This window comes from Nomascus leucogenys, chromosome 23 (genome assembly GCF_006542625.1).
Source record: "Nomascus leucogenys isolate Asia chromosome 23, Asia_NLE_v1, whole genome shotgun sequence".
NCBI lineage: Eukaryota > Metazoa > Chordata > Mammalia > Primates > Hylobatidae > Nomascus > Nomascus leucogenys.
Genome location: NC_044403.1, coordinates 22,383,164 through 22,455,252, shown reverse-complemented (window position 1 = coordinate 22,455,252; position 72,089 = coordinate 22,383,164). Strand labels below are relative to the sequence as shown.

At 39.3% G+C, this 72,089-nt stretch overlaps 2 protein-coding genes across 3 annotated transcripts; one reads left to right on the top strand and one right to left on the bottom strand.

Annotated features, from left to right (window-relative positions):
* Window positions 1-20,109: 20,109 nt before the first annotated feature.
* On the bottom strand, window positions 20,110-22,512 carry PRB3 (proline rich protein BstNI subfamily 3). Of its 2 annotated transcripts, none has more exons than XM_004092163.3 (3): window positions 22,417-22,512; window positions 21,451-21,486; window positions 20,110-20,964 (listed from the first exon to the last, which is right to left on the bottom strand). In XM_004092163.3, exons 1-3 carry the CDS (start codon window positions 22,478-22,480, stop codon window positions 20,129-20,131), a joined length of 936 nt encoding a protein of 311 aa, XP_004092211.2. In that variant the 5' UTR covers window positions 22,481-22,512; the 3' UTR covers window positions 20,110-20,128. The 2 variants fall into 2 exon arrangements, with proteins under 2 accessions (XP_004092211.2, XP_030660801.1); XM_030804941.1 differs by having other exon boundaries at window positions 20,129-20,775; window positions 22,417-22,480.
* Window positions 22,513-35,804: 13,292 nt separating this feature from the next.
* LOC115832860 (histidine-rich glycoprotein-like) lies at window positions 35,805-39,387 on the top strand. The gene is made up of 3 exons (XM_030804333.1): window positions 35,805-35,844; window positions 37,109-38,126; window positions 39,274-39,387. Exons 1-3 carry the CDS (start codon window positions 35,805-35,807, stop codon window positions 39,278-39,280), a joined length of 1,065 nt encoding a protein of 354 aa, XP_030660193.1. The 3' UTR covers window positions 39,281-39,387.
* The last annotated feature ends 32,702 nt before the right edge of the window (window positions 39,388-72,089 follow it).

The following is a 72,089-nucleotide window of genomic DNA, read 5'->3' as shown; positions in this document are numbered from 1 at the left end:
ATACCCACTTTCACCACTCTATTCTATACAGTACTGGAAGTTTTAGCCAGAGCAATTAGACAAGAGAAAGAAATAAAGGGCATCCAGATTGGTAAAGAACAACACAAACTGACACTATTTGCTGATGACGTGATTGTATACCTAGAAAACCCTAAAGACTCTTCCAAAAAGCTCCTAGATCACATAAATGAATTCAGCAAAGTTCCAGGATACAAAATTAATGTTTGCAAACCAGTAGCCTTCCTATACCCCAACAGCGACCAAGCTGAGAATCAAATCAAGAATTCAACTCCTTTTACAATAGCTGCAGATGTATATAGGAATATACCTAATCAAGGAGATAAAAGACCTCTACGAGGAAAACTACAAAACACTGCTGAAAGAAATCATAGATGACACAAACAAACGGAAACATATCCCATGCTCATGGATGGGTAGAATCAATATTGTGAAAATGATCATACTACCAAAAAGCAATGTACAAATTCAATGCAATTCTCATCATAATACCACCATCATTCTTCACAGAACTAGAAAAAACAATCCTAAAATTCGTATGGAACCAAAAAAGAGCCTGCATAGCCAAAACAAGACTAAACAAAAAGAACAAATCTGGAGGCATCACACTATCTGATTTCAAATTATACTATAAGGCCATAGTCACCAAAACAGCATAGTACTGGTATAAAAATAGACACATAGACCAATGGAACAGAATGGAGAACTCAGAATTAAACCAAAATACTTGCAGCCAAATGATCTTCAACAAAGCAAGCAAAAACATAAAGTGGGAAAAGGACACCCTATTCAACAAATTGTGCTGGGATAATTGGCAAGCCACATGTGGAATAATGAAACTGGATCCTCATCTCTCACCTTATACAAAAATCAACACAAGATGGATAAGGACTTAAATCTAAGAACTGAAATTATAAAAATTCTAGAAGATAACCTTGGAAAACCCCTTCTAGACATTGGCTTAGGCAAGAATTTCATGGCCAAAAACCTAAAAGAAAATGCAATAAAAACAAAGATAAATAGCTGGGACTTAATTAAACTAAAGAGTTTTGCATGAAAAAGGAACAGTCAACAGAATAAACAGACAACCCATAGAGCATTAGAAAATCTTCACAATCTATACATCTGACAAAGGATTAATATCCAGAATCTAAAACGAACTCAAACTAGCAAGAAAAAAATAAACAATCCCATAAAAAGTGGGCTAAGGACATGAATAGACAATTCCTAATAGAAGATATACAAATGGCCAACAAACATATGAAAAAATGCTCAGTATCACTAATGATCAGGGAAATGCAAATCAAAACCAGAATGCAATACCATCTTACTCCCGCAGGAATGACCATAATCGAAAAATCAAAAACAATAGATGTTTGTGTGGATGCAGTGAAAACGGAACACTTCTATACTGCTGGTGGGAATGTAAACTAGTACAACCACTGTGGAAAACAATGTGGAGATTCCTTAAAGAACTAAAAGTAAACTACCATTTGATCCAGCAATCTGACTATTGTCTATCTACCCAGAGGAAAAGAAATCATAATACAAAAAAGATATTTGCACACATATGTTTATAACACCACAGTTTGCAATTACAAAAATGTGGAACCAACACAAATGCCCATAAATCAACAAGTGGATAAAGAAACTGTGATATATATATGTGTGTGTGTATATATATATCACATATATGTATATATATATGTGTGTGTATATATATATCACATATATATGTGTGTGTATATATATATCACACATATATATGTGTGTGTATATATATCACACATATATAGTGTGTGTATATATATCACATATATATGTTTATATATACGTGTGTGTGTGTGTGTGTGTGTGTGTGTGTGTGTGTGTATATATATGATGGAATACTACTCAGCCATAAAAAGGAATGAGTTAATGACATCCGCAGCAACCTGAGTAGGATTGGAAACTATTATTCCAAGTGAAGTAACTCAGGAATGGAAAACCAAACATTGGATGCTCTCACTCATAATTGGGACCTAAGCTATGAGGATGCAAAGGCATAAAAATGACACAATGGACTTTAGGGACTCAGGAGGAAAGGGTGGGAAGGGGGTGAGGGAGAAAAGACTACAAATTGGGTTCATTGTATACTGCTCAGGTGATGGATGTATCCAAAATCTCACAAATCAGCACTAAAGAACTTACTCATGTAACCAAACACCACCTGTCCCCCCAAAACATATAGAAATAAAAAATATAAAATATAAATAAAATAAAGTACATGGTCTAAATGGCAGAATGAACTAGAAAAAATTAGAGGTACAGATAATGTTAAAATATTTTCTCAGAATACAACACAAAAGAACAAAGAGAAAATAAGTGTAAAAGAAAATTTTAGAGACAGATAATAAATTCAAAAGTTTTGATATGTATCTAATATGTTAGATACTTATCTAACATATGGGATACAAAATAAGAAATTTATGGGACCTAATATGGGATACAAAAGAAGATATATGACTTAATATGGGATACAAAATAAGAAAATATAAAGATCGTAAGCAATAAATCATCAATAAAATAATAGAAGAAAAATTTTCAAATGTGAAATTGACCAAGAGAGAAAATAATGTTAAAAACACTGCTAAAAGATTGTGGAGAGATTTCTGAATAGAAATATAAAGAGAAAATTTTAAAAGTCTTTAAAATGTAAAATAGGAAGAAAAAAATAAAAATTGCCAACGAAAACATGAACATCATACTGACCTTGACTTTTTTTTTCAAATTCCTAAGGGATAACTTCTTAAAATAAGATTTCTACCATTTAATTATGAAGTCAAATAAAGACACTTTACACTGGCAATGATTCTTGAAAGAATTTCTCCACTACAACAAACACAAAATGACCAAGAAAATAGTAGTAAGGAAGGAAGGCAATATAGATAATAATTGTCAACAATTACTAATAAAATAGCTCTAAAACTTAAAGAAATCAGAAATAATTCCTAATACTGTGAAAATAATTTTTTTAACCTAGAAATAAACTTCTAGCTTAATCAAACATGAGTGGGAAGTGACATGGTGGAGAAAAAGAGAACAGACAGCAGCAGGCAAAGAGGATTTGTAGTATATGTAGATGGAAACTTGATAGATATTGACTAGTTATCAATATTAATAGAAAAATATAAAATCCTAGACAAGTGGTTCATAAAAATTAACGTTGTTTCTATCTCTTGCCATAAGAAAATAAATTCAGTAGTTAAACATAAATGAATTAAATATTCATTTCAACCAAAATTGAATAATAACAACAGAAGAAACCTAAGGGAAATGAAACAGGAAATCCATTACCCAGGAATAGAAAAGTTTATTCAGTTATATAATTAATAAGGATTTAAAATACATTTGGTTAAATTGTGTGCAAAGACATAATAATATGGTTACGTATGCTCAGATATATATCATGTGTTGTGTTAGGAAAAACAAAATGTCTTCAACAAGACTGCCCCCTGCTGAAGTTCTTTTTTTATTTTATTTTATTTTATTATTATTATACTTTAAGTTTTAGGGTATATGTGCACAATGTACTGTACATTGCCTCTCGGTAGGCACAAAAAAAGGTATTAGTTCAAAATTCTGCACCTATTCTTGATATAAATCCCTAAAAAATCAATTAATTAAGGGTAATTCTTTAACATGACAAAGGAGATAAATCAACAAATTTCTAGTGTTTCAAATGAAAAATCTAAAAGCCTGGATTGTCACAAATGAGTAAAGGTTTAAAGCTAGATTCCTTGGGAGTCTTAACAAGCTAATATTGTGCCCCGCTACAAATTGTTCTCTACTTTCCCTTGACCTTCATCCTTGGCAGGAAGCTCATGTAATTCCTTTTCTAGTGCTCTTTATAGTTCCTGTAGTGATAGAGTTTCTGATACTTACTCTGTTATGGTACATTGACAACTTCTATTCCTTCCCATTATTTTAACATGTTGGGAAAAGTGCCTGAGTTAAATGATACTTTTACAATGGCCGTAAAAACATCAATATTAAAAAAGAAACCTGCACACTGAGGTTGCTGACTTCAGGTAGAAAAATAAAATTTGGATTTCATCTAGCTCTTTGTCTAACTTGAAATGTTATAAAATGATGAGAATCTACCTAGGCAAATCTCTACAATGGCACAGAGCCTGTTCATGAGCATCTCTGGAAAAGATTGACAACCCTCATGTTCCTTAAGGGACTGAGGAACATTTCTTCAGAGTCTGCTTATGTTCAGTTCCAATGGTCTAGTCACTGTACTTTGGTTAATTAATGCTAAGGTTGATTTTATTTTCAACATTAATCAATAATGTTGATTTTATTTTCTAACTTACTGGCTCACACTTTTACTGTAACTCATATTGAACTAGAAATGAACTGAAACAGATTTTGCTTAAACTACTACTAGTGTAATTTTTAAATCTAATACAAAATTTCAAACATGGTTGATTATAGTTTTGAACTGAGAGCTTTCAAATCCTGATTTTGATATCTACCAAATTTAATAGAACTTTCAGCTTTATGTCCCCAAATTGGTAAATTCATTCTCTACTTTCAAAATCAGTTATGTGTCTAATTTAATTTTGGCAAGTCTTAATGAAATTATCATAAACCTTGGTGATTATATATTTTTTGCTAAGGTACCAAATCATTTATTTAATAAATAACTCTAAAATATTATATGAATCACAGTGACTTATTTATTTAAACATTTATGCTTTATGCTTTCACTTATCACCTAGTATATATCAAGAATTGTACATGCTGCTAACAGATAAAATTGATGTGTCTTCTGTGTTCAATTACTCAGTCTATTGGTGGAAAAAATGACCCACATTCACAGTGTGATGTGTTCTATAGTAGATACTTGTATCTAATGTCATTAAATAGTCATCAAAATTTTATCTATGTTAATTTTATGCTTTTTATAAATCTGAAGTGTCAACTGTGTGTATTTCTTCCTCTTACAAAACATTTCATATTACAGAAAATGTAATATATTTGTATTTGATCTCCTGAATTTGATAATTGTTAGATTTATATAACAGAATATTCTTGTTCTTAGGAAGTACTGAGATGTTAAAAGCTAAAGACATGATATATGCAGCTCACACTCAAATTGATTAGAAAGATAGATAGTGTATGTATGAGAGAGATAGGAAAAGAGAGAAAGAGATATTTAAAAAGCAAATGTGCCAAATTATTAAAAATTTGAGTGAGGTATAAAAATTGAGAGTTCTTTTGACTATTATTGCAACTTTTCTGCAAGTTTAAAATTATTTCAAGATTTAAGATTTAAAATTCCTAATGCCTGAGCAACACCCCATTCCAATTATATCAGAACCTCTGGGGATAAATCCAGGCATAAGAATTTTTTTATACTTCCAAGGTAATTCTAATGTGAGGTTCAGTTTAAAAAGCACAATACTAAAAATGCCCAGAAGCATCAAGAGTAGTTAACTCTCCCCTGTGATATCACAGCTCTACGTTACTATTCTACCTCCAAATACTATTGTCCTGTGACAGAAAAAGGGGCTACCAAACAGGCAGAATATCCATTTTATTACAACCAATCCTCCAGATTTAGAAAGTTCAAATTTACGGAATTTGACAAAATAGCCCCTACTTGTTTCATAAAATGTGTGCTGCTCTCTTATTAAGAGAAGTTCAACACTGTTTCTTGCAGAAGAAATATGTCAAAATTTGTGTTTTGCAGTAAGCACTTTTTCCCACCAGGATCATTCTGGTTCCAAATCAAAGAAGTCCAACTAAAATTAGTTTAAGTGAAAAAGAAAAATTGATAATGCAAATAACTTGGACTTCAAACATGACAAGATCCAATGGCTCCAACATGTTATCAAAAAGCTTTGATCAGTCTCTCAACTCTCTCCATCCAGCTGCCATGTGACTGCCAGCAACCCCATATTTCATTGCCTCATCTTAGCAATTTATTCATACAGCAAACACTTGATGACACTGACTAGACCTGCTTTAATCACATGGCATTCCTCAACCATCGCTATGGTAAAAAGCTGGCTGCTGTGATGGGCACACATTGAATCACATGCCAACCCCATGGCCTGAGGTTTGGGCAACTATGATCAGAAGCTCTAATGAGACCACAAGGACTGAAGTAGTTTCCCCAAGAAAGGGAGGCTGGGCAGGCTGGCCAATAAACCAACACCTCTCCTATGGCTTCAGCACTGATCATCATCCCCTACACTCTTTTCTTTTCCTCTTTTTATGTTACTTTGTTCAATTATGGTTAGGGCAGGGGTTCTAAAATCTTGTCCTTATTCTCTCATCTCTCCTGGAACTTCCTTGCCTCAAATATTTCTGACTGTCTGATCACATCTACAAGTTCCCCATAACGCAAGATGCGACTGATCTAAGAACATGAATGAATTTGAAGTTTTATGGGTTTTCCTACTTCTTTATTATACACCTTGGATTTTAAGGTTGTTTTTCTCTACACACCACAAATGATCTCCTCTTGGTGGAGAATATTAGTAGTGGAATGAACTGGGAAGATCCATATCCCTTCGTTTATTAAAAAAAAATTTAAAAATATCTTTCTGGGTTATCAGAAACCCCCAACAACAAATTACCTCCTGCATATCAGATACAATAATATCTGTCAGGCTGAAGAAATAGGTATGTTTTTCTTACCACAAGAGTTGTTTCTTTGAGTTTCTTGCAAGAATTGTTGTTTTGGAAGGGGCAAGGTATTAACAGGAGGTGATCTGGTTATTTGTTGCTGTGTAACAAACTACCCCAAATTTAGCAACTTAAAATAATAAACATCTGTTACTTCACCATTTGTGTGGGTTAAGCATTCAGAAGCAGCTTAGCTGGGAGGCCCTGACTTATGGTCTCTCATGAAGTTGCAGTGGAGCTGTCAGCTAATGCTGCAGTGACCTCAAGGCTCAGCAGGGGGAGATATATTTCCATGCTCATTTCGTAGTTGCTGGCACCAGGCCTCAGTTCCTCACCATATAGACATCTTCATAGGCTGTGTCCTCACACCATGGTAACTGGGTTCACTCTCCCCAAGCTTCCCTATGACATGGCAACTGGATCCCCCACAGCAAGCTGTGATTCAAGAGAGGGCAAAAGAGTGCACCCACAATGGAAATCAGAGTCCTTTTGTGACCTAATATCAGAGATGACATCTCATCACTTCGGCCATATTCTATGCAGTTGAAGCAAGTCCAGCCCATCATTCAAGGCCCCAGTAATAAAGCTCCTCTGCTTGAGGGGAGGAATACCAAATAATTTGTAGTCATATCTTTAAAATCATTACAGGAGCACTGGCTCTCCTCATCAGAAATTATGCTATGTGTCTGATAAAAATTAATACTTGCCTTGGCAGCATTATTTGCATACTATATATTTTTAAGTGAGGATTCAGCTACAGTGAACCTTGAAAGGGATACTGAATGTCATGTGGTACTCACATCCATGGGACTGGGCCTTATATCTCCACCTTTGGATTGGCAGCTGCTACCTGGAAGATCTTCCAGTGCTAGCAGCTTAAGCTAGAGGAGCTCCAGTGCACCAATCATAACAAGAGCCTGAGTGTAGAACTAATATCTAAGAGGAGAGATGGGTTTCCCCAAGGGGAAAGAGTGAAGAACACATGATGAAGGGAAATGTGGGTAAAGTCCATGACATTGAGGAGAAAAAATGCAAAGTGTTCTTTTAGGACACCTCCTTTCAAAGACCTAAGACTTCCCACTACATTAAAGTTATCATCTTTATACTTCCCATGTATATCACTGTCCTTTAGAAAGACTTTCTGATTTAAATAACTACATGTTCCCTCCCAATAATCTATTTATGTGATCTTTAACATAATGGAGATGCAGTAGATATTCAGGGAAGAAGCAGTAAATATACCACATTATCCTGGAAGGACTCTGGTGTGAACAGAGCCCAACATGGAAATATGATAGATTGTTGAAAGTGGAGAAAAGACATTAAAATGAGTGGAGAAGAAACCTGAAAGCGCCACAGAGAATAAGACTAAAATTTCCAAATGCCTCTCAGGGAACAGCAGATGACATCTATCAAGAAAGAAAAAAGAAAAAGAAGGCTTATGACAACCAGGTTACAAATATTTGATTGATAGACAAGGTGTGGGGGTCACCAATTCTACCTCCTACAATCAAAGATTGACTTGATCAAAAGAACCAAAAGAGTATGATCAGAGTCAGCCTATTTTTCAACGAAGTCACAACAGAAATCTAGCATGGCTCTGTTCAGATGTTCTCAGCCCTCAGGAAGAGCAAGAAATAACCCAGCAAGAGCAAGAAAGAACCCAGCAGTTCAAATATCCTCTCACCATTTGAGCACCTTAAGTCTTAATTCTTAGCACTATTGAGAAGAACCATGTTTCCAAATAACAGGGCCACACACCTGTTTATAGGAGAAAGGCTCCAATTTTAACACAGTTATCTCTAAGAAAAGGTAATAAGAGATGTAATTATCATCTCTGTACAATATCAGTTAGGAATCTTGTCACTGAATTTGGGAGAAAATCCTATTCCAAATGGCTTCAGGAGAGCTTAAGAAACACTGCAGGTTTATATGAGGCTATACACTGGGATCTGGCTCAAATTCTCTGTATCTGATTGGAGACACAGCAAGACAGATTAGCATGGTAAGGGAACATTCTCCCCTGAGAAAAACTCTTCTGCCTCAATGTTATTGCCTGGCTGTCTTTGTGCTGGGCTTTTCCTGAGAACTCCGATAACAATTTTGCTTCTCAGTCTTTTCCTCCTACAATCCCTAAAACTGTGAATCTTCCTCAGATTAGCTCTCTCCTCATGAAGCAACACAGGTATTCCAAGCTTCAGATATCCTTTCACCATTTGATTACCTTGTCTTAATTTTCTTATGTATTATTGCTAACTGTAGTCATCCTACAACACATAGAACACTAAGACTTAATCCTCCTATCTGGCTAGTACCCTTTAACAAATCTCTCACTATTCCTCCCTTCCCCCTTCCCTTCCCAGCCTCTAGGATTCTTGGTTCTACTTTTTACTTCTATGAGATCAACTTGTTTTAGCTTCCACGTGTGAGTGAGAACATGCAGCGTTTAATTTTTATGTTCCTGGCTTATGTCACTTAACATAATGTCCTCCAGTTCCATCTATGTTGCCACAAATGATAAGATTTCATTAAACAAGTTAAACAAAACTGTGGAATTGGAGTGACTCAATGAATATATAGTGTGTAATCTGCATAAAAATTTGGTCATTTTTCTTCAACTAAAACCTGTGCATTTCTTATTATATGATCCTAGAAATTTTAAAATTATTCTAAAGAAGGTTGTTTTCTCATTCTCTTTCCATTGTACTTCCTACCTATGCTGATACTTAGAAAGTGTTTAAGTGTATGGCTTTGTGAAAGTCACTCAATTATATTAAGCTTTTGTTCCTTTATCTGAAAAGTGAACATGATACAAGAAATCATCAAAAGGCTAAATTAGGGATTAAAAGAGCTAATGAACATAAAGCATATATCACCATACTAGGCACACTGTAATGGTCAATAAATCTTGAGCTATAGAGCCATACATGTGTGAAAATTTAATATATAATTAAGATAGCATCAATCACTGAAGAAAACTTGGTTATTCAATATTTGGGGACTATTACCTACCTAGTTATTTTTAAAAACTAATTTCAGAGCTCTGCCACATAGTAATCACAATAATTAATTTCAACTAGATGAAAGAGGAGAATGTGTTTTGTTTTGTTTTTTTGAGACAAGAGTCTCACTCTGTCACCCAGGTTGGAGTGCAGTGGCATGATCTCCCGAGTAGCTGGGATTACAGGCATGCACCACCACACCCAACTCATTTTTGTATTTTTAGTAGAGACAGGGTTTCCCCATGTTGGCCAGGCTGGTCTTGAACTCCTGTCCTCAAGTTGATCCACCTGCCTCAGCCTCCTAAAGTGCTGGGGTTACAGGCATGAGCCACCACACCTGGTGAATGTAATTTTTTTTAATGCCTGTATGCTTATAATGTTGAGGTGGAGATATGAAGTAGTGAAGCTTATGATAGAGAGGTGAGAAGGCAAGGTAGAAGGGTTTATGGTAGGAAGATAGAAAAAGCATCCTGAAACAAGATACAAAACACATAGATATGAAAGAAGAGATTAAGATACTTAATTACATCAAAACTTCAAAGTTCTTATATTAGAATACACCATTAACAAAGTTAAGAGACATACAGGGGACTAGGAGAAAATATTTACAAAATATCATATGCAGGATCGAATTCCACAATCAAATTTATTGTTTGGTTTAATTTCTTTAAAATAAAACAGCTACAAAATAACTTATATAAAGGCAAACAAATTTTATTGCAGAAGTGGCATTTAGGCTGATAAAAGAGACTGTTGGCAATATTCCCAAAGATATCTAGATTCTTCATCTTTGCTCAGGTGTATGTTTGGGAATGAGCAAGGCCAGGCCATCCTAGGCTGAAGAGCTCATGATGATAACTGTGCTCATGTCTGGATGTGTGGCACTTTACTCCTTGGTCATATTGAAACTTATATACATCTGAGATAGATGATGTTCCTGGTCATATGGGTTGTATGTGCATTAATCCACATCAGCCTACACACGTACACAGCCATCTCACCTGACTTAAGAACTGCTGAACCTGGAGGGGCAACTCAGCTTCCAGAAAGCCTGACCCTGCCTGACTTAGACTCATTGTCCACAAGTATGGACACTGGGCATTCACCTCCACTGTCCTGGCAATGTTGCTGACCCCTCCATGAGGTGTTCTGATTGGCCCCCTCTCTGTCTTTTGAACAAGTCAGTCTTATTTGATTTACCCAAACAATGTCTGTGAACAGTCTTTCTACCAGACAGAGACAGATTTGAACAGTCAGTTCACATTCGGAAAAGGACACGTATAGGGCCAATAACCATACAAAGGGAATTTTACTCTCACCAATAATGGGGAAAGTATATACTAAGATTGAATGCCTTTTTCATAAATCATGTGTCAAAACTATAAAAGTAACAGCTATCAAGGAATGGAAAGGGTATAAGCAAACCAGTATCCACATATACTGCTCTTATCACTGTAAGTTAATACAGCTACTTTTAGGGAAGTATATTTTAATATTTTATGACTGCAGACAATTTGGCCTAAAATTCCACTTCTTGGCATATACTTGTTATTTATGGACTTCTCTGTAAAATACATCAAAGTGGTACTGGTATCCTTAGATATTGTTGGCAGCACAGTATAAAGACTTTTTATCCTCTGTATTTTCACTGAATTCCAGATGCTATGGATTGTGAAATATATGGCCATTTTATGTGCCACTAACAAAGAAAAGCACAGCCAATTAAGCTACCACATATTATCCTTTGTAAGAGTCATCCTGCTTCAGTTACTATTGCTTGGAACAAACCACCCAAAAACTTAGTGACATAAAAGAACCATTTCATCATGCTCAACCAAGATTCTCAACCAAGGCACTGAAGATTTGGCTTTTCTCTGTTCTACATTGTTGGGGTCTCTGTTAGAAGGACTGGAATGCTGATGACAATGCAACAACCAGAGGCTAGAATCACCACAAGGCATCTTTACTCACATATCCAGTGAAACCGATGCTGGCAATCAACTAGAACCTCTCCTGAGCTTTCAGCTAGAGCAGGTACACAGGGCCTCTCTATGGGGCCTGCATGCAAAAGCTAGTTTGGGCTCCCTCATGGCATAAAGCAGGTTCATAAGACAGCAAGTTGGAATTGCATAGCATGTTTATCATCTAGACTCGAAAGTCAGAAAGCAGCACTCTGATATAATCCATTGGTCAAGGCAGTCACAAATTCCACTGAGGTTCAAGGAGGAGGAAATAGACCTCACCCCTTCAAGAGAGAATTTCAATTGTAAGAACAAAACGTTAGATGAGGGATACTCCTGTATCTTTGGAATGTACAATCTGCTAACATCTCAATTTCCAAGATGCAAAATATACACAAATGTGCATTCTGAAGTTAACAAAATACACTAGTAGTGGATGTTACTACCAATGTTCCTAAGCTAGGGGACCAAGTCTATTTTGAAAGAAAAGCTACAAGTTCACCTTGAAAAAATGTGAGTCACTCATTTATCACATGAACAAAATTCCTTTTTTAAAGATATCTGCTTGCTTCCTTTTTATAAACTTCCATAAAAGTATGAAGTAGGTATGTGTCACTATCTCATACCAGAAAGATTGTGATTGTATTTCTCTATGTGCTCAGAGAAAGAGTAATTGAAAGTTCCAGAACACCCTCTGACATTGCTACAACAATGGTGAGCTGAGGCTACAGACACTTGGCTGTAGGGCTGATGAGCACTGCCTCCTTCTACAACCCCAACTACTGAGGAAGTTAACGCCAGCTCTAAGGCCAGGACACAGGAGACACTCAGAAGACGGAAAGCCGTGCAAGCGGAATTCAAATTTCTTTTTTTTTTTTTTATATGGAGTCTTGCTCTGTTACCCAGGCTGGAGTGCAGTGGCATGATCTCAGCTCACTGCAAGATCCACCTCCCAGGTTCACGCCATTCTCCTGCCTCAGCCTCCCAAGTAGCTGGGAGTACAGGCGCCCTCCACCACGCCTGGCTAATTTTTTGTATTTTTAGTAGAGACAGGGTTTCACTGTGTTGGCCAGGATGGTCTTGATCTCCTGACCTTGTGATCCACCCACCTCGGCCTCCCAAAGTGCTGGGATTACAGGCGTGAGCCACTGCACCCGGCCAAATTTATCCTTTCATAGACAACTCTCTGACCAGTCTCCCACTTGGATTTCTAAAATTTTAGATTCATTGTTACTAGAATAATCCAAGTTTCGGCCATTTAAAAGGGCATCCAGAAATCTTGCCAAAGATAATACATCTCCCTAGAAAAATGCATGTAAGCACACATTAAGGAAGCACATACATGATCTACACTGAGAATTTGTAATTGCAACAACAAAAAATTAATCTATGTGAGATATCTTTATATGAAAAGGCTATTTCTTTTTCTTTTTAAAATTTTCTTGAAGAGATGGAGCCTCACTTTGTTGCTCAGACTGGTCTTGAACTTCTGGCCTCAAGGGATCCTCACACCTCACTCTTCCTAAGCCCTGCAATTATAGGCATCAGTTGCCACGTTCAGTCTTTCTTCTAGGAAAAATTTTTAATCACTCCCAATTAAAATGCGTGGCCACAATTATATGTTTAAATAAGATGGTCTGGTACCCACATAAAAGCCTCAAGCGTATTGTATTGATCTATTTCTTAGTCCCTGTGATATCTGTCTCCCAGATTGTTCTTTCACACAGAAAATTTTTTCATTTATGCAGTATTCTGAAACTAATTTCTTCCCACTCTCTTTCTAAAATGTATTTGTTGAAATTTTGTGTTCTAAATCAATTTTGCCTGTGTTTACTTTTCATCTTATATCTGACTTCCTTTTAAATAAAATCTGGGAAAATTTTTAAATCTAATCTTCTAAGTAACCATCTGTGTTTCTTCTTACTCCTTTATTTTTCTTTTTGTTTTTAAAATTTGTTTGAATATACTGTGTTTCCAAGGTCTTTTTACTGAGTTTCTGTTGGTAGCTCTCTTTTCATCTGCTGACTTTTCTGTTATATCAAGTAGTTCCTGCCCATCCTTTCATCCTTTTCATGGAAAGTGTAGGTGAGTCAGTATCAACAGCTGACTGGAGATATAGGAGATATACCTAATGTAAATGATGAGTTAATGGGTGCAGCACACCAACATGGCACATGTATACATATGTAACAAACCTGCATGTTGTGTACATGTACCCTAGAACTTAAAGTGTAATAATAATAAAAAAAAAGTTAACTCAAGATGGATTAAAGACTTAAACATAAGACCAAAACCATAAAAACCTTGGAAGAATACCTAGACAGTACCATTCAGGACATGGGCATGGGCAAAACTTTATGACTAAAACACCAAAAGCAATTGCAAGAAAAGCCAAAATTGTCAAATGGGATCTAATTAAACTAAAGAGCTTCTGCATGGTAAAAGACACTATCATTAGAATGAACAGGCAACCAACAGAATGGAAGAAAATTTTTGCAATCTATCCACCTGATGAAATCTAATATCCAGAATCTACAAGTGACTTAAACAAATTTACAAGAAAATAACAAACAACAATATCAAAAAGTGGGCGAAGGATATGAACAGACATATCTCAAAAAAAGACATTTACGTGGCCAACAAACATGAGATAAAGCTCATCATCACTGATCATCAGAGAAATGCAGATCAAAACCACAATGAGATACCATCTCACACCAGTTAGAATGGTGATTATTAAAAAGTCAGGAAACAGACTGGGCGCAGTGTTTCACGCCTGTAATCCCAGCATTTTGGGAGGCCGAGGTGAGCAGATCACTTGAAGTCAGGAGTTTGAGACCAGCCTGACCCACATGGTGAAACCCTGTCTCTATTAAAAATACAAAATTAGAAATTAGCCAGGCACGTTGGTGTATGCCTGTAATCCCAGCTACTCAGGAAGCTGAGTATCGCTGGAACCCGGGAGGCAGAGGTTGCAGTGAGCTGACATCATGCAATTACACTCCAGCCTGGGCAACAAACAGCGAAACTCTGTCTAAAAATATATATATAGATATACATATATCTATATATATATATAATACATAAACAAAAATTAGCCAGGTACTGTAGCACGCACCTGTAATCCCAGCTACTCATGAGGCTGAGGCAGGAGAATCACTTGAACCCAGGAGGCAGAGGTTGCAGTGAGCTGAGATCGGGCACTGCACTCCAGTCTGGGTGACAGAGCCAGATTCTGTCTCAAAAAAAAAAAAAAAAAAAGTCAGAAAATAACAGATGCTGGAGAGGATGTGGAGAAATAGTAATGCTTTTACACTGTTGGTGGGAGTATAAATTAGTTCAACCATTGTGGAAGACAGTGTGGCAATTCCTCAAGGATCTAGAATCAGAAATACCGTTTGACCCAGCAATCCCATTACCGGGTATATACCCAAATGATTATAAATCTTTCTACTATAAAGACACATGCACACATATATTTATTGCAGCACTATTTACAAGACCAAAGACTTAGAACCAACAAAATGCCCATCAATGATAGACTGGATAAAGAAAATGTGGCATGTATACACCCTGGAATACTATGCAGCTATAAAAAAGGATGAGTTCATGTTCTTTGCAGGGGCATGGATGAAGCTGGAAACCATCATTCTCAGCAAACTAACACAGGAACAGAAGACCAAAGCACATGTTCTTATTCGTAAGTGGGAGTTGAACAATGAGAACACAGGGACACAGGGAGGGGAACATCACACACCGGGGGCTGTCGGGGGGCAGGAGGCAAGGGGAGGGATAGCATTAGGAGAAATACCTAATGCATGCCGGGCTGAAAACCTAGATGACAAGTTGATGGGTGCAGCAAACCACCATGGCACATGTATACCTATGTAAAAAACCTGCACCTTCTGCACATGTATCCCAGAACTTAAAGTATAATAAAAAAGAAAAGAAAAGAAAATCATAATGAGATATCATCTTACCTCAGTTAGAATGACTGTGATTAAAAGGGTGAAAAATAACAGCTGTTGGCAAGGATATGGAGAAAGGAGAACTCTTATACACCCTTGGTGGGAATGTAAATTAGTACAGCTTCTATGGAAAACAGTGTGATTTCTCAAAGAACTAAAACCAGAACTACATTTCCATTGAGCAATCCTACAAGTGGGTATCTCCTCAAAGGAAAGGTAGTCAATGTATCAAGTACATACCTTGACCTGTATGTTTATTGTAGCAACATTCACAGGAACAAAGATATTGAATCAGCCAAAATGTCCATTAATGAATGATTGGATTAAAAATGTAATTATATATACCCAATGCCATACTACTCGCTCATAAAGAGAGAATGAAATCACATATTTTATGGCAATATGGATGGGACTGGGGGTCATTTTCTTAAGCAGAACAGGCTAGATACAGAAAATGAAATACAACATGTTCTCACTCGTAAGTGGTTGCTAAAGAATGTGTTTGCACAGATGGAGAGAGTGAAATAATACACAATGAAGACTTGGAAGTGTGGGAGGCACTTGCCACACTTGAGCAGTTGAGTAGTGGGATATTAATTAATAAATACAGATTTTGTTATTGAATAATGAATACCCTAATGTTGTGACTTTAAGCACTATGTAATCTATGTAACAAAACCAAACTTGTAATACATACATTTGTGCAAATAAACATTTCTTAAAATTAACAGAAGCTCTAGGCATACTGCTCCCCATCCTCACCATTAAAAAGAAGAGGCAATGACCAGAGTGGCCACAGCAGAATGAACTAGGTATAGAGCAGCCACCAATTCCGGAGATAGTTAGGGCTCAATACATAGGACTTTAGCGTGGTTAAAAACTGGTGTCTTGTTCTTATAGAGTAAAAGTGGTGGCCATCAACTGGAAAACATAGAAAAGTAATATAATTTTTAAACAGCCAAGGTGGATAATTGACTGTTGGGAAATAAATAGAATTATTTGGTGTAAACTGTGGATGAGGCTTGCTTAGATGGGCTGATAGAGATGAAAGTGATGAAACTGGCTGCAGTCAGAAATTATTTTGAAGCTTGAACTTCACAATGATAACATAGCTGATTTGACTGGATGTAATGTGATGTAAGAGGAAAAGAGAAGAGTCTAGAATAAATCCTAGTTTCCTTAATTAATTAGATGAATAATTTACCAAGACCAAATAGAGTTGGAAGAGGAGTAACTTTGTAGTTACAGGAGGGAAGAGGCAGAGGTAGGAGAAAGCTGAGGAGAAAGCAGGAGGTTCCTGGAAAGATTGATAGAGTGTTCCCCAAAGAATTGTAGGATCAATGGTGTTAAACTGCCAAGGGGTCACAGGAGATGCAGGACTGAGAATTGATTCCTGAGATGAGTGGAATGGAGGCAGTAGATGACCTTGACAGACTTGGAGTGGAAAGAACAAAAGCATCTTTAATGTGTGTTTAAAAAAAAAATGGAAGAGAGGGGATGGGGAAATAATCACATACATACCTTTCAAGAACTTTTGCAATAAAAAGGAAGACAAATAATATGGTAGGAAAGAAGCACTAAGAGTCTTAGCAAAACTTCTGCAGAAATAGGTAATGTTTCAGCAGGCTTTTGCTGATTGAAGTAATCCCATAGAGCATAGATGTAAGAATCAGGAGACAAAAAGGTCACATACAGAAGCAAAATCCTTTATTGGGTAATGTGGTACAGAATCAAGAGGAAAGGTAAGAGATAGGAGTAGGGAGGCTCCAACTATGATAATAGGAGAGAAGTCAGAGAACTAGGATTGAACAGAATGTGGGTTGTTCAACTTGGTGGTGGTTACGGTGAGATCCTTCTATTCTGAAATTTCTGAACTTCTTAGTGAATTATCTGAGGCTATAGGTGTGCACAGAGGCAGTTGTCTAATATTGAACCTTCCTTGCTTGAGAAGCAGACACGCCAATCTCTGCAAGGTTTTTGGTATGTGTGTTATCTCATTAGTCTCCATACTCTAAGGTAGTTGTTATGATTCTTCTCATTGTAGGTGAGGAAATTGAAGCTCTGAGAGACCAAGTAGATTTTTTTTTCATTTTCATTGTGTATTTTTTTTATTATTATACTTTAGGTTTTAGGGTACATGTGCACAATGTGCAGGTTTGTTACATATGTATCCATGTGCCATGTTAGTTTGCTGCACCCATTAACTACGCAGCCATAAAAAATGATGAGTTCATGTCCTTTGTAGGGACATGGATGAAACTGGAAAACATCATTCTCAGTAAACTATCGCAAGGACAAAAAACCAAACACCGCATGTTCTCACTCATAGGTGGGAATTGAACAAGTAGATTTTTAAGAGTCTGGAGCTAGCAAGAAAAAGAGTTACGTCTTAACTAAAATCTGAGAGTGTCCCAATTCTTTGCTCCTTAAAGTCATGCTGCCTCCTTGATGAAATCCATTTAGGTTTCATTAAAGAAAGGTGAGGAACACAGGGAGGGAGGGAAGTGATCACTGTTAAAATAGGGTCAATGAGATAGAGAGAGTTCTGCGGATAAGAAGCACAGAACCCTGTTCATTCCCTTGAAACCAAATTCAGTTTCTTAGAAATTATAAGGATTTCTTTTAGCTTCTGTGACTTATTTTCCATTTGTTGTGTTTTTTGTCCTTAAAATTATTGGAATATCAGTAAACAATCTGAAAATAATTGTAGATTTTCAGTTTGTGCTGTAGAAGTCAGGGAAGGGCCAGGTGTGGTGGCTTATGCCTGTAATCCCAACACATTTGGAGGCCGAGGCAAGCGGATGACCTGAAGTCAGAAGTTCTAGCCTAGCCTGGCCAATAGGGCGAAACCCCATCTCAACTAAAATTACAAAAATTAGATGGTGGAAACCTCTAATCCCAGCTACTGTGAAGGGTGAGGCAAGAGAATAGCTTGAACTCAGGAGATGCAGGTTGCAGTTAGCCAAGATCACGCCACTGCACTACAACCTAGGTGACAGAGCAAGACTCCATCTCAGAAAAAGAAAAAAAAAAAAGAAGTCAGGGAAGGCGGTAAACAGTAAAACATTTTTCATGGCAGCTGGCTAAATTAGGATTAAAGAGAAGGGAAACTCCCTGGAAGCATCAGAGAGAAGGGGTCCTAGATGTTCTTATAATGTGTTCTTGGTCCTCACATTCCACATTCACAAACAATGAGAAAGAGACACCACAATCAGAAATTGCAAGCTGATTATTTTATTGGTATATTAAAGTTAGAGCTATGATGACCTTGTTCCAGCGTCATGGCATTTGAAGCAATTGAATTATTTGAATTCACTTATATCTTCTTATTCACTTCCTGAAATAAACAAAGAAGTTCATAGATCAGACTTGACATGGCAAGAAATGTCTAATTCCTCACTGGTGTTACTGCAGTAGGGTACATGAGAGCCCATCCTCTCTCCCCTATCCCTTCAACCTCCTGTGTTCCTTCCTGATTTTTTCTGTGTTCACTCTTTTGATGCCCTCGCACACAATGTGCTCCAAACTGTGGCTTAGAAGATGAAGAGAAAAGATCATCCTTAGGTTGCTATGACTCATTGCTGTTGAATTTGTTCAGGGATATATTTACACAGATGGTAACCGGAATATATTCCAGAGTTCTGAGAAGCTAAAACCATCCTCAGTGTCCAGTGACAGGGATTGGTTAAGGAAATCATGGCACAGCCACACAGTGGAGTAGTACAAAAATGTAAAAGCAAACAGAAAACCGCTGAAGAGATGTAGTTAGCTTCATAAACTGATGTGGAAATTTTCAAAAAAAAATGTATTTTTTAAATGACTAACATACATACTTGAATAAAAGTTATGGCATTAGTGGTAGGAGAAAAGAATGCTATATGTCTATGCACACATAAATATTTCAAAGAGAAGATCCCATCAAGTTAACAGTGGGAGCTTTTTGAAGGAAGGAAGGTGGGTAGGATGAGTTATGCCTTTAAAATTAGCTTCACATTTTTCCATTCCATTAGATATTTTTTGTTAGCTTAATCATGTGCATATTGAAAAGTAAGTATCTAAAAAGTGAGACACCATTTAGCTGCTGAAAGATCAGGGACCATTTGGCAGGAATACTGGACTCAAGAGGCTGGTGTGAGGCAGGACTGAGCAAACAGTGCTCAGGTGAAAAATTTAAATGGGAGGTCTCTGAATTTGTGGATAGAAAACAGAGCGCCAAGAATGAACACGGTACTACTTCCTCATTGCCAACACAATTTAAGACAGATTGTATGGTATGTTGTTTCTCAACATCAGAATTCCTTAAATATTTTGTTAGAAATACAGGGTCCTCTTACCCTATTCCAGAGTATCTGGATACAAATCTTTAGAAATGGGTTCTAGGACAATACAATGTCAATGGGTTTTAGTTGATTCATTGGCACAATAAAGTTGGAGGACTGTAGCAATTGGAGTCCTGGTGAAGAATAAACTGGAATCATACCTGTCATTGAATCCTAGATTACCGGGGAGGCTGTTGTCCCTGGGCAGGTCTGGGTGGTCTGCCCCCTTGAGGAGGTGGAGGTGGTCCCTGGGGCTTTCCAGCTGGAGGTGCTGGAGGCTGTTGGGGATTGCCTCCTGCTGCGGGTGGTCCTTGTGGCTTTCCTGGAGGAGATCTTCGACTTCGGGACTGGTTGCCTCCTTGAGGGGGTCGTCCTTCTGGCTTTTCTGGTCGAGATGGGTGACCTTGGGACTGGTTGCCTCCTTGTGGGGGTCGTCCTTCTGGCTTTTCTGGTCGAGATGGGGGACCTTGGGACTGGTTGCCTCCTTGTGGGGGTCGTCCTTCTGGCTTTTCTGGTCGAGATGGGTGACCTTGGGACTGGTTGCCTCCTTGTGGGGGTCGTCCTTCTGGCTTTTCTGGTCGAGATGGGTGACCTTGGGACTGGTTGCCTCCTTGAGGGGGTCGTCCTTCTGGCTTTTCTGGTCGAGATGGGTGACCTTGGGACTGGTTGCCTCCTTGTGGGGGTCGTCCTTCTGGCTTTTCTGGTCGAGATGGGTGACCTTGGGACTGGTTGCCTCCTTGTGGGGGTCGTCCTTCTGGCTTTTCTGGTCGAGATGGGTGACCTTGGGACTGGTTGCCTCCTTGTGGGGGTCGTCCTTCTGGCTTTTCTGGTCGAGATGGGTGACCTTGGGACTGGTTGCCTCCTTGAGGGGGTCGTCCTTCTGGCTTTTCTGGTCGAGATGGGTGACCTTGGGACTGGTTGCCTCCTTGTGGGGGTCGTCCTTCTGGCTTTTCTGGTCGAGGTGGGGGACCTTGGGACTGGTTGCCTCCTTGTGGCGGTTCTCCTTCGGACTTTCCTGGAGGAGGTGGGTGATACACGGCATTCACTGAATAGTTGCCGCAAATTTTTACAGTAATGCAGCTAAATGGGGAAATGCACAGAAATGGGATCCAGATACTAATTTCTTTGCATTTTCAGTGAAGCCATAGAACTCTGGAGTGGAACGCTGGGGAAGAAGGAAGCAGTTGAGGGGCTCTCAGTATAAGGAGGAGTCAGAATAAGGACACTGCCTGTTTGTCTGTCATTTCCCAGGAGGCACTCCTGGCCAGGCGGAAGTCAACCCACTCCCGTTGTCATCTAAGCCAGACATCTCTGCCATTCAATTTGGTGGCCTGCTCATGATCCCCAGAATCAAGATTGCATGAAGATTGCCTATATCATTAGGGGCAATAACATTAATCAATTCCTGAAAGAAAGTGTTGATAAGAAGACACTGGAGAACTGATCCATTTGTAAGCAGAAAAAGACAGTCAAAACAGATTGAGAATGATTTGGGATTTACCTGATATTAGGGAGGGAGATTGTTCCTGGCTGACATCTAGAAGAGAAGCACAGGATGATGGGAAAGGTTACATCTTGAATCTTTCAAGACTCACAAGTGTTCTACAGGGAAAAGGGTCTTCTCACCACACCCCATGCATCCCCTAGGTTAACTTGTCAGCCACTATCTGTGAAGCTGCTGGAAGGGGAGGAAGGTGTAAGGGGAGGCAGTGTTGTTACCACACAGAGAAACAGCCATGAATTCAACATAGAACAGCCCTTTTTTTCCTCCCTAGAATCCCTCAAGACTTAATGCTAATTTAGTTTATGCATGCCAAGTACATCAATGTGATATTTTGGTATTCTTATGCCCTCCATCTCCTGTTAATATATTGCATATGTTCACAAGCTTTCTCAATTTGGGTAACCAGAAGTAATCATTTCAATACAGTCTAACCCATACCACTCCCAGCACACCGAATTACTGCATGTAGGGGAGAGAAAAATGACAATGATTGGCTCTGATATTTCTATATCTTTAGTTAGACAGAGACAAGTGTTTTATCCAGTTCTGTCTCTGCAGTATATCTTATGTGTGTTTATCTCTATCATAAATGCTGACTGTCTGTACAGCAAGGCCACTATCATCCCTGTGTACTTACTGAGATCAGTATAGGATCTTAACAGCTGGACTTCCATGAATCTGCCTTGCATTCTCCACTGCAGCCTTCACAGCACAGTTATATCTCTCTATAAATGCAAATCTTACCTTCTCATTCCCCTGGAACAAATTCATTATTGGATTTTCATTGTACATTGAATAAATTAGAAACTCTTATGTGGAATGAGGGCGCAACAGGTCTCCTGATCCTAGGCATGAAAACTCTGCAGCCCCATCTGTGTTTTCATTCCCCTCTCTTCCCTATAATTACCACTATCACCTCCTAAGTCCCAAGCAGAGTCACCGCATCTTCTCCTTCTGTTTTACCTTCACTTGAGCGCTGAGCTGAGCTCAGGGCCAGCAGGGCCACTGACAGCAGAATCAGCAGCATCTTGCAGGAGGCTCTGGAGTCGCTCCCAACTCTGTGCTGGGAGGAACGTGGCAACACCCTTTATAAAGAGGAGCAGAACAATGGCACCTTTGAGCTCCACACTGGGTGGGCCTCACCACCTCAGAGACTGGGTTCTGCTTTCCTCATTGCAGGTCAGGTGTATCCCTTATTTCTCTTTGGGACTCTATCCCAGAGGGATGGGTTGGGTTGGATCTTGTTTGTGCCTTATTTCTAAAAGGTACTACTATGACTTGAACAAAGGTTTTAAAGGACTGTGTCCAAGCAATCAGCACCATATCATAATTGAACTTCAGACATCATTAGAGTTTCAATCTTTTTAGTAAGACTATTGTCTGCTTTCCACTCTACTATTTATTTCTGTGTAATATTTTTGGGGTCAGTGAAGCTACAGCCAGCAGTGAAGCTGGTCAATATCTCTGGCTCTTTATATAGCCTATTTCCATCTCTTGTGATGTGTGTGTACAGATAGTATCACAATTGGCTAAATTTTTGATGCAAAAGAGATGGTTTCTGCTATCTGTGTGATGGCATGAAGACAGCACACTCCTGGGCACACATAGATGACAGAAAGCTGTCTCACGGCCTGCTCAGGCTACAGCTATTGTTCAAGCTTCTGTGGATCTCACTCAGCACAGACAAGACTTGTTGTTGTGCAACACAGGAAGGCCAAAATTCTGTATTTTAAAGTATCTTTAGGGGTTATGAATGCAAAATGGACACAGAAACCATAAGGAAATTTCTAGACCTGAGAAAACTGAATACACAATTCCTTGCAGGAGCCATGTGATATCATCTCGCCAAAACTTCCTTCATGCTCTTCCCTTTGTCCAGAATATTCTATAAAATTCACCCTCTGCTTCATTTATTTTAAGAATTGTATTGAATTCCTACCACTTATAATTAAGTGGCTACAATTCTACATTCAAATAGGGTAATTAGATACCCTCATTAAAGCTTCAGTTGCATTATATTGGTTTTCTTGATTTAGTCAGTATTTGTCTTACCTGTTTTCTCAGATTGTTCATCCACAAAGAGTATTTTTTCTATAATATTCTGATATGCATTCCTCCCCACATTCTTTCTGGTTCTTCTTTGTTCATATTTTATTTTCTGAGTCAAGTTTATTATGTGTACTTTTCTTTATGTATCTGGCTTTTTTCCCCAGGAATTTGGTGAGATTTCCTTTATTTAATCTTCTAAGTATTAGGATATAGTACTTACCATCTTTATTTCATTCTTGTCTGCATAATTTCATAATAAATGTTGAGTTAACAAAAAGCCCTATTGGAGTCCTGCATTGTTAGCACTTCTTTCAGCTGCTGATTCTTCTATTATATCTGATAAATACCTGCTCATTAGTTCATGGAATATACAGGTTAGTGAGTATCAACAGCTGCCATTTAACACTTAGACCTTCTGTGTGTCTTGTGTAATTTTTCACATTTTGTGCATGGCTGATGTTAATTTGAGGACAGCTTGGCTGGAGATATGATGGAGGTAGAGAGGGTATGTGACAGTAAATCCTAAAGACAGGCCTCTTGACCATTGTGGATGAGTAGATCCTGGGCTTTGCAGATGAGAATCTGTGTGGCACTTCAGAAGAGTTACAGGTTATAGTACAAGCAGACTTCCTAATACAAAAGGCTTTGCTACAGATAACTTTGGCCTTGCAAGGGAACCACGAAGATTGGTATTTTCCCTGACAAAAAATATAGACGTACTTGAAACGGGAATACAACTGGCAATGAGCAATCCTGCTTAGGTGGCTTAAGTTAGACCATCAGGTAACAAAGGAATGTCAGAGACAAGGAGCAGCAGAGGCCAGGCTGATATTGCTTGATATGGTCACCAACTGAGGTTGCTGCAGGCCTGATGCAAGACAGACTTCCCCTTGGCAGGAGAGTACAGGAAGAGAACAAAAATGCCCCTAAAGATCACTCATTTCATTCCTGACCTTCTCCAATGTCAGCAATGAGTAAAGTTTATCAGGAAAGCATAAATATCAGCTATGCACTCTCCAGATAAAACAAAAAAGAGGTGATGGAAATGCAGAAAGGGACACTGTCTGTGAGTGAGGGTGGGTGGAAGAGAGAAGCAGGACTGCAGCAGGAACTTGGGCACCTAGCCGTGGGTGGCAGCCCTCAGCACTCCACTTGCCTTCTAATATCCATGTTCATATTCTGAGGTCCTGAAAGAGCAGTCTTCAACATATGAAATTTTAGGAAACACAATTCAGCTCTCATAACGGCTCCCAACCTTTTCTAAGTCAAGTGTTCAGTGGTTCAAAACTCCTCACTCCCTTCAGGCACTGCCCTTTAGCAAATCGAGTTGCCTCTACTTTCAACACTCATCCCAAATAGAACCACTTGCATAATCTTTACTAAAAGGTGATAGTTCAGGCCATGATGCTCTCTCCTGAAGGACTTTAATATTCTCAGCTGCTCTTGATAACATTCCCAAGCACATCCCATATCCATTCCCCTCACATCAGTCAGGGTGATCATTGAAAAGTAGGAATTAGATCATAACACTGTTGTGTTTCAAGTGCTCCTAGGATTTTCTTCTGCACTTGTAATAAGATCCAAATTTCATGCCTCAGCTCTCTCACACTCACACATCTCTCTCTTTCTGAAGACTTGGAAGCTCTGTGAATGGAACAGAAAGCAGTATCTTCCTCAACTTGATGTGTTCATTGTGTAAACCAACCATTCTGATAATACAGTTGTGTGTGAGAATTCAGTTTTGCGTTGACTTTTCTAAAAACTTTGGTTACACTGGTAGGATGGTCATCTTTATATTTTTATTTGATGTTGATGCTCTCTAGTATATATATTTCACAATTATTTGAGCGTATTTATATTCTTTCCATTTATCTTAGCAAAGGTTGATTATAATAGAAAACATTTCTTTTTTTTATTATTATTATACTTTACGTTTTAGGGTACATGTGCACAATGTGCAGGTTTGTTACATATGTATCCATGTGCCATGTTAGTGTGCTGCACCCATTAACTCGTCATTTAGCATTAGGTATATTTTCTGATGCTGTCCCTCCCCCCGTCCCCCCACCCCACAACAGTCCCCGGAGTGTGATGTTCCCCTTCCTGTGTCCATGTGTTCTCATTGTTCTTCAACATTTACTATATGATATTCAATCTTCAGAACCATCATATTAGGGAGGTGTGATTATTATTATTATCTTAATTCTGTAGATGAGGTGACTTAGGTGCGTGCCTAGGTTCATATAAAGGTAGTGAGTGGAATGGAAGGCAGTCAGTTCTCGGAGCTGAGTTCTTGCTTACTGTGCTCCACTGGTTACTTGGTCTTCATTCATTTCTTTACAAGAAAGTGAAAGCAAATGAGATTCAGAGAACAAAAACAAGTTTCTCTTAGAATATTTTAAAGGTTAAATTTTCCTGAGACTTTAACAGCCGAGGTGAGAAAAAATATATTTTCCTGAGTAAACATGTTTGTTTAAAATCATAATCACATTTAAACATCTTCTAGTATTCTGCTTTACCCCTTGGATTTATATAAAGACACTCGAAGGAATTCATTCCTTTTTTTTCTAATTACAAAACCCTGTCAATATAGATCCTGTATGTACTTCCTTAATCCATGCTACATGCATTTTTATTGGGTGGCATATTAGCATTGGCAAAATTTGTGTATGCCCTTTTAAACTGACTAAATTTAATCCTTCTGATCACAATGATTCTAAAATTCTAGAAATCCAAGAGGGACTCTGGTCAGAGAGTTGTCTAAGAAAGGATAAATTGTATACCACTTACACAGCTTTCAGTCTTCTGCATGAAGATATCTCCTGTGTCCTGGCCCCAGAGCTCGTGTACCATCCTGAGTGGTTGGGGCTGCTGAAGGCTTTGGTCAAGTGTCTAAGCCTCAAGTGTCTTGGCTTAAGGTCAAGTGTCTGTAGCCTCAGCTCGCCACTGTTATCACAATGTCAGAGTGTATTCTTCACCTTTCAGTTACACTTCCTAGCAGTTCATACAGAAGTGCAATCAAAAATTATCTCATAAGAAATACAAAGCAATGTATATCACCCTCATACTTTTGTGATGATGTACCAAGTCTGTAAGCTGATACATTCAAAAGATGAATTTCATTAAAGTGATCAATGACTCACTTATTAAACAGATAAACCTGTACCTATTTCTTACAAAAGATGTTGTCTCTTCTGCTTAAGAACCACAAATTATTATTGTATTTCATTGATTTTGAAGTCCACATGTATGCATATTTATCATCTTGGAAATTTTTTTAAAATATGATCATGACAGAATCATTCATCTAATGTTTTCTTACAGTGGTACCTTGACATCCTGTCTTGAAGGGGTGAGGTCTGTTTTTACCCCCTTGAGCTTGGGTAGAACTTCGTTACTGCCATGACCAGTAGATTATATCAGAAGTGATACTTTGTGACTTTTGAGTCTATATCATAGAAATGCCGTGCAATTCCAAATTGTTCTTTATGGAACCTACCACATGCTGTGAGGAAGCCCATGCTGTGAGACAGAGATAGAACATTCATTTAAAAAATGATTGGATACAAAATTTTCTCTAAACAATATTCAATAACCAAGTTTGTTTCAGTGACCCAATTGCTATCTATATCATATATTTCTACACATGCATGGCTACATAGCTAAAGATTTATGGATTATTCCTATCTACCTTGCATAGTGATGTTTCAGATGCTTAGCTCTTCCAGTACTTACAATAACACTTTGAGGATTGTTTGCATTCATGTTCACTTTCCAAAGGTAGAAATAAAATCTGAATGTGATTGAGTGACTTCCCTAAGACATATACTTCATAGATAACAGCATAAAACAATGCAAGAAAAGAGAGAGAGAGAAATGAGAGAACGACCTTATTCATGAGAACAACATAAAATACCAAGGAACAGATAGCAAGAAATGCACAGGAATCAGCTGAAGAGGAATGATCAAACTTTGATGCAGAATATGCACTGAAATGTATGTACATGTAAATTTCAGCACAGTAAAATGCAATTTTCAAATAGGACTAATTTTCCAGGTGTTCTGGTGAAAATAGCGCCACGGTCCCCTCTTCATGTCTGATTTTGGCTTTGCACATTCACAACCTCTGTTATTTTTCTATTTGTCATCCCAATTCCACAGATTTTTATATATATATATTTTTTTATTATTATTATACTTTAGGTTTTAGGGTACATGTGCACAATGTGCAGGTTTGTTACATATGTATCCATGTGCCATGTTGTTTTGCTGCACCCATTAACTCGTCATTTAGCATTAGGTATATCTCCTAATGCTGTCCTCCCCACTCCCCCAACCCCACAACAGTCCCTGGAGTGTGATGTTCCCCTTCCTGTGTCCATGAGTTCTCATTGTTCAGTTCCCACCTATGAGTGAGAACATGCGGAGTTTGGTTTTTTGTCCTTGTGATAGTTTACTGAGAATGATGGTTTCCAGCTTCATCCATGTCCCTACAAAGGACATTAACTCATCATTTTTTATGGCTGCATAGTATTCCATGGTGTATATGTGCCACATTTTCTTAATCCAGTCTATCAATGTGGGACATTTGGGTTGGTTCCAACTTTTTGCTATTGTGAATAGTGCCGCAATAAACATACGTGTGCATGTGTCTTTATAGCAGCATGATTTATAGTCCTTTGGGTATATACCCAGTAATGGTATGGCTGGGTCAAATGGTATTTCTAGTTCTAGATCCCTGAGGAATCGCCACACTGACTTCCACAATGGTTGAACTAGTTTACAGTCCCACCAACAGTGTCAAAGTGTTCCTATTTCTCCACATCCTCTCCAGCACCTGTTGTTTCCTGACTTTTGAATGATGGCCATTCTAACTGGTGTGAGATGGTATCTCACTGTGGTTTTGATTTGCATTTCTCTGATGGCCAGTGATGATGAGCATTTTTTCATATGTTTTTTGGCTTCATAAATGTCTTCTTTTGAGAAGTGTCTGTTCATGTCCTTTGCACACTTTTTTATGGGGTTGTTTGTTTCTTGTAAATTTGTTGGAGTTCATTGTAGATTCTGGATATTAGCCCTTTGTCAGATGAGTAGGTTGCAAAAATTTTCTCCCATTCTGTAGGTTGCCTGTTCACTCTGATGGTAGTTTCTTTTGCTGTGCAGAAGCTCTTTAGTTTAATTAGATCCCATTTGTCAATTTTGGCTTTTGTTGCCATTGCTTTTGGTGTTTCAGACATGAAGTCCTTGCCCACGCCTATGTCCTGAATGGTATTGCCTAGGTTTTCTTGTAGGATTTTAATGGTTTTAGGTCTAACATTTAAGTCTTTAATCCATCTTGAATTAATTTTTGTATAAGGTGTAAGGAAGGGATCCAGTTTCAGCTTTCTACATATGGCTAGCCAGTTTTCCCAGCATCATTTATTAAATAGGGAATCCTTTCCCCATTTCTTGTTTTTGTCAGGTTTGTCAAAGATCAGATAGTTGTAGATATGTGGCATTATTTCTGAGGGCGCTGTTCTGTTCCATTGATCTATGTCTCTGTTGTGGTACAAGTACCATGCTGTTTTGGTTACTGTAGCCTTGTAGTATAGTTTGAAGTTAGGTAGCGTGATGCCTCCAGCTTTGTTCTTTTGGCTTAGGATTGACTTGGTGATGCAAGCTCTTTTTTGGTTCCATATGAACTTTAAAGTAGTTTTTTCCAATTCTGTGAAGAAAGTCATTGGTAGCTTGATGGGGATGGCATTGAATCTATAAATTACCTTGGGCAGTATGGCCATTTTCACAATATTGATTCTTCCAACCCATGAGCATAGAATGTTCTTCCATTTGTTTGTATCCTCTTTTATTTCATTGAGCATGATTTGTAGTTCTCCTTGAAGAGGTCCTTCACATCCCTTGTAAGTTGGATTCCTAGGTATTTTATTCTCTTTGAAGCAATTGTGAATGGGAGTTCACTCATGATTTGGCTCTCTCTGTGATTGGTGTACAAGAATGCCTGTGATTTTTGTACATTGATTTTGTATCCTGAGACTTTGCTGAAGTTGCTAATCAGCTTAAGGAGATTTTGGGCTGAGACAGTGGGGTTTTCTAGATATACAATCATGTCATCTGCACAGGGACAATTTGACTTCCTCTTTTCCTAACTGAATACCCTTTATTTCCTTCTCCTGCCTGATTGCCCCGGCCAGAACTTCCAACACTATGTTAAATAGGAGTGGTGAGAGAGGGCATCCCTGTCTTGTGCCAGTTTTCAAAGGGAATGCTTCCAGTTTTTGCCCATTCAGTATGATATTGGCTGTGGGCTTGTCATAGATTGCTCTTATTATTTTAAGGTACGTCCCATCAGTACCTAATTTATTGAGAGTTTTTAGCATGAAGGGTTGTTGAATTTTGTCAAAGGCCTTTTCTGCATCTATTGAGATAATCATGTGGTTTTAAGAAGTTAAAAACTTTGAAAAGAAATTAGACAAATGGGTAACTAGAATAACCAATGGAGAAAAGGGCTTAAAGGAGCTGATGGAGCTGAAAGCCAAGTATCGAGAACTACGCGAAGATTGCAGAAGCCTCGGTAGCCGATGCGATCAACTGGAAGAAAGGGTATCAGCGATGGAAGATGAAATGAATGAAATGAAGCAAGAAGGGAAGTTTAGAGAAAAAAGAATAAAAAGGAACGAACAAAGCCTCCAAGAAATTTGGGACTATGTGGAAAGACCAAACCTACGTCTGATTGGTGTACCTGAAAATGACGGGGAGAATGGAACCAAGTTGGAAAACACTCTGCAGGATATTATCCAGGAGAACTTCCCCAATCTAGCAAGGCAGGCCAACATTCAAATTCAGGAAATACAGAGAATGCCACAAAGATACTCCTCGAGAAGAGCAACTCCAAGGCACATAATTGTCAGATTCACCAAAGTTGAAATGAAGGAAAAAATGTTAAGGGCGGCCAGAGAGAAAGGTCGGGTTACCCACAAAGGGAAGCCCATCAGACTAACAGCTGATCTCTTGGCAGAAACTCTACAAGTCAGAAGAGAGTGGGGGCCGATATTCAACATTCTTAAAGAAAAGAATTTTCAACCCAGAATTTCATATCCAGCCAAACTAAGCTTCATAAGTGAAGGAGAAATAAAATACTTTACAGACAAGCAAATGCTGAGTGATTTTGTCACCACGGGGCCTGCCCTAAAAGAGCTCCTGAAGGAAGTACTAAACATGGAAAGGAACAACTGGTACCAGCCCCTACAAAAACATGCCAAATTGTAAAGACCATGGAGGCTAGGAAGAAACTGCATCAACTAACGAGCAAAATAACCAACTAACATCATAATGACAGGATCAAATTCACACATAATAATATTAACTTTAAATGTAAATGGGCGAAATGCTCCAATTAAAAGACACAGACTGGCAAACTGAATGAGGAATCAAGACCCATCAGTGTGCTGTATTCAGGAAACCCATCTCACGTGCAGAGACACACATAGGCTTAAAATCAAGGGATGGAGGAAGATCTACCAAGCAAATGGAAAACAAAAAAAGGCAGGGGTTGCAATCCTAGTCTCTGATAAAATAGACTTTAAACCAACAAAGATCAAAAGAGACAAAAAGGCCATTACATAATGGTAAAGGGATCAATTTAACAAGAAGAGCTAACTATCCTAAATATATATGCACCCAACACAGGAGCACCCAGATTCATAAAGCAAGTCCTGAGTGACCTACAAAGGGACTTAAACTCCCACACAATAATAATGGGAGATTTTAACACCCCACTGTCAACATTAGACATATCAACGAGACAGAAAGTTAACAAGGATATCCAGGAATTGAACTCAGCTCTGCACCAAGTGGCCATAATAGACATCTACAGAACGCTCCACCCCAAATCAACAGAATACACATTTTTTTCAGCACCACACCACACCTATTCTTAAACAGAAGAGACAACATCTTCGGTAAGAGATAGGTACAGGTTTATCTGTTTAATAAGTGAGTCATTGATTAATCACTTTAATGAAATTCCTATCAGCTTACCGACTTTGTACATGATCAGAAAAATATGACGGTGACATACATTGCTTTGTATTTCTTATAAGTTGTGAATATACTTCTCTATGAACGGATAGGATGTTTAACTGAAAGGTGAAGAATACACTCTGACATTGTGATAACAGTGGTGTGATGAGGCTACAGACACTTGACCTTAGGCTGATGACAAATGCCTTCTACGGCCCCAATCACCGAGGGTGGAACACCAGCTCTGGGGCCAGGACACAGGCGACATCTTCATGCAGAAGAGTGAAAGCTGTGTAAGTGGTATACAGGTTATCCTTTCTTAGACAACTCTCTGACCAGGCTCTCTCTTGGATTTCTAGAATTTTTGATCCATTGTGATTAGAAGGATCAAATTTAGTCAATTTAAAAGGGCATACACAAATCTTGAAAATGCTAATATGCCACCCAAGAAAAATGTATGTAGCATGGATTAAGGAAGTACATACAGGATCTACATTGACAGGGTTTTGTAATTAGAAAAAAAAAAGGAATTAATTCCTCTGAGTGTTTTTATATAAATGCAAGGGGCAAAGCAGAACACTAGAATATGTTTAAATGGGATTATGATTTCAAGCAAACATGTTTACTCAGGAAAATATATTTTTAGTCACCTTAGCTGTTAATGTCTCAGGAAAATGTAACCTTGAGAATATTCTAAGAGAAACTTGTTTTTGTTCTCTGAATCTCATTTCCTTTCACTTTCTTGTAGAGAAATGAATGAATGAAGAGCAAGTAACCACTGGAGTAGGCAAGAACTCAGCTCTGAGAACTGACAGGCTTCCATTCCACTTACTACCTTTATATGAACCTAGGCACGCACCTAAGTCACCTCATCTACAAAATTAAGATAATAATAATAATCACACCTCCCTAATATGATGGTTCTGAAGATCGAATATCATATAGTAAATGCTGAAGAAATGTTTTCTATTATAATCAGCCTTTGCTAGGATAAATGGAAAGAATATAAATACGGTCAAATAATTGTGAAATATATATATACTAGAGAGCATCAACATCAAATAAAAATGTAAAGATGAAGATCCTACTAGTGTAACCAAAGTTTTTAGAAAAGTCAAAGCAAAGCTGAATTCTCAAACACAACCATGTTATCAGAGTGGTCGGTTTACGCAATGAACACACTAAGTTGAGGAAGATTTGGCTTTCTGTTCCGTTCTCAGAGCTTCCACGTCTTCAAAAAGAGGGAGATGTGTGGGTGTGAGAGAGCTGAGGCATGAAATTCAGATCTTATTACAAGTGCAGAAGAAAATCCTAAGAGCATTTGAAGTACAAAAGTGTTATGATCTAATTCCTCCTTTTCAATGATCACTCTGACTGAGGTGAGGAGAATGGATATGGGATGTGCTGGGGTAGGAATGTTACCGAGAGCAGCTGAGGATATTAAAGTCCTTCAGGAGAGAGCATCACGGCCTGAACTATCACCTTCTAGTAAAGATTATGCAAGTGGTTGTATTTGGGATGAGTGTTGAAAGTGGAGGCAACTCGATTTGCTAAAGGGCAGTGCCTGAAGGGAGTGAGGAGTTTTGAACCACTGAACACTTGACTTAGAAAAGGTTGGGAGCCGTTATGAGAGCTGAATTGTGTTCCTAAAATTTCATATGTTGAAGACTGTTCCTTCCGCACCTCAGAATATGAACATGGATATTAGAAGGCAAGTGGAGTGCTGAGGGCTGCCACTCACGTCTAGGTGCCCAAGGTCCTGCTACAGTCCTGCTTCTGTCTTCCACCCACCCTCACTCACAGAGAGTGTCCCTTTCCACATTTCCATCACCTCTTTTTTGTTTTGTCTGGTGAGTGCATAGCTGATATTTATGCTTTCCTGAAAAACTTTACTCATTGCTGACATTGGAGAAGATCAGGGAAAGAGCCTGAAATGAGTGACCTTTAGGGGCATTTCTGTTTTCTTCCTGTACTCTCCTGCCAAGGGGAAGTCTGTCTTGCATCAGGCTGCAGCAACCTCAGTTGGTGACATAATCAGGCAATGCCATCCTGGCCTCTTTGTTGCTCCTTGTCTCTGACATTCCTTTGCTACCTGATGGTCTAACTTAAGCCACCTAGTCAGGATTGCTCATCTCTAGTTCCTATGGATAACAGTGAGTGTCTGGGAGAGCAGAGACACAAATCTCAGCAATACAGTGGGATCTGCTGGGACCAAACAACTACTCTCTGCCTAAGATAAAACTCATGAAGCTCAGCTAGAACCAATCCACTTTCCATAGAGCCAGAAAGAATTGCCAATTAGTAATGTATTCCCCTTTCAAGTACGTCTATATTTGTGCCAGGAAAAATACCAGTCTGCCTGGTTCCCTTGCAAGGGCAAAGTTATCCGTAGCAAAGCCTTTTGTATTAGGAAGTCTCCCTGTACTATTATCCGCAACTCTTCAGAAGGGCCAGAACAGACCCTCATGTGCACAGCCCAGGATCCACTCATCCACAATGGTCAAGAGGCCTGTCTTTAGGATTTACTGTCACATACCCTCTCTACCCCCATCATAACTCCAACCAAGCTGTCCTGAAATTAACCCCAGCCATGCACAAAATGTGAACAATTACACAAGACACACGGAAGGTCTAAGTGGTAAATGGCAGCTGTTGACACTGACTAACCTGTATATTCCACGAACTGATGAGCAGGGATTTACCAGATATAAGAGAAGAACCAGCAACTAAAAGAAGTGCTGACAATGCAGCACTCTGAGAGGGCTTTTTGGAAACACAATATTTATTGTGAAATTACACAGACAGGAATGAAAAAAGATGGTGAGGAGTATATATCCTATTACTTAGAAGATTAAATAAAGGAAATCTCACCAAATTCATGGGGAAAAGCCAGCTACATAATAAAAAACACACATAATGAGCCTGACTCAGAAAATAAAATATGAAAAAAAGTACTAGAAAGAACGTGGGGAGGAATGCATGTCAGAATATTGTAGAAAAAATACTCCTTGTGGAAGAAGAATCTGAGAAAACAGGTAACAAATACTGACTAAACCAAGAAAACCAATACAATGCCATTGAGGCTTTGACGGCGGTATCTGATTATCTTATTTGAATGTAGAATTGTGGCCACTTAATTATCAGTGGCAGGAATTTGATATAACCCCTAAAAGAAATGAAGCAGTGGGTGAATTTTATAGAATATTCTAGAGAAAGGGAAGAGCATGAAGGAAATTTTAGCGACATGACATCGCATGGCTCCCTCACAGAACTATGTATTCAGTTTCTTCAGGCCTAGAAATTTCCTGGTGGTTTCTGTGTCCATTTTGCATTAATAACCCCTAAAAATACTTTAGAATACAAAATTTTAGACTTCCTGTGTTGTAGAGGACCAAGCCTTGCCTGAGCTGAGTGAGTTCCACAGAAACTTGAACAATAGTTATAGCCTGAGCAGGCTGCGGGGCAGCTTTCTGTCATCTACGTGTGCACAGGAGTGTGCTGTCCTCACACATCTCACAGATAGCAGAAACCATCTCTATCGCATCAAATATGAAAATATCTGTACACACACATCACAAGAGATGGAAATAGGGCATAAAAAGATCCAGAGACATTGACCCTCTTCACTGCTGGCTGTAGCATCGCTGCTCACACACACATAAACAGAAATAAATAGCACAGTGGAAAGCGGATAATAGTCTTACATAAAAGATTGAAACTCTAATGAAAAGTTCAATTTTGACACAGTGCTGATGGCTTGGACACAGTTCCTTCAAAACCATTGTTCAAGTCATAGTTGTACCTTTTGGAAATAAGACACTAACAACATATCCTATCCAACTCATACCTCTGGGCTAGTCTCAAAGAGAAATAAGGGATACACCTGACCTGCAGTGAGCAAAGCAGAACCCAGTCTCTGAGGTGATGAGGCCCACCCAGGGTGGAGCTCAAAGGTGCCATTGTTCTGCTCCTCTTTATAAAGGGAGTTGCCACGTTCCTCCCAGCACAGAGTCGGGAGCAACTCCAGAGCCTCCTGCAAGATGCTGTGGATTCTGCTGTCAGTGGCCCTGCTGGCCCTGAGCTCAGCTCATAACTTAAATGAAGGTAAAACGGAAGGGGGAGAAGATGTGGTGACTCTGCTTGGGGCTTAGGAGGTGATAATGGTAATTACGGGGAAGAGAGGAGAAGGAAAACACAGATGGGGCTGCAGAGTTTTCATGCCTAGGATCAGGAGACCTGTTGTGCCCTCATTCCACACTAAGGGTTTCTCATTTATTTGGTGTACAATGAAATCCAATAAAGAATTTGTTCCAGGGGAACGAGAAGGTAAGATTTGCATTTATAGAGAGGTAGAACCGTGCCGTGAAGGATGCAGTAGAGAACGCAAGGCAGATTTGTGGAAGTCCAGCTGTGAAGATCCTAAACTGATCTCAGTAAGTACGCAGGGATGATGGTGGCCTTGCTGTACAGTGGATCAGCATCGATGATGGCGATAAACACACGTCAGAGATACCGCAGAGACAGAGAATTGAACGGAACACTTGTCTCTGTTTAACTAGAGATACAGAAATATCAGAGACAGTCATTGTCATTTTTCTCTCCCTTACACGCAGTATTTCAATGTGCTGGGAGTGGTATGGGTAAAATTGTATCGAAATGATTACTTCTGGTTATCCCAATTGAGAAAGCATGCGTACGTAAGCAATGTATTTATAGGAGATGGAGGGCATAAGAATACCAAAATATCACATTGAAGTACCTGGCATGTGTAAACTAAATTAGCATTAAGCCTTGGCCGATGCTAGGGAGGGGAAAAAGGGGCTCTTCTATGTTGAGTTCATGGCTGCTGCTCTGTCGTACCAAGCCTGCCTCCCCTTACACCTTCCTCCCCTTCCAGCAGCTTCACAGACGGTGACTGACGAGTTAACTTAGGGGATGCATGGGGTGTGGTGAGAAGACCCTTTTCCCTGTAGAACACTTGTGAGTCTTGAAAGGTTCGAGATGTAACTTTTCCCATCATCCTATGCTTCTCTTCTAGATGTCAGCCAGGAAGAATCTCCCTCCGTAGTATCAGGTAAATCCCGATTCATTCTCAATCTGTTTTGACTGTCTTTTTCTGCTTATGAATGGATCAGTTCTCCAGTGTCTTCTTATCAAAACTTTCCTTTCAGGAATTGATTAATGTTAGTGCCCCAGATAATATAAGCAATCTCCATGCAACCTTGATTCTGGGGATCATGAGCAGGCCACCAAATTGAATGGCAGAGACGCTTGGCTTAGATGACAACAGGAGTGGGTTTCCTCATCCCCCCGGCCAGGAGTGCCTGTTTGGAGATGACAGGCAAATGGGCAGCATCCTCATTCTGTCGCTTCTTTATACTGAGACCCTCAACTGCTTTGTTCTTCCCCAGCTTTCCACTCCAGAGTTCTATGTCTTCACTGAAAATGCAAAGAAATTAGTGTCTTGGTCCCATTTCTGTGCGTTTTCCCACACAGCTTGTTACCCTAGCTGATAAAAATTTACTGCAACTCTTCAGTGAATCTTGTGTGGGCTTTTACTCTGTCTTTCTCTTCTCTCTTTCTCCTCCAGGAAATCCACAAGGACCACCCCCACAAGGAGGCAACAAGCCCCAAGGTCCCCCACCTCCACCAAAGCCTCAAGGACCACCCCCACAAGAAGGCGACGAGTCCCGAAGTCGCCGATCTCCTCCAGGAAAGCCAAAGGACCACCCCCACAAGGAGGCAACAAACCTCAAGGTCCCCCACCTCCACCAAAGCCACAAGGACCACCCCCACAAGAAGGCGACGAGTCCCGAAGGCGCCGATCTCCTCCAGGAAAGCCAGAAGGACCACCCCCACAAGGAGGCAACAAGCCCCAAGGTCCCCCACCTCCACCAAAGCCACAAGGACCACCCCCACAAGAAGGCGACCAGTCCCGAAGGCGCCGATCTCCTCCAGGAAAGCCAGAAGGACCACCCCCACAAGGAGGCAACAAACCTCAAGGTCCCCCACCTCCACCAAAGCCACAAGGACCACCCCCACAAGAAGGCGACCAGTCCCGAAGGCGCCGATCTCCTCCAGGAAAGCCAGAAGGACCACCCCCACAAGGAGGCAACAAACCTCAAGGTCCCCCACCTCCACCAAAGCCACAAGGACCACCCCCACAAGAAGGCGACGAGGCCCGAAGGCGCCGATCTCCTCCAGGAAAGCCACAAGGACCACCCCCAGAAGGAGGCAACACACCTCAAGGTCCCCCACCTCCACCAAAGCCACAAGGACCACCCCCACAAGAAGGCGACGAGGCCCGAAGGCGCCGATCTCCTCCAGGAAAGCCACAAGGACCACCCCCAGAAGGAGGCAACAAACCTCAAGGTCCCCCACCTCCACCAAAGCCACAAGGACCACCCCCACAAGAAGGCGATGAGTCCCGAAGTCGCCGATCTCCTCCAGGACAGCCACAAGGACCACCCCCAGCAGGAGGCAATCCCCAGCAGCCTCAGGCACCTCCTGCTGGACAGCCCCAGGGACCACCACCCCCTGCTCAAGGGGGCGGACCACCCGGACCTCCCCAGGGACAGCCTGCCCAGTAATCTAGGATTCGATGACAGGTATGATTCCAGTTTATTCTTCACCAGGTGCTCTAATTGCTACAGTTCTCCAGCTTTATTGTGCCAATGAATCAGCTAAAAGCCCATTGACATTGTATTGTCCTAGAACCCATTTCTAAAGATTTGTATTCGGATATTCTGGAAATGGGTAACAAGACCCTATATTTGTAATAAACTCTTTAAGGGATTCTGATGTTGAGAAACAACATTCCAAATAGTCTGTCTTAAATTGTGTTGGCAATGAGGAAGTAGTACCATGTTCTCTCTGGCACTCTGTTTCCTGTGCACAAACTCAGAGACCTCCCATTTAAAGTTTTCACCTGAGCAGTGTTTGCTCAGTCCTGCCTCTCACCAGCCTCTCTACTCCAGTATTCCTGCCAAGTGGTCCCTGAACTTTCAGCAGCTAAATGTGGTGTCTCATTTTTTAAATTCTTACTTTTCAATGTGTACATGATTAAGCTAACAAAAAATACTTAATGAAATGGAACAATATGAATCTAAATTCAAAGGCATAACTCATCTTACCTGCCTTCCCTCCTTCAGAAAACTATCACTGTTAACTTTATGGCATCTTCTCCTTGAAATATTTGTGTGTACATAGACAACTAGAATATTTTCCCCCCAGAACTAATACCATACTTTATATGCAGGTATATATGTTAGTCACTTAAAAAATACATTTCTTTGAAAATTTCCACATGAGTTTATGAAGCTAAGTAGATCTCTTCAGTGGTTATCTGCTTGCTTTTACGATTTTATACTACTCCATTATGTGGCTGCACCGTGATTTCTTTAACCAATCCCTGTCACTGGCCATTGAGGGTGGTTTCAGCTTCTTACTGTTATAGAATATGTTCCAGTTGCCATCTGTGTAAATATATCCATGAACAAATTCAGCAGCAAGTAATAACAAGCTAAGAATGATCTTATCTCTTCATCACGTAAGGAACAATTTGGAGCACATTTTGTGCAAGGGCGTCAAAAGAGTGAACATGCAAAAAATTAGGGAGGAAACACAGGAAGTAGAAGGGATAGGGGGAGAGAGGATGGGCTCTCATGTACTCTACTGCAGTAACACCAGTGAGGAATTAGACATTTCCTGCCTTGTCAAGTCTGGTCTATGAACTTCCTTGTTTGTTTGTTTCAGGAAGTGAATAAGAAGATGACAGTGATTCAAATGATTCAAATGCCATGACATTGGAACAAGGTGGTCATAGCTCTAACTTCCATATACCAATAAAATAATCAGCTTGCAATTTCTGATTGTGGTGTCTGTTGCTCAATATTTGTGAATGTGGGATCTGAGTTCCAAGAAGACATTATAAGAACATCTAGGAACCCTTCCCCTTGATGCTCCAGGAAGCTTCCCTCCTCCTTAATCCTAATGTAGCCAGCTGCCATGCAAAAAGGTTTTAATGTTTCTCTACTTCCCTGCCTTCTATTCTTTTTTCCCCCCCGAGATGGAGTCTTGCTCTATCACCCAGGCTGGAGTGCAGTGGTACGATCTCAGCTCACTGCCCCCTGCATCTCCTGGGTTCAAGCTATCCTCCTGCCTCAGCCTTCTAAGTACCTGAGATTATAGGTGCCCACCATCATGCACAGCTAATTTTTGTATTTTTAATAGAAATGGGGTTTCCCCATGTTGACCAGGCTGGTCTCCATCCCCTGACCTCAGGCGGTCTTCTTGCCTCGGCCTCTGAAACTACTGGGATTATAGGTGTGAGTCACCATGCCTGGCCCTTCCCTGACTTCTATAGCATAAATTGAAATTTTAAAATTATTTTCTGATTGTTTATTGATATTCCAGTGATCTTAAGGACAGAAAACACAACAAATGCAACAAAGTCACAGAAGCTGAATGAAATCCTTATAATTTCTAAGAAACTGAGTTTGGTTTCAAGGGAATGAATATGGCTCTATGCGTCTTATCCCCAGAACCCTCTCTATCTCATTGGCCCTATTGTAACAGTGATCACTTCTCTCCCTTCCTATGTTCCTCACCTTTCTTCAATGAAACCTGAATGGATTTCATTAAAGAGACAGCATGATTTTAAGGAGCAAAAATTTGGACACTCTCAGGTTTTAATTAAGACCTAACTCTTTTCCTTACTATCTCTGGAGTCTTAAAAGGCTACCTAGAGATCAACGAGACAGAAAGTTAACAAGGATACCCAGGAATTGAACTCAGCTCTGCACCAAGCACATCTAATAGACATCTACAGAACTCTCCACTCCAAATCAACAGAATATACATTTTTTTCAGCACCACACCACACCTATTCCAAAATTGACCACATAGTTCGAAGTAAAGCTCTCCTCAGCAAATGTAAAAGAACAGAAATTATAACAAACTGTCTCTCAGACCACAGTGCAATCAAACTGGAACTCAGGATTAAGAAACTCACTCAAAACCGCTCAACTACATGGAAACAGAACAACCTGCTGCTGAATGACTACTGGGTACATAACGAAATGAAGGCAGAAGTAAAGATGTTCTTTGAAACCAATGAGAACAAAGACACAACATACCAGAATCTCTGGGACACATTCAAAGCAGTGTGTAGAGGGAAATTTATAGCACTAAATGCCCACAAGAGAAAGCAGGAAAGATCCAAAATTGACACCCTAACATCACAATTAAAAGAACTAGAAAAGCAAGAGCAAACACATTCAAAAGCTAGCAGAAGGCAAGAAATAACTAAAATCAGAGCAGAACTGAAGGAAATAGAGACAAAAAACCCTTCAAAAAATTAACGAATCCAGGAGCTGGTTTTTTGAAAAGATCAACAAAATTGATAGACCGCTAGCAAGACTAACAAAGAAGAAAAGAGAGAAGAATCAAATAGACGCAGTAAAAAATGATAAAGGGGATATCACCACCAATCCCACAGAAATACAATCTACCATCAGAGAATACTACAGACACCTCTACGCAAATAAACTAGAAAATCTAGAAGAAATGGATAAATTCCTCGACACACACACCCTCCCAAGACTAAACCAGGAAGAAGTTGAATCTCTGAATAGACCAATAACAGGCTCTGAAATTGTGGCAGTAATCAATAGCTTACCAACCAAAAAGAGTCCCGGACCAGATGGATTCACAGCCGAATTCTACCAGAGGTACAAGGAGGAACTGGTGCCATTCCTTCTGAAATTATTCCAATCGATAGAAAAAGAGGGAATCCTCCCTAACTCATTTTATGAGGCCAGCATCATCCTGATCCCAAAGCCTGGCAGAGACACAATCAAAAAAGAGAATTTTAGACCAATATCCCTGATGAACATCGATGCAAAAATCCTCAATAAAATACTGGCAAACCGAATCCAGCAGCACATCAAAAAGCTTATCCACCATCCTTGGGATGCAAGGCTGGTTTGACATACGCAAATCAAGAAATGTAATCCAGCATATAAACAGAACCAAAGACAAAAACCACAGTTTTGTTTACATTTACTGTTTATTGTCATCTCTTCTTTCATTCTCCTCATCCTTGGGTATTAATTTCCTCTGTGTTTCTTTATTATAATTTTATTGAGACATCAGGAAAAGAGCAAAAATCAATGCATGTGTTCAATGCACTGTGCATTCCGATACCCTGAGTATAGAGACAAATTCCTTATCACAGTTTATGGCAGGTTCTACAGATGATCTTTTTGTTTATGTCTCTTTCTATTTAAGTGTATTCAAGTGAATCTGCAAGGCAGATTGCTATTACCTGTGTTCCTAATTTTATCAGAAGAATCTGCTGCTGTCTTTTCTTCCCTGGCTGCATTAAATGTAACAGGACCATGACTTGATAATCACATGTTTATTTTTTACAACGTTATTGAGTAAACATCTAGCAACAATTTTAAATGATGAATACATTTTTATACTCTAATAGTCTAACAAATATAATTTTTAATAACAAATGTATGTTGTTTCAAGTCTATTACTTATCCATCTTTAGAACTGTCAAAGCAAATCTCTCCATATTATAAAAAAATCTTTTGTGCCTTTTAGTAAACAGACATAGTCAGAAACAGAAGTTTATGATATGATACATAAACGGTTCAAATTTATCCTACATTTTTAATAACCTTATTTTTTAGCTAAACTTTGGTCTATATTCACATTTTCTTGATTGAAACATGCCATTGTGCATTTTAGTTCAGCAATTAAAGGCTTATTTAACTAACAAGATTGACATATGGCTTTTGTCAGATTGGGATGATCTACAAAGCTTCTGAAGCTTGAACTTTGGGGTCCTTCATGTGCACAGACCCTTTCCAAGACCCTGCTTAGAGTGAACAGAATAAAAAGCTTCATGAACTAGCAGTGGTCTTCTTTGTACCAACTCCTTTACTCAAGGCTTTATGTATTTTTCTGTCTTGCACTTACCCATGGGGATCATAAGATTTCAAGACCTTCTCCTCCCTAAAACAAACTCCAATCGTTTGAGAGATATCTGAATTTTTTTCAGAGAAGACTTGGGAAGAGCTACAGAAGCAAATTTCTAAATAATCTGATTCTCATGTCTACAAATAATAGCTCTCTTCCAGCACTGCTGTAAATGTACTGTGGGATTGCAGATTGTACAATCTACAATCTAAACTAAAGAATGTACTTTAGTGGTGACTGAAGGGCCTATTGAAACGTGGTATGCCTTTAGATTCTTGCTCTTCCACTAGTTTTTCCTTTGATGAACACACTCCCTGCAGAATGGCACCTTCCCTTAGTATTTGTTGTGTTTCTACCTCTAAGCATGGAAGGAATGGTCAATGTTAGCAATGTGATCTTTCCTTTACAACTTACAGTGGGGTAAGTACAATTCTCAAGTTTGACTATAAAAACAAGGGCAGCTTCATGGCCCTAATCCATTTGGGCATTTCTGCTAGTGTCCTGGACCCATCTGTCTCCACACCTGTGTATCCAGAGATGGTGCTAACTGTGGCAATTACCAACACGTGGAGGTTCTTTGATTTTTAATAGGAAGAGTCATTTATTTCCCCAGAGGTTTTCTCTTTAAATGAAAACACTCTTTCCTTGATTTGTAGGACATATCAGTGTTGTTTATTCTGAAGAGTCCATGATTGGAACACCAGGTAAGGCCATAGATTTTTGTATTCTTTCTTTGTTCCTGCTCTTTGGTTTTCCTTGGGAGGGATTCTACGACAGACTTACAAAGCGAGACTCTGGAACTCTGCCCCCATTTTGTACCCTTCTCACCCAGACATCATGTTTGTTTAGCTGCATCCACTCTTGGGGACAAGAGAGAATATGGTGGTAGCTCATGAGGACAGGTCTAGTTTGCAGCCACAGCCTAAGACTCTACTGAATAAACACCTGAATTTTAAGTCTCCCCAAAGGTGTGCAACAGCTTTGGGGGACCTTTAACCCTTTACCTCCTGTTATCTTTGGAATGGAGCAAAAACTAAAAGTGTTACATGGGAAATTTGTTTCAATTCTACCACCTGGTACTCAGATTACAACCATTTCCCAACCCTACTTGTTAATGAGTTAGATACAAGAGGAAGATTTATTGATGACTTGTCATACATTTTGGTCAACATGCCAGCTATTGATATGATTTTTTACTTTATTAACTGAAGAAAAATGGATACCTTTTACAAACATTATAAGACTACAAAACAAAAATAAATCCAAAAGAACCAAATTAGGGTTGTAATGTGGAAGCCTAATGACTTTACATCAGAACTCTCATATAATTGCCCTGTTTGACAAGAGAAATGAGCAGGGGCAAGGTCGTGGTGAAGGACTCTGCTGAAGCTTTCCCAGGGATTCGTCTACTAAAGCTTTGGCTTTCTCAAAATATTCTCAGAATAAGCAGATACTGTCATTCTACAGAAAGTCAACCAGCAAAATGACTTGAGCTTTCCAATAAACTCTTGCCATGATCTTTGTGCTCTCCTCATCCACTGTTGTTTTGACTGGACTTTTCCACCTCCTGGTAGCCATACCTTTGATTGTATTTGTTTTCTGGGCTTTACTGGTAAAGTCACATGTTGTCTCCTGTTATAACTCATTGAAGATGTGCTTACGGTCTTCATTGCTCATATTTAGATTTTTAGGGAAAGTTCTGCTCTTGTCTGTACTTGATCTTGGTGACACAGGTTGGGCGTCCATTAAGTGAAAAGTTTACTAAACTTTAATCATTCAGTTAGAATCATGTAAACTGAACCAACTGAGAAGTCTGCAGTGTTGGCTATTGTGTGTGCTGCTAATCATCACACATGTTCTCTTAGGGTATAAAGAAGATGAATGTGTACCTTGCAATATGACATGGGTCATCTGTCACTGTAGGCTTTAGGTTCAACATTGCCTCATTCCTTCGTGAAATGAGGGGCTCCTCATTGAATTTGTGAACTGCTGACTTCTTCAACCAATGTCAACTTACCGTGTGCCAAGTAGGACAACTTTTTGGACACCATCAATCATTGCATCTTCTTCCACCCAAGCTTCACTATAAATTTGATGTCTGTACTCTAATTTTAGAAGAATTCATGTTGCTCTTCTAGGGGCTCTTTTGAAACTGCTATCTTATTTTTCTTGAAGCCTCAAACTAGCTCCTGTTGAAACATGTTATAGCAAAACATTCTGATTTCATTTGGGGCCAAAAAAAACTCGGAATCTATTCGTGGTATTTCTTTTCTTTTTTTTTTATTTTTTATTTTGAGATGGAGTCTCGCTCTGTCACCCAGGCTGGAGTGCAGTGGCGCAGTCTCTGCTCACTGCAAGCTCTGCCTCCTGGGTTAACACCATTCTCCTGCCTCTGCCTCCTGAGTAGCTGGGACTACAGGCGCCCGCCACCATGCCTGGAAAAATTTTGTATTTTTGGTAGAGACAGGGATTCAAGGATGGTCTCAATCTCCTGACTTCGTGTTCCACCCACCTTGGCCTCCCAAAGTGCTGGGATTACAGGCATGAGCCACCGTGCCTGGCCCATTCATGGTATTTCTTAATAGAATATACATTTTCCATCAATATTTTAACAACCACTGCATATAGGAAGGCATCCTAACACAAGAAGTTCTACTAGAGGTAACTTAGACTTTTCCAGCTGACTAGGCAAATTGGTTTCTTGTTTTTCTATTAGAATAAATAGGAATGTTTTCTGAAGATGGAATATAATACCAGTGACCAAATATTCTCTAGCTACATGGAAAGTGTAACATTTGTAACTGAGATTTACATGCTTCAAGAGAGACACAGAGTGCTTGGGCCTAGCAAGTGTTCTGATGTTATTGAGTGATTTTTTCTGGTTTCACCAAACATTATTTGGAAAGAGAAGCTGGCAATGAGCAGTCTGGCCTAGGTAACTTATAGTGGCCTGTAAGGTAGGGAAGAAATGCGAGAGAGAAGAAGCAGAGGGGAGTGCCAGGCAGATGCGCCTACTTGTGGGAGTCATTGGGGAAGCTGCAGTCCTGGTTAGAGGCAGGCTACTCCTCGTCTGCTGAGTATAGGAAGACAAGACGTGATGCTTCCAAATATCACTCAGCTCATGCCTTATTCCTGACCTTCTCCTATGTCAGAAATGCATGAAAGAGATTAGCATATTAGGAAGGAGTAAATATCAGGTATCAAGCTACCAGAGACAACCAAAACAGAGGTTATCAAAGAACTGAGGAGACAGTATCACTTAGGATGAGGTCAAAGCAAGGAGAAGGACTGCCACAAGAGCTTAGGCACTTGTCCATGAGTCAAGGACCTCAGCAACCCACTTGCCATTTAAAATAAATGTAAATTTACTACGTGCCAGGCAAGACTCTTGATTTCTACCTCCTAAAACCTGCTCTGCCCTGACTTTCTTCATTATGGCTGTCAAAACAAAATATCATAGACTAAGTATTCTTCAACAACAGAAATTCCTTTTCAACACTTCTGGATGCTCAAGTTCCACGATGAAGGTGTCAGCAGGTTTGGTTCTTCTGGGCCCTGCCTGCTTGCCATCTACATATCTGCCTTCTTGCTATGTTTCCCATGGGGCTGCTTCTATACATACATAATTCTTGTGTCTCTCCTTGTGCAAATTTCCAGTTCTTATAAGGAATTTCCACTTCTTATAAGGACAGCAATCTTATTGGATTTAGTTCCACTGAAACTCCCTTATTTTAGCTTGATCACCTCTTCTTAGGGCTGTTTTCTAAACACAATCATATTCTAAGGAACAAGAGGTTGGCTGTGGATTTTTGTATACCCAGGCCTATCATATTTCGCTAAATATTTGATTATATAGAGACATTTCTCTGGAACTTTGAGCTGTGTGAAGACAACACAAACCTGGCCATTCATGGCTGACAGAAGGTTGGCCCTCATCCTGCTCAGACCCACACAGATTGTCTAATATTCTTTGGATCTGGCTCTAGTCAGAAACGTCTTGGTGTTGTAGGATACAGGTGTCTTCATGCATTCTAGTATTAATATTCATGGTGAGGTTAAAACAAAGTTGGCTACGAAATCTACCAAGGGGTTCTAGAAATGAACAAAATGAATACACAGTTCTTGAATGAGACATCCTATTTCATGTCTTTAAATTTTTTCCTTGCTCTATCCCTTTGTTAGAATGTTTGATCAGATTTAGTTGGGACTTTACATCTTTTAGGAATTTTTTTTTTATATACAGACTCTTGCTCTGTCACCCAGGCAGGAGTGTGGTGTCGTGATCCTGGCTTACAGCATCCTTGAACTCCTGTGCTCAGGGGATTCCCCCGGCTTCAGCCTCTTAAGTTGCTTGAATTACAGGTTCACGACACCCACCATGCCCATTTATTTTTTAAAATTAATTAATTTATTTATTTTTGAAGAGATGGAGTCTCATTTTGTTGCTCAGGCTGGTCTTGAACTCCTGGCCTCAAGGGATCCTCCCACCTCACTCTTCCAAAGTCCTAGGATAACTGGTATGAGTCACCACGTTCAGTCATTCATCTAGGAAAAATTTTTAATCACTCCCACTTATAATGAGTGGCCACAATTATATATTCCAGTAAGATAGTCTGGTACCCACATAAAGGCCTCAAGCATATTGCACTGATCTATTTCTTAGTACCTGTGCTATCTGTCTCCCAGATTGTTCCTCCACACAGAAATTTTTTTCATTTTTGCAATATTCTGAAACTAATTTCTCCCGACTCTCTTTCTAAAATGTATTTGTTGACATTTTGTGTTCTAAATCAAATTTCCCTGTGCTTATTTTTCATCTTATATCTGGCTTCTTTTTAAATAAAATTTGGTAAAATTTTTTAAATCTAATCTTCTAGGTAAGCATCTATAATTCTTCTTACTCCTTTCTTTCCATTTTTGTTTTAAAAATTTAGATCAACATACTGTGTTTCCGAGGTCTTTTTACTGAAGTTGTGTTAGTAGCTCTCTTTTCATCTGCTGACTTTTCTGTTGTATCAAGTAGTTCCTGCCCATCCTTCCACCCTTTTCATGGAAAGTGTAGGTATCAACAGCTGCCACTTATCATCTCAGGCCTCGAAGAAGTCTTGTACTGTCATTCAGTTTGTGCTCAGGGATAGTCATAACTTCAGGATGACCTTGTTAGAGGTATTGTGTGTGGGGATGTGACTGGACATCCTAAAGACAGGCCACTTGATCAGTTGGATGAGAGGATCCTGTGTTGTACACATAAGAATCTGTTCCTGCTCTTCCAGAAGGGTTTGAGAATACAAGGGGATTTCAAAAAGTTTGTGGAAGAACGTAATTACAATATGAAAGTAGACAATATAAACTTTATTTCTTAACATTATCTCCATCACATTCAAGAAGTTTGGCAAGTAATGATACAAGAAATTTAGCCTATCTACAAAGAATTGAGGGCCCTGGGAATTTCACCATATAAATGCAGTCTTTTCACATTATTAACTGGAGAAAACAGAGTGCACTTTAAAGATATTTTAATATTAGAAAAAAAGAAGTCCAAAGATACTGCATCAGCACTGTATGTTGGATGCGCAGTGATTTTCTTTTTTTTCTTTTCTGTTTTATTTACAAAGTTTGGGGAACAGGTGGTGTTTGGTTACGTATATAAGCTCTTTAGTGGTGATTTGTGACATTTTGGTGCACCCATCATCTAGGCAGTATACACTGCACCCAATTTGTAGTCTTTTATCCCTCACCTCTTTCAACTCTTTCCCCTTGAGTTCCCAAAGTCCATTGTGTCATTCTTATGCCTTTGCATCCTCATAGTTCAGCTCCCATTTATGAGTGAGAACATACAATGTTTGGTTTTCCAGTCCTAAGTTTCTTCAATTAGAATGATAACATCAAGAGATTGGAGAAAGTTAGGTAAAACTTTAGCAGATAAATGCCCAGTAAGGCCTTAGCAGACTCCTTGTCCATCACAACAAAGCTCCTGCTCATTCCTCCCATGAAACAGGGGCAATTTGCCAGACTTTTGATGGAAATCACTAGGCATTCAATCTCATCCATATATCTGCTAAAGGTTTGGCTTTCTCCAAACACCAAACTCTTTCATAAGTCGATGTTTTCATTCTTGGTCCCTCCAGAAAGTTATCAACCAAAATACCTTGAGCATCCAAAAACACTGTGGCACGATATTTGCTTTTGTCTCATTTACTTAGACTAGACCACTTCCACCTCTTGGTAGCCATTGCTTTGATTGTGTTTTTCCCTTCGAGTGGCACTGGTAAAGCCACGTTTGATCTCCTGTTACAACTCCTCAAAGACATGCTTAGGATCTTTTCTTTTCTTCTCCTTCCTACTTGTTTAATTTTTCATTGAACGTTCTGTTCTTGTCTGTAGCTGCCTTAGATACAGTAGTTTTGGCCCTCATCAATTGGATAGTTTGCTCAAGTTTAATTTTTCAATCAGAAAAAGTTATGTGATCTGAACCAATTTATTTTCTTCTCGTGCTAGCTCTTGTTCCTGTTGTTAATTGTCAGGCCTCTTCAATTAGGCCAAAAGAAGAAAAAGTTTTGCCCATAAGTTAATGTGTATGGTCTGATGCTGCAAGGTTTAACTTCACCATTATCTCATCAATTCTTAAAGTGAGTTATCCATTTGTGAAGGGCTGATTTACTTGTGCACAAATATGTCCTAATGCATCAGTGATGTCCCCATTTCTCCACCCAAGCTTCACCATAAACTCGATATTTGTTCTTCCTACAATTTTAGTAGAATATTTACTGCTCTGATAGAGGCTGTTTTCAAACTGCTTTCTCAACCATATTAGTGACTGAACAAGATCCTGTTGAGACATGTTGTAACAAGTTAGTACAAATGTATTTTGGTACAAAAATATGTATATCCACACATAATTTTAAAAAAATATGTATTTTCCACTAACATTTTGAAGATGCCTTATATTATTGGAAGCCTTCCTCATACAATGAGGTTTGTTGCAGATTACTCCGCCATTGGCTGATGATCAGACAGATTGTTGTTTTCCTCCCCCACCCCTTCTGGGATATTAAGGACGTTTGGTAAAGAGGAAATATATTACCAGTTAGTAATTCTTCTTTGGCTATGCAATAGTAAAACAGTTGTAGTTTGGGTTTATGTGCTTTGGGTGGGCATAAAGTAGTTACTTGGTCTAGCAGGTACCCTAATGATATTGGGATGAATGTCATTGGTTTCTACACCCACTAATTGGACAGGGAAACTGGAGATGAATGGTCCTGCTTAGTGACTTACGGTAGGCCTTCTAGTAGGAAAGGAAGATCAGAGGGAAGGTGCAGAGGGGAGTGCCTCACAGACTTGCCTCATTGCATAGGTTGCTGTAGAAGTGGTATTCTTGGTGAAAGAAAGACTCCCCCTTCACTTGGTGAGTACAGGAAGACAGCAGGCATTGCCTTCAAATATCACTCAGCTCAGGCCCTTTCTCTGACATTGTCCAATGTCAGCAATGAGTGAAAGAGACTAGTGTATTAGGGAAGAATAAATATTAGCTATGAACTCTCCACACACAAATAAAACAGAGATGACAGAAGAGCTGAAAGAGGCCCTGTCAGTGGGTAAGGATGGGGTCAAAGCGGGGAGTAGGTCTGCAGCAGGAGCTCAGTCATCTTTCAGTCAGTTGAAGCTCTCAACATTCCATGTGCCTTCTAATATGGATGCAAACATAACATGTCCCAAAAAAGAGTCTTGATTTCTGTATCCAAAACTGCTCTCCCCTGATGTAGTTTGTTATGTCTGCCTTAAGAAAAATACCACACACTGTGTAATTTGAACAACAGAAATTGATTTTCTCACAGTTCTGGAGGCTCACAGTCCATGAGGAAGGTGTTAACAGGTTGAGTTCTTCTAAGATGTCTCTTCTTGGATTTGACTTGGCTAATTTAGTTTTTTTGTCTTCACACACCTCGATCATTTACTCTCTGAAAAATTTTCACAGTCAATAAGTCTTTTTTCAAATTTTAGACATTATATATGTCAGTTCTGAAATTTCTATTTTATTATTTTCTATAGTTCCTTTTTCTGCTGAAAAGTTTTTTCCCATTTGAGCATGTTCACATTTACCTCAGAAAAGATGGCTGTAAGAGCTGCTTTAAAGTCTGATCATTTCCATATCCAAGTTGTTTCAAGGTTGTCATGTCTTGATTATACTCTTCATTAAGAATTAGTCCATTGTTTATGGTTTGTAAAAGTATATTGAGTAATTTTCTATTTTATGCCTCACATAGGCATTTTCACTATTTACAATACACAAAAAGTTCAACAAGGCAAGCTTTAGGCATTAAAGGGTGGAGGCACTCAGGCTACATCATGGCCCACCCACTGGCTCCACTGGCAAAAGAGTTAGTCCCGCTGACATTATTCTACTTGGAGCTTCTACGTGGATGATTCTTCTTGGCTCTTATGAGATAAAAGCATAAGCATTTGACATAATACACACCTATAAAATTAAAAACAACAGAAAAGTGTGCTGAGTGGGTCCCAAGAGCCCTATCCACAACGTCTTCCTAACTTTTCATGTTTTGTACCCCATTTGCTCAAAGCTCAATTGAACTCAAGCACTTCTTTTTTCTTTTCCTCTACAACAACCACAGAGTTTAACATTTGCTTCTTAGAGGCTATCCCAGTAGCCAGGCAGCCCTGCTGTCTTCTGACTGGGGATTTACAGAATGCAGGAAAATGAGGCTGAGGTAGAAAGAGTGAGTATACACCCAACATGGTGGCTCATGAATGTAATCCCTCTACTTTTGGAGGCTGAGGTTGGAGGATTGTTGATGTCAGGCATTCAAGATCAGCCTGAACAATATAGTAAGATCTCCTCATGTATAAAACAAAATTTAAAAAATCAACCTTGCATGGTGATTGGCAACTGTAGTCCCATCTATTTCAGAGGGTGATCTGGAAGAATTGCTTGATCCCAGGAGTTCAAGACTGCAGTGAGCCATGATTGCACCACTGTACTCCAGCTTAAGTGAGAGAACAAGTCCTGCCTCTAAAAGGAAATAATGATACTAATAATAACAATAATAATAATAAATAACTACTGCAACTGAAAAGCTTTTTTCCCCCACCTTGGCTTCCAGCCCCAGGGTCTACCTCCTTTAAACACATCTCCAGTGTCTATGGATTCAACAGACTTGCAGTCTCTTCCTTACTTTCCCCTTATGCGCCACTGTGGCTCTATCCTGTATCCTCAGCACGCCTTCCCCCACTCCGACAGAATCAAGTACAATGGTGAATTGAGCAAATATGGGCAATAAAGCTATAAATATTTATGTTTCTACCCTCCTTGATATTTTTGCAAGATTTGGAGATGGGTATGTAGGGCCTTTCGTCCTTCTTGGGTCAGGGTCTTCTCAGGCCCAACCCAAATCCTTAAAGGAACTGAGATCAGAGTAGAGGAAAAGAAGTGATAAGAGAGATGTGAACAAAATGTCTTCATGCAGGTAAATAAGACACATTTACTGTCTAATTCAAGCGTTGTAGTCACAGCCTAAGACTCAACTGAGTAAACACCTGAATTTTAAGTCTCCGCAAAGGTGTGCAACAGCTTTGGGGGATCTTTAACCATTTACCTCCTGTTATCTGTGGAACTGAGCAAAAACTAAAAGTGTTACATGGGAAGTTTGCTTCAATTCTACCACCTGGTATTCAGTTTACAACCATTTCCCAATCCTACTTGTTAATGAGCTATATAAAAGGAGACAAATTATTGACCACCTGTCATACATTTTGTTCAACAGGCCAGCTATTGATATGTATTTTTTGCATTATTAACTGAAGAAAAATGGATGCCTTTTACAAACGTTATAAGATTACAAAACAAAAAGAAATCCAAAGGAACCAAATTAGGGTTGTAATGTGTCCAGAATTGGTTCTTTCCGGTGGGTTCTTGGTCTCGTTGACTTCAAGAATGAAGCCGCAGACCTTTGCAGTGAGTGTTACAGTTCTTAAAGATGGTGTGTCCATAGTTTGTTCCTTCAGATGTTCAGATGTGTCCGTAATTTCTTCCTTCCAGTGGGTTTGTCGTCTCGCTGACATCAAGAGTGAAGCCGCAGACCTTGCAGTGAGTGCTACAGCTCTTAAAGGTATTGTGTCCAGAGTTGTTTGTTCCTCCCATTGGGTTCATGGTCTCGCTGACTTCAGGAAAGAAGCCACAGAATCTCTTGGTGAGTGTTACAGCTCATAAAGGTAGCGTGGACCCAAAGAGTGAGAAGCAGCAAGATTTATTATGAAGAGCCAAAGAACAAAGCTGCACAGCATGGAAGGGGACCCGACCAAGTTGTGGCTGCTGGCTTGGGTGGCCAGCTTTAATTACCTTATTTGACCCCACCCAATCCTGCAGATAGGTCCGTTTTACAGAGTGCTGATTGGTCCATTTTACAGAATGCTGATTGGTCCATTTTACAGAGTGCTGATTGGTGCAATTTACAATCCTTTAGATAGACTCAGAGTGCTGATTGGTGTCTTTTTACTGAGTGCTGATTGGTGCTTTTACAATCCTTTAGCTAGACACAGAGTGCTGATTGGTGCATTTTTGCAGAGTACTGATTGGTGTGTTTACAATCTTTAGCTAGACACAGAGCACTGATTGGTGCATTTACAATTCTGTAGCTAGATGGAAAAGTTCTCCAAGTCCCCACTCGACCAAGGAAGTCCAGTGGGCTTCACATCTCAGTAATGTGGAAGCCTAATGATTGTCTGTCAGAACTCTCATCTAATTGCCCTGTTTGATAAGAGAAATGAGCAGGGGCAAGGTTGTGGTGAAGGACTCTGCTGAAGCTTTCGCAGGGATTCGTCTACTAAAGCTTTGGCTTTCTCAAAATATTCTCAGAATAAGCAGATACTGTCATTCTCCAGAAAGTCAACCAGCAAAATGACTTGAGCTTTCCAATAAACTCTTGCCATGACCTTTGTGCTCTCCTCATCCACTTTTGTTTTGACTGGACTTTTCCACTCTTGGTAGCCATTGCTTTGATTGTATTTGTTTTCCGGATTTTACTGGTAAAGTCACATCTTATTTCCTCTTATAATTCATTGAAGAAATGCTTACGGTCTTCATGGCTCCTATTTAAATTTTTAGGGAAAGTTCTGCTCTTGTCTGTACTTGATCTTGGTGACACAGTTTGGGCATCCATCAAGTGAAAAGTTTACTAAACTTTAATCATTCAGTTAGAATCATGTAAACTGAACCAACTGAGAATTCTGAAGTGCTGGCTATTTTGTGTGCTGCTAATCATCACACCTTTTCTCCTGGGTATAAAGAAGATGAATTTATTCCTTGCAATGTGATGTGAATCATCTGTCACTGTAAGCTTCAGGTTCAACATTGCCTCATTCCTTCTTGAAATGAGGGACTCCTCATTAAATTTGTGAACTGCTGACTTCTTCAACCAATGTCGACTTACCATGTATCAAGTAGGACAACTTTTTGGACACCATCAATGATTTTACCTTCTTCCACCCAAGCTTCACCATAAATTTGATATTTGTACTCACTTTAATTTTAGAAGAATTCATGTTACTCTTCTAGCTCTTTTGAAACTACTCTCTTATTTTTCTTGATGCTTCAAACTAGCTCCTGTTCAGACATGCTATATCAAAACATTATGATTTCATTTTGGTGCCAAAAAACTTGGAATCAATTCATGGCATTTCTTAATAGAATATACATTTTCCATTAACATTTTAACAACCCACTGCATATAGGAAAGCATCCTAATACAATAAGGTCTACTAGAGGTAGCTTAGACTTTTCCAGCTGACTTGGCAGATTGGTTTCTTCTTTTTCTCCTCCTTGCATAAATAGGAATGTTTTCTGAAGATGGAATATAATACCAGTAGCCAAATATTCTCCAGCTACATGGAAAGTTTAACATTTGTAACTGAGATTCACATTCTTTAAGAGAGACCCCGAGTGCTTGGGCCAATCTGGTGTTCTGGTGTTATTGAATGATTTTCTCTGGTTTCACCAAACATTATTTGGAAACAGAAGCTGGTGATGAGCAGTCTGGCCTAGGTAGATTATGGTGGCCCATCAGGTAGGGAAGAAACGCAAGAGAGAAGAAGCAGAGGGGAGTGCCAGGCAGATGTGACTCCTTGTGGGAGTCACTGGGGAAGCTGCAGTCCTGGTTGGAGACAGGCTTCTCTTTGTCTGCTGAGTACAGCAAGACAAGAGGTGATGCTTCCAAATATCACTCAGCTCACGCCCTGACCTTCTCCTATGTCAGAAATGAGTGAAAGAGATTAGCATATCAGGAAGGAGTAAATATCAGACATCAAGCTACCAGAGACAACCAAAACAGAGGTTACCAAAGAACTGAAGGAGACAGTGTCACTGATTTAGGATGGGGTCAAAGCAAGGAGCAAGACTGCAACAAAAGCTTAGGCACTTGTCCATGAGTCAAGGACCTCGGCAATCCACTTGCCATTTAAAATAATGTAAACTTACCATGCGCCAAACAGGACTCTTGATTTCTGCCTCCTAAAACCTGCTGTCTCCTGAATTTCTTCATTATAGCTGTCCAAACAAAATATCACAGACTAATATTCTTAAGCAACAGGAATTACTTTTCATCACTTCTGGATTCTCAAGTTCCATGAGGAAGGTGTCAGCAGGTTCAGTTCTTCTGGGCCCTGCCTGCTTGGCATCTAGATACCTGCCTTCTTGCTGGGTTCTCCCATGGGGCTGGGTCTGTGCCTACATACTTCTTGTGTTTCTCTGTGTACAAATTTCCAATTCTTAGAAGGAATTTCCACTTCTTCTAAGGACACTCAGCTTATTGGATTCAGTTCCACTGAAACTCCCTCATTTTAGCTTGATCACCTCTTCTTAGGGCTGTTTTCTAAACACAATCTTATTCTAAGGAACAAGAGGTTGGCTGTGAAGTTTTGTATACCTATGCCTATCATATTTCGCTAAATATTTGATTATATAGAGATTATTTCTTTGGAACTTTGAGCTGTGAGAAGACAACACAAACCTGGCCATTCATGGCTGACAGAAGGTTGGCCCTCAGCCTGGTCAGACCCACACAGATTGTCCAATATTCTTTGGATCCGGCTGTAGTCAGAAAAGTCTTGGTGTTGTAGAATACGGGTGTCTTAACATATTCTATTATTAATAGTCATGGAGAGGTTAAAGCAAAGTTGGCCACAAAAACTACCAGAGGTTTCTAGAAATGAACAGAATGAATACAAGTTCTTGAATGAGCCATCCTATTTCGTGTCTTTAAGAATTTTTCCTTGCTCTGCCTCTTTATCCCTTTATTAGAATGTTTGATCAGATTCAGTTTGGGCTTTACGTCTTACAGGATTTTATATATACACACATATATGTGTGTGTGTGTGTGTGTGTGCGTGCGTGCATATATATATAGGCTCTCGCTCTGTCACCCAGGCTGGAGTGTGGTGTGATCATGACTTACAGCATCCTTGAACTCCTGTACTCACGGGCTTCCCCCCACTTCAGCTCTTGAGTTGCTTGAATTACAGGTTCATGACACCCACCATGCCTGTTTTTTTTAATTTATTTTAAATTTTTTTTGAAGAGATGGAGCCACAATTTCTTTCTCAGGCTGGTCTTGAACTCCTGGCCTCAAGGGGTCCACTCACCTCACCCTCCCAAAGTCCTGGGATAATAGGCATGAGTCACCACATTCAGTTGTTCTTCTAGGAAAAATGTTTAATCACTCCCACTTATAATTAGTTGCCACAATTATATATTCCAATAAAGTAGTCAGGAACCCACACAAAAGCGTCAAGGGTATTGCATTGATCTATTTCTTAGTACCTGTGCTATCTGTCTCCCAGATTGGTCTTCCACACATAAATTTTTTTCATTTTTGCAATATTCTGAAACTAATTTCTCAGCACTCTCTTTCTAAAATGTATTTGTTGACATTTTGTGTTCTAAATAATCTTCCCTGTGTTTATTTTTCATCTTATATCTGGCTTCTTTTTAAATAAATTTTGGGAAATTTTTGAAACCTAATCTTCTAAGTAGGCATCTATAATTCTTTTTACTCCTTTCATTTTTTTTTAATTTGGATCAATATACTGTCTTTCCAAAGTCTTTTTACTGAGTTTGTGTTGGTAGCTCTCTTTTCGTCTGCTGACTTTTCCGTTATATCAAGTAGTTCCTGCCCATCCTTTCATCTTTTTCTTGGAAACTATAGGTTAGTCAGTATTAACAGCTGCCACTTATCATTTCAGGCCTTGAATAAGTCTTGTGCCATCATTCAGTTTTTGGTCAGGGATAGTGATAACTTCAGGATACCTTGTTAGGGCTATTGTCTGTGGGGATGTGACTGGACATCCTAAAGACAGGCCACCTGATCAGTTGGATGACAGGATCCTGTGTTGTATAGATTAGAATCTGATCCTGCTTTTCCAGATGGGTTTGAAATACAAGGGATTTCAAAAAGTTTGTGGAAGAATGCAATTACAATATGAAAGTAGACATTATATAAACTTTATTTCTTAACATAAGCTCCACCACATTCAAGAAGGTTTGCAAGTAATGACACAAGTAATTTAGCCTATCTATAAAGAATTGAGGGTCCTGGGAATTTCACCATATACATGCTGTCTTTTTACATTATTTACTGAAGAAAACAGCGTACACATTAAAGATATTTTAATCACAGTAAAAGAAAAGAAGTCGAAAGATACTGCATCAGTACTGTCAGGTGGATGCCCAGGGATTTTCTTTTCTTTCTTTTCTTTTTACTTCCATAGGTTGGGGAACAGGTGGTGTTTGGTTACTTGAATAAGTTCTTTAGTGCTGATTTGTGAAATTTTGGTGAACCCACCACCTGAGGGGTATACACTGCACCCAATTTGCAGTCTTTTATTCATCACCCCCTTCCCGGCATTTCCCTCTGGGTTCCCTAAGTCCATTGTGTCATTCTCATGCCTTTGCATCCTCATAGATTAGCTCCCATTTATGACTCAGAACATATGATGTTTGGTTTTCCATTCCTAAGTCACATCACTTAGAATGATAACATCAACTTTTGAGACACTTTGGAAACAGCCAAAACTTGAGCAGATAAATGCCCAGAAAAGCTTCAGTGGAGGGTCCTTGTCCATCACAATGATGCTCCTGCTCATTCCTCTCATGAAACAAGGGCAATTTTACCAGACTTTTGATGGAAAATCACTAGGCATCCAATCTCATCCATTTTTCTGCTAAAGATTTGGCTAAATCTTTCCAAACTCCAAACTCTCTTATAAGTGTTTGTTACCATTCTTTGACCTTCCAGAAAGTTACAACCAAAATACCTTGAGCATCCAAAAACACTGTTGGCATGATATGCTTTTGTCTCATTTGCTTAGACTAGACCACTTCCACCTCTTGGTAGCCATTGCTTTGATTACGTTTGTCCCTTCGAATGCCACTGGTAAAGCCATGTTTGATTTCCTGTTACAACTCTTCAAAGAAATGCTTTAGGATCTTTTCTTTTCTTTTCCTTCCTACTTGTTTAATTTGTCACGGAACATTCTGTTCTTGTCTGTAGCTGACTTAGGTACAACAGCTTTGGCCCACATCAAGTGGATGGTTTGCTGAACTTTAGTTTTTCAGACAGAAAAAATTATGTAATCTGAACCAATTGATCTTCTTCTTGGGCTGGCTCTTGTTTCTGCAGTTAATTGTCAGACCTCTTCAATTAGGCCAAAAGAAGATAAAATTTTTCCCCATAAGTATATGTGAATGGTCTCCTGCTGCAAGGTTCACCTTCACCATCATCTCATCACTTCTTTTTTTTTTTTTTTGATGTCAAGACCTTTATTGTTTTTATTATTATACTTCAATTTCTAGGGTACATGTGCACAACGTGCAAGTTTGTTACATATGTATACATGTGCCATGTTGGTGTGCTGCACCCATTAACTCATCATTTACATTAGGTATTTCTCCTAATGCTATCCATCCACCATCCTCCCACCCCACGACAGGCCCAGGTGTGTGATGTTCCCCACCCTGTGTCCAAGTGTTCTCATTGTTCAATTCCCAACTATGAGTAAGAACATGCCATGTTTGGTTTTCTTTCCTTGTGATAGTTTGCTCAGAATGATGGTTTCCGACTTCATCTATGTCCCAACAAAGGACATGAACTCATCCCTTTTTATGGCTGCATAGTATTCCATGGTGTATATGTGCCACATTTTCTTAATCCAGTCTATCATTGATGGACATTTGGGTTGGCTCCAAGTCTTTGCTATTGTGAATGCTGCTGCAATAAACATATGTGTGCGTGTGTCTTTATAGTAGCATAATTTATAATCCTTTGGGAATATACCCAGTAATGGGATCACTAGGTCAAATGGTATTACTAGTTCTAGATCCTTGAGGAATCACCACTGTCTTCCACAATGGTTGAACTAGTTTACACTTCCACCAACAGTGTAAAAGTGTTCCTATTTCTCCACATCCTCTCCAGAACCTGTTGTTTCCTGACTTTTTAATGATTGCCATTCTAACTGGTGTGAGATGGTATCTCCTTGTGGTTTTGATTTGCATTTCTCTGATGGCCAGTGATGATGAGCATTTTTTCATGTGTCTTTTGGCTGCATAAATGTCTTCTTTTGAGAAGTGTCTGTTCATATCCTTCACTCACGTTTTGATGGGGTTGTTTGATTTTTTCTTGTAAATTTGTTTAAGTTATTTGCAGATTCTGGGTATTAGCCATTTGTCAGATGGGTAGATTGCAAAATTTTTCTTCCATTCTCTAGGTTGCCTGTTCATTGTGATGGTAGTTTCTTTTGCTGTGTAGAGCTCTTTACCTTAATTAGATCCCATTTGTCTTTTTGGCTTTTATTGCTGTTTCTTTTGCTGTTTTAGACATGAAGTCTTTGCCCATGCCTATGTCCTGAATGGTATTGCCTAGGTTTTCTTCTAGGGTTTTTATGGTTTTAGGTCTAACATTTAAGTCTTTAAACAACCTTGAATTAATTTTTGTAAAAGGTGTAAGGAAGGGATCCAGTTTCAGCTTTCTACATAAGGCTAGCCAGTTTTCCCAGCACCATTTATTAAATAGGGCATCATTTCCCTATTTCTTGTTTTCATCAGGTTTGTCAAAGATCAGATGGTTGTAGATATGTGGCATTATTTCTGAGGGCTCTGTTCTGTTCCATTAGTCTACATCTCTGTTTTGGTACCAGTACCATGCTGTTTTGGTTACTGTAGCCTTATAGTATAGTTTGAGGTCAGGTAGTGTGATGCCTCCAGCTTTGTTCTTTTGCCTTCGGATTGTCTTGGCAATGCAGGCTCTTTTTTGGTTCCATATGAAGTTTAAAGTAGTTTTTTCCAATTCTGTGAAGAAAGTCATTGGTAGCTTAATGGGGATGGCATTGAATCTATAAATTACCTTGGGCAGCATGGCCATTTTCACAATATTGATTCTTCCTATCCATGAGCATGGAATATTCTTCCATTTATTTGTGTCCTCTTTAATTTTGTTGAGCAGTGGTTTGTAGTTCTCCTTGAAGAGGTCCTTCACATCCCTTGCAAGTTGGATTCCTAGGGATTTTATTCTCTGTAGCAATTGTGAAGGGAAATTCACTCATGATTTGGCTCTCTGTCTTTTATTGGTGTATAGGAATGCTTGTGATTTTTGCACATTGATTTTGTATCCTGAGACTTTGCTAAAGTTGCTTGTCAGCTTAAGGAGCTTTGGGGCTGAGACGATGGGGTTTTCTAAATATACAATCATGTCATCTGCAAACAGGGACAATTTGACTTCCTCTTTTCCTAATTAAATACCGTTTATTTCTTTCTCCTGCCTGATTGCCCTGGCCAGAACTTCCAACACTATGTTGCATAGTAGTGGTGAGAGAGGGCATCCCTGTCTTGTGCCAGTTTTCAAAGGGAAATACTTCCAGTTTTTGCCCATTCAGTATGATATTGGCTCTGGGTTTGTCATAAATAACTCTTATTATTTTGAGATACGCCCCATCAATACCTAGTTTATTGAGAGTTTTTAGCATGAAGGGCTGTTGAATTTTGTCGAAAGCCTTTTCTGCATCTATTGAGATAATTATGTGTTTTTTGTCTTTGGTTCTGTTTATATGATGCATTACGTTTATTGATTTGAGTATGTTGAACCAGCCTTGCATCCCAGGGATGAAGCCAACTTGATCATGGTGGATAAGCTTTTTGATGTGCTGCTGCATTCAGTTTGCCAGTATTTTATTGAGGATTTTTACTTCTATGTTCATCCGGGATATTGGTCTAAAATTTCCTTTTTTGTTGCGTCTCTGACAGGCTTTGTTATCAGGATGATACTGGCCTCAAAAAAATGAGTTACGGAGGATTCCCTCTTTTCCTATTGATTGGAATAGTGTCAGAAGGAATTGGACCAGCTCCTCTTTGTACCTCTCATAGAATTTGGCTGGGAATCCGTCTGGTCCTGGACTTTTTTTTGGTTAGTAGGCTATTAATTATTACCTTAATTTCAGAGCCCATTATTGGTCTATTCAGGGATTCAACTCCCTCCTGGTTTAGTCTTGGGAGGGTGTATGTGTCCAGGAATTTACCCATTTCTTCTATATGTTCCAGTTTATTTGCATAGAGGTGTTGACAGTATTCTCTGATGGTAGTTTGTATTTCTGTGGGATCGGTGATGATATCTGCTTTATCATTTTTTATTGCATCTATTTGATTCTTCTCTCTTTTCTTCTTTATTAGTCTTGCTAGCAGTCTATCAATTTTGTCGATCTTTTCAAAAAACCAGCTCCTGGAGTCATTGATTTTTTGAAGGGTTTTGTCTGTCTCTATCTCCTTCAGTTCTGCTCTGATCTTAGTTACTTCTTGCCTTCTGCTAGCTTTTGAATATGTTTGCTCTTGCTTCTCTATTTCTTTTCATTGTGATGTCACGGTATGGATTTTAGATCTTTCCTGCTTTCTCTTGTGGGCATTTAGTGCTATAAATTTCCCTCTACACACTGCTTTAAATGTGTCCCAGAGATTCTGGTACATTGTGTCTTTGTTCTCATTGGTTTCAAAGAACATCTTTATTTCTGCCTTCATTTTGTTATGTACCCAGTAGTCATTCAGGAGCAGGTTGTTCAGTTTCCATGTAGTTGTGCCATTTTGAGTGAGTTTTTTATCCTGAGTTCTAACTTGATTGCACTGTGGTCTGAGAGACAGTTTGTTATGATTTCTGTGCTTTTACATTTGCTGAGGAGTGCTCTACTTCCAACTATGTGGTTAATTTTGGAATAAGTGTGATGTGGTGATGTGGTGCTGAGAAGAATGTATATTCTGTTGATTTAGGGTGGAGAGTTCTACAGATGTCTATTAGGTCTGCTTGGTGCAGAGCTGGGTTCAATTCCTGAATATCCTTGTTAACTTTCTGTCTGGTTGATCTGTCTAATGTTGACAGTGGGGTGTGAAAATCTCCCATTATTATTGTGTGGGAATCTAAGTCTCTTTATAGGTCTCTAAGGACTTGCTTTATGAATCTAGGTGCTCCTGTATTGGGTGCATATATATTTAGGATAATTAGCTCTTCTTGTTGAACTGATCCCTTTACCATGATGTAATGGCCTTCTTTGTCTCTTTTAATCTTTGTTGGCTTAAAGCCTGTTTTATCAGAGACTGTGATTGCAACCCCTGCCTTTTTTTGTTTTCCATTTGCTTGGTAGATCTTCCTCCATCCCTTTATTTTGAGCCTATGTGTGTCTCTGCACGTGAGATGGGTTTCCTGAATACAGCACACTGATGGGTCTTGACTCTACCCAGTTTGCCAGTCTGTGTCTTTTAATTGGAGCATTTAGCCCATTTATATTTAAGGTTAATATTGTTATGTGTGAATTTGATCCTGTCATTATGATGTTAGCTGGTTATTTTGCTCGTTCATTGATGCAGTTTCTTCCTAGTAATGGTAGTCTTTACAATTAGGCATGTTTTTGCAGTTGCTGGCATGGGTTGTTCCTTTCCATGTTTAGTGCTTCCTTCAGGAGTTCTTGTAAGGCAGGCCTAGTGGTGACAAAATCTCTCAGCATTTGCTTGTCTGTAAAGGATTTTATTTCTCCTTCACTTATGAAGCTTAGTTTGGCTGGATATGAAATTCTGGGTTGAAAACCCTTCTCTTTAAGAATGTTGAATATTGGCCCCCACTCTCTTCTGGCTTGTAGAGTTTCTGCTGAGAGATGCGCTGTTAGTCTGATGGGCTTCCCTTTGTGGGTAACCCGACCTTTGTCTCTGGCTGCCCTTAACATTTTTTCCTTCATTTCAACTTTGGTGAATCTGACAATTATGTGTCTTGGGGTTGCTCTTGTCGAGGAGTATCTTTGTGGCATTCTCTGTATTTCCTGAATTTGAATGTTGGCCTGCCTTGCTAGATTGGGGAAGTTCTCCTGGATAATATCTTGCAGAGTGTTTTCCAACTTGGTTCCATTCTCCCTGTCACTTTCAGGTACACCAATCAAATATAGATTTGGTGTTTTCACATAGTCCCATATTTCTTGGAGGCTTTGTTTGTTTATTTTTATTCTTTTTTCTCTAAGCTTCTCTTCTCACTTCATTTCACTCATTTGATCTTCAATCACTGGTACCCTTTCTTCCACTTGATCAAATCAGCCACTTGATGTGTCATATGGTTCTCATGCCATGGTTTTCAGCTCCATCAGGTCATTTAAGGTCTTCTCTATGTTGTTTGTTCTAGTTAGCCATTCTTCTAATCTTTTTTCAAGGTTTTTAGCTTCCTTGTGATGGGTTCAAACATCCTCCTTTAGCTCAGAGAAGTTTGTTATTACCGATCTTCTGAAGCCTACTTCTGTCAACTTGTCGAAGTCATTCTCCGTCCAGCTTTGTTCCATTGCTGGCAAGGAGCTGCGATCCTTTGGAGGAGAAAAGGTGGTGCTCTGGTTTTTAGAATTTTCAGCTTTTCTGCTCTGGTTCCTCCCCATCTTTGTGGTTTTATCTACCTTTGGTCTTTGATGATGGTGATGTACAGATGGGGTTTTTGTGTGGATGTCCTTTTTGTTGATGTTGATGCTATTCCTTTCTGTTTGTTAGTTTTCCTTTTAACAGTCAGAACCCTGAGATGCAGTTCTGCTGAAGTTTGATGGAGGTCCACTCCAGACCCTGTTTGCCTGGGTACCACCAGCAGAGGCTGCAGAACAGCAAATATTGCAGAACAGCAAATGTTGCTGCCTGATCCTTCCACTGGAAGCTTTGTCTCAGATGGGCACCTGGCTATATGAAGTTTCAATCAGCCCCTACTGGGAGGTTTCTCCCATTTAGGCTACTCGGGGGTCAGGGACCCACTTGAGAAGGCAGTGTGTCCATTCTCAGATCTCAAACTCTGTGCTGGGAGAACCACTACTCTCTTGAAAGCTGTCAGACAGGGACATTTAAGACTGCAGAAGTTTATGCTGCCTTTTGTTCACTTATGCCCTGCTCCTAGATATGGAGTCTACAGAGGCAGGCAGGCCTCATTGAGCTGCAGTGGGCTCCGCACAGTTTAAGCTTCCTGGCCTCTTTGTTTACCTAGTCAAGCCTCAGCAATGGTGGATCCCCATCCCCCAGCCTCACTGCCACCTCGCAGTTTGATCTAGGACTGCTGTGCTAGCAGTGAGCAAGGCTCTGTGGGCATGGAACCCACTGAGCCAGAAGCAAGATATAATCTCCTGGTGTGTCATTGGCTAAGACCATGTAAAAGCGCAGTATTAGGGCAAGAGTGTCCCAATTTTCCAGGTACTGTCTCTCATGGCTTCCCTTGGCTAGGAAAGGGAATTCCCTGACCCCTTGTGCTTCCCACATGAGGCGATGCCCCACCCTGCTTCAGCTCACACTCCATGGGCTGCACCCACTGTCTAACCAGTCCCAATGAGATGAACCCTGTACCTTAGTTGGAAATGCAGAAATCACCTGTCTTCTGCATCGCTCATGCTGGGAGCTGTAGACTGGAGTTGTTCCTATTCAGCCATCTTGGAAGGATCTCCTCTTATTGCTTCTTAAAGTGAGTTATCCATTTGTGAAGGTCTGATTTACTTGGCCACAAATATTTCCTAATGCATCAGTGATATCACCATCTCTCCACCCAGGCTTCACCATAAACTTGATATTTGTTCTTCCTAAAATTTTAGTGGAATTTTTTTTGCTCTGATAGAAGCTGTTTTCAAACTGCTTTCTCAATCATGTTAGTAACTGAACTAGATCCTGTTCAGACATGTAACAAGTTACTACAAATGTGGTTTGGTACAAAAACTGTTTATATCAATGCAAAATTTTAAAAAATAATATGTGTTTTCCAAAAACAGTTTAGATACCCCTTATATGATTGGAAGGCCTCCTCATACAAAGAGGTTTATTGTGGAGTACTCTGCCATTGGCTGGGGATCAGGCAGATTGTTGTTTTCCTCCCCACCCCTTCTGGAATATTAGGGATGTTTGCTAAAGAGGAAATATATTACCAGTTAGCAATTCTTCTTTGGCTATCCAATAATAAAATAGTTGTAGTTTGTCTTTATGTGCTTTATGGGGGGCATAGAGTATTTGCTTGGCGTAGCAGGCATACTAATGTTATTGGAATGATGGTCATTGGTTTCTATACACACCATTTGGACAGGGAAACCGGAGATAAATGGTCCTGCCTAATGACTTACAGTAGACCTTCAAGTAGGAAAGGAAGATCAGAAAGAAGGAGCAGATGGGAGTGCTTTGCAGACTTGCCTCATTGCATAGGTTGCTGTAGAAGTGGTAGTCCTGGTGAAAGAAAGACTCCCCCTTGGCTTGGTGAGTACAGGAAGACAGCAGGCGTTGCCTTCAAATATCACTCAGCTCAGGCCCTTTCTCTGACATTTTCTGAGGTCAGCAATGAGTGAAAGAGATTAGTGTATTAGGGAAGAATAAATATCAGCTATAAACTCTCCACACACAAATAAAACAGAGGTGACAGAAGAGCTGAAAGAGACTCTATCAGTGAGTGAGGGTGGGTCAAAGAAAGGAGCAGGTCTGCAGCAGGAGCTCAGGCACTTTTAAGTCAGTTGAAGCTCTCAACAATCCACTTGCCTTCTAATATGAATGAAGACATATATTGTCTCAAACAAGAGTCTTGATATCTGCGTCATAAAACTGCTCTCCCTGACATAATTTGTTATGTCTCTCCTAAAAAAATACCACACACTGTGTAATTTAACAACAGAAATTGATTTTCTCACAGTTCTGGGGACTCACCGCCCATGATCAAGGTGTTAACAGGTTCAGTTCTTCTAAGATGTTTCTTCTTTGCTTTGACTTGGCTATTTTTTTGTTTTGTCTTCACACATGGGTTTCTCTGTACACATGCACCCCTGGTGTCCCTCCATGTGGCCAAAAGTTCCTTTCTTATAACAACAGGAGTCTGACCAGATTGGGACCATCTTAATAGCCTAATTTTCCTTTAGGTACCTCTATAAAAAGAAATTCTTTCCAAACACAATCATATTCTGAGGTACAGGGATAGGATTTCAACATATAAATTTGGGTAAAAACAATGCAGCCCATGATACCTCCTAATCTTTACTAAAACATAACATTTTTTACAGAGTTCTCAAGAACATAGGAGTCACTTTTTACTTTTCACTCCACACAAAGCACTGCATATAAGCAAATACAGTGGGCTCCACCTCAAAACACATCCCAAGATGACCACTTGCATAATCTCTAATATAAGGATCCAATGGGGGCATGAGCCTCTCTCCTGGAGGACTAGAACAGCCCATAGCTGGCCTGGTAAACTTCCTGCTCCCACCACATTCCATATCACGTCTTCTCACAATAGCCAGTGTGATCTTTTAATAATAGAGATTAGATATTACCTTCTTCCTTCATATCCTCTAAGTTTTCCTGATTTTCCTTTTAGTAAGATCTTGTAAAGTTTACGCCCAAGTTTTTTCACACCCACATGTGTCATTCTCAAAGACTGGGGAGCTCTATGCATGGGACTGAAAGAAGAATTTTCTTCAACTTTACAATGCACTGGTTTGTCTAGAATAACTAAAGAGTGGTTTGCCCAGAAGATGAACATGGACAGAGTTATGCTGATAGTGAGTGAATTGCATTTAGTCCCTGTGGTCTGAGGGGAATTCCTCTGTGTGTAACAATCGTGCCCATTTAATCAACTAAGCATTACGATGATATAGTTAACAATTCAATGCGATTGTCTCTGAGAAGTGTACTTTGCTTAGATTTTTCTAAAAATTCTGGCTACCCTATTATATGATAGTGGTTCTCATATTTTACTTACAGTAGAGTCTTCATAAACATACCTTTCACAATTATATTAGCACATTCATATTCTACAAGCCTATTGTAACATGACAGATTATAATAGGAAATTTTACTAAGCATTGACTATGTGCCATATAATCTTTGGAACCATCTTATTAGGTAGTAATAATTTTTATTACAATCTTCATTTTATAGATGAGATGATGGAAGCACATGCCAAGATTGTTATAAAGGTAGTAAGTAGTGTAGACGGTGGTAGTCTCCAGAGCCTCAATTCTTGCCTCCTTTGCTCCACTGCTCTTTGCATTTATTAACATATTGGCTTATTTTCAAGAAAGTGAGAAGAAATTAGATCCAGACAACAAACTCAGGTACTAGTTTTAGGACCTGCTGGAAGTAAAGCTTAAGACATGGCCAGGTGAAGTGAAAAAAAACAAAGAAAACTATTTTCCTATGATTTTTCTAAATCATAAGCACATTACATAGGCTTCTACATTCCCCTTTTCTTCATCTTTGTATATAATTAGTCATGCACATGATTAATTTCTTCTTCTTCTTTTTTTTTTTTTTTTTTTGAAGCCTCCCTCTGTCACCCAGGCTGCAGTGCAGTGGCACGGCCTCTGCTCACTGCAATCTCTACCACCCAGTTTCAAGCGATTCTCTTGCCTCAGCCTCCTGAGTAGCTTGGACTACAGGCACTTGTCACTGGGCCTGGCTCATTTTTTTTAGTTTTAGCAGAGACAGGGTTTCACCATCTTGGCCTAGCTGGTCTTGAACTCCTGACCTCGCAATACACCCGCCTTGGCCTCCCAAAGTGCTGGGATTACAGGCATGAGCCACCACCCCCAGCCAATTTCTTCTTTTTTATAAATAAAAAAATCACTGGCAATCAGGATCATGAAGTGCTTCTTTATGCATGCTTACACACACTTTTCTCAGGAGACATTGGCTAAATCGTGGACACCATTTTAAGTGACCAACATTTTTATTCATATCTCACAAGAATTCCAAACAAAAAGAATTCCTCACCCTGTATATGCCAGGAGAAAAGCAAAAATCAATCTACCCAGTCACCTGGAAAAAATCAAATTTATATGTAGCAAATTTTATTGTATTAGGAAGCCTTTCTGTAATGCATTGGGACTGTAAAATGTTCACGGAAAAAGTATGTTATATTAAAAAAAGAATAGATTCCAATTTTTGCACCAAAATAAACTCATATTGACATGCTATAACATGTCTGAACAGGAGCTACTTGAGGCATAAAGAAAAATAACAGCAAGTTCAAAAGATTCCCTATGAGAGCATCATGAATTCTTCTAAAATTAAAGAGAGTATAAACATGAACTTCATGGGGAAGCATGGTGAAGTTCTGAAACACTGATACGGATAATGGCCCTAAAAATTGGCAGTTCACAAGTAGGTAACTCATTTCAAGAAGGGATAAGACAATGTTGAACCTAAAGCCTATAGACACAGAGGATTCATATCAAATTGCGTGGATAAAATTCATCTTGTTTATACCCTATTAGAAGACAACCAATAATTATCAGTACAAACAAGAGCCAACACTACAAAATTCTCAGTTGGTTCCCCTTACCTGATTCGAATTGAGTAATTAATGTTGAGTAAATTTTTCACTCAATGGATGCCAAAACTATAGCAAAAATATAGGCTACAGACAGGAGCAGAACTTTCCATGAAATTTTAAATAAGGGGGATGAAGATCTTGAAGCATTTCTTCAAGGAATTCTAACAGGAGATGCAACCTGTCTTTACCAGTACAATCCTGAAAACAAATACATCAAAGCAATAGCTACCAAGAGGTGGAAAGTCCAGTCAAAGCAAAAGTGGATAAGAAAAGTGCAAAGGTTATGGCAAGAGTTTATTGGGAAGCATGAGGCATTTTGCTGGTTGACTTTCTGGAGGGCAAAAGAATGACAATATCTGCTTATCCTGAGAATATGGTCAGAAAGCCCAACCTTTAGTAGAGAAATGCCTGGGGAAGCTTCAGCAGAGTCCTTCACCACAACAGTGCTCCTGCTCATTTCTCTCATCAAACAGGGCCATTGTGTGAGAGCTCTGATGGAAAATCATTAACAATTCACATTACAATCCTAATTTGGTTCCCTTGGTTTTCTTTTCATTTTATAATGTCATAATGTCTCTAAAGGGCATCCGGTATTCTTCAGTTAATAATGTGAAAAAGACATACCAATACCGGCCATGCTGACAAAAATGTATGAAGATTGGTCAATAAATATTCTCAATATTCTCCCTCTATGTTGCTCATTAATGATTAGGATTGGGAAATGGTTGAGACCTGAGTATCAGGTGTTAGAATTAAAACACACTTCACAAATGAGACTTTAATTTTGACTCTCTTCCACAGATAACAAGAGATAGAGCAAAGATCCCCCAAAGCTGTTACAGGTCATTGGGGAAATGTATAATTCTGATGTTCATTCAGCTGAGCCTTGAGCAGTGTCTGCACTGCTTGAATTTGAAAGTAAATGTGTCTTGCTTACTTGCATGAAGACACTTAGTCCATATCTCCTTTATTACTTCTTTTCCTCTACTCTGATCTCAATTCTGTTAAGGATTCAGGCTGGGCCTGAGATCTCACTGACCCAAGGAGGACCAAAGGTCCTATACACTCATCCCAACATATTGCAAGATATCAAGTAGGGTAAGGACTCAAATTGCTTATAACTGCTCAAATCACCACTGTACTTGGTTCTGTGAGAGTGGCAAAGGCGTACTGAGAGCCACAGGATGGAGCCACAAGGGCCTGTGAGAAGAAGGAAAGGAAGAAAAACCAAGTCTGTGTCCTCTCTAGACACTGGGAGATGCACTTTAAAGAACGTTGAATCTGGGCAAAAAACTAAGGAAAAAAAGCCTTTTTTCATTGCTCTAGTCATTCTTTTTTTTCTTTTTCTTTTTAAATACTGGGACCTGCTCTGTAGCTTAAGCTAGAGTGCAGTGGCACAATCCTGGCTCACTGCAGCCTCAGTCTCCTGGGCTCAAGTAACCCTTCCGTCTAACCATCCTAAGTCACTAGGACTACAGGCACACCCACTGAGACATGATAAATTAGTAATTTTTTGTAAAGACAGGGGGTCTTACTATGTTTCCCAGGCTGATCTGGAATTCCTGGCATCAAGAAGTTCTCACACCTCAGCCTCCAAAAGTAGTGGAATTAGAGGCATGAGCCACCATGCCAGGCTAGTAGATATTCTTTTTACCTGAGCCTCATTGTCCTGCACTCTATCAATCCCCAATCAGAAGACAGCAGAGCCGCCTGACTACTGTGATAGCTTCTAATAAGCAGTCTAATAAGCAGGTGTCAAACTCTGCTGTTCCTGTAGGAAGCAAAGAAAAAAGAAGTACCTGACTTCAATTGATGTGGTTTGAGCCAACAGTACACAAAAGAAAAAAGACAGAAAAACTGTAAATTGGGCTCTTGGGACACATTCGCACAGTTTTTTGTAGTTTTTACATTTGAATGTATGGTATCATATTAAATACTTATAACATTACCTCATTAAAGACAGAGAGAAACCTCCAGGCACAAGCTCCAAGTAGAAAAATATTAGTGGGACAAACTCTTCTGGCATTTGAACCACCTGGTGGATTACAATGTAGCACTAGTGTCTCTGCCCTCCAATGTCCAAAGCTTGCCTTTTTGAAACTTTTCTGTATTGCAAACAGAGAAAATGCATGTGTGCAAGACAAATTGGAAAATCACCCAATATACTTTAAAAAACAAGAAATAATTGAACAATTATTAAGGAATGAAACAATCAAGAGATAACAACTTTGAAGCAAATTGGATATTGAAATGATGAGACTTTAAAGCAGCTGTTATAGCCATCCTTTAAGAGGTCAATGTGTACACTCTCAAAATAAAAGAAAAAACTTCTCAGCAGAGAAAAATAAAGCGTATAAGATAAAATAGAAAATTTAGAACTGTGATAGATAATGTATAAAATTTTTTAAATTCATTGTGTGTGATCAACAGCAGAAAGAAAATGATGGAGGACATAGCGTTCTTGAGTTTGCATTAATAGGAATTATATACTCTGAACAACACATGGTTAAATAGTCAAAAAAATTTTGTTTGTGTCACAAACAAGAAAGGCTATAACAAATGATGTGATAATCATGCAATCTGAGTTTCAGAGAAAGAGAACAACAAGGATGCTATTGAAAAAGGACTCAAAGATAGAAAGGCTGAAACCCCCAAACTTGCAATCGGCATAAACCTGCAGATGCAAGAAACTGAGCAAATCCCAACCAAAATATATCCAAGGAAATCTATGCCCAGCAACACTGTAGTCAAATTTCTGAAAATTAAAACAAAGAAAATTTTTAAAGGCAGATAGAAAGAAATAATACCATACCTATAGGAAAAACACAATGTGAATAACTGTGGCATTACTACCAGAAAGCAGAAAACAATGGAAGAATGTAGCTCAAATATTTGAAGTGTTGAAAGAAAAAAATCGCCAACCAGAGGTTTATGTCCAATAAAACTATCATTCAATAAGGAGAAAGAAATCCAGTCATTCTCAGAAGAATGAAAAGAAAAATTCTAACAGAATTTAGGGTCTAACAAACCAATTTGTTTGAATCCTAACAAACCAATTTTCTTAAAATGGCTCAAGCAAGTACTCTAAACAGAAAAGAAAGTATAGAAGAGGAATTTCTGAAACAGCAAGAATGAAGGAAAAAAAGAAAAGGAAAAAAAGCAACAGAAAGTGGGGAAAAAGTAAGTAAACACGAAACATTTTCCTTTTTTTCTCAAATTTTCTGCGTGAGTTTCAAATTGCTCAACTGGCTATTGCTAATGTTGAAGAGGAAAGAGGTCTAGGGAATGAAGCAAAAAATAACATTCTTCTCTGGAGCCCCAGAAAGAAACTTAGCCTTGACACATGGATTTAGCCAAGTGAGACCCGATTCAGATTTCTGAGCTACAAAACTGAAAGACAATAATGTCATGTTGAAGCAAAAATTATAAAACGTACTGTTTTTGCTAAATGCATGTGGAGATATATTTAAGATGATTATATTACAAACAGAGGTTGGTAAAAAACAGGGATATAAAGTTTTCATATTTCACCCCTGGAGGATAAAATGAGCACACCACTAGACTGTGACAAACTATGTATATGTAATGTAATACCCAGAGCAACCACTAAAAATGCTGTATACAGAAAGACACTCAAAAACATTGCAGATCAACTAAAATGGAATCAAAAAACCTTTTCAAGGAATCCACAGAAGATAGAAAGAAAGAAAACAATCAAAATGAGTATAA

Excerpts from the sequence above, each read along its gene's own strand:
- LOC115832860 (XM_030804333.1), top strand. The coding sequence starts at position 35,805 with ATGAAATCCAATAAAGAATTTGTTCCAGGGGAACGAGAAG. Across the intron at positions 35,845-37,108 it reads TGTTCCAGGGGAACGAGAAG|GAAATCCACAAGGACCACCC; the intron begins GTAAGATTTGCA and ends TTTCTCCTCCAG.
- PRB3 (XM_004092163.3), bottom strand. The coding sequence starts at position 22,480 with ATGCTGCTGATTCTGCTGTCAGTGGCCCTGCTGGCCCTGAGCTCAGCT. Across the intron at positions 21,487-22,416 it reads AGCTCAGCGCTCAAGTGAAG|ATGTCAGCCAGGAACAATCT; the intron begins GTAAAACAGAAG and ends CTTCTCTTCTAG. Across the intron at positions 20,965-21,450 it reads ATCTCCCTCCCTAATATCAG|GAAAGTCCGAAGGAGAACCG; the intron begins GTAAATCCCAAA and ends CACCTCCTCCAG.